General features: G+C 38.4%; 1 protein-coding gene and 1 long non-coding RNA gene across 2 annotated transcripts; one reads left to right on the forward strand and one right to left on the reverse strand.

The window, feature by feature from the left end:
- Positions 1–20,739: 20,739 nt before the first annotated feature.
- LOC104915187 (uncharacterized) lies at positions 20,740–35,416 on the reverse strand. The gene is made up of 3 exons (XR_796273.3): positions 35,195–35,416; positions 32,642–32,698; positions 20,740–21,362 (listed from the first exon to the last, which is right to left on the reverse strand). It is a non-coding gene; the product is annotated as an uncharacterized LOC104915187 (long non-coding RNA).
- Positions 35,417–35,425: 9 nt separating this feature from the next.
- FAM174A (family with sequence similarity 174 member A) lies at positions 35,426–54,558 on the forward strand. Its single transcript, XM_085213477.1, has 3 exons — positions 35,426–35,813; positions 47,243–47,377; positions 54,014–54,558. Exons 1-3 carry the CDS (start codon positions 35,551–35,553, stop codon positions 54,015–54,017), a joined length of 402 nt encoding a protein of 133 aa, XP_085069603.1. The 5' UTR covers positions 35,426–35,550; the 3' UTR covers positions 54,018–54,558.
- Positions 54,559–72,089: the final 17,531 nt, after the last annotated feature.

Below are 72,089 nucleotides of genomic sequence, written 5' to 3' on the forward strand. Positions count from 1 at the left end.
CTCATATTTCTCTTCATGCGTGACACATCTCTTCTTCTCCTTGATGAATTATACTCTATACAGAGATGCTGTACCACCAAAACATCTTTGTGAAGACTTCTTTATTGCAAGGAGTCAAATAGGACTTGCAAAATCCTCTTCACATTCTGTGTATTAACCTATACTGTCTATAAATTCCGACAACATCCCATATCCTGCAGAGCCCTGTTATTCTGCTTAATATACATATAAAAAAATCCTATCTCATTTATACAAACACCAATCCCACACGTCCAGCAAGCCATGGGACAAAAGACTTCCTAATGACAAACACTGAGATGTCACATTATGTAATGCCACACCTCTGCCACAAGATTCAAGCTTCAGAAACTCCTGGGCATTCATCAAACAGTACAGCCAGAACATCTCTCCATTTTCAGATTCCCTGCTGCTTCCATACACCTTTAGTTAGTGTGGTGCTTTATACTGATAATACACCCACATCACTTCCAAGGACACCATGTCACAGGGAACTTGTCCAGTTAAATTCTCCTTGTCCCCATTTGGCAGTTCCTCCCAGCCTTTCACACTATGTTGAGCAATACTTTGTGTTCAGCCCTTCACATCCTGCAGTACAAGGCTTTCCTGATGCAGAGCACATTGCATCCACTGATCCTTAGACAGAGCTCCTTCTGTTGACGCATTAGATTCAATAGTGTATGCAGGCAGTGAAGGAGCAGAGTAAAATAGGAAATGCAGACGAGGCAAAGGATGTGATGAAGATTGATGAGGAGCTAAGAAATGAAGGGAAATGAAAAGATAAGTTTGGATAAGGGATCATAGAAAAATGATAAGAAGATCTACTTGTTTAGAAATCATAGAATCATAGAATCACTCAGGTTGGAAAAGACTTTAAAGATCATTGAGTCCAACCACAACCTAACCATACTACCCTAACAATCCTCTGCTAAATCATCTCCCTGAGCACCATATCCAAACAGATTTTAAACCATCCAGGGATGGTGACTCAACCACCTCCCTGGGGTGTCTATTCCAGTGCTTAACAACCCTTTCTGTAAAGAAGTGTCTTCTAATATCCAAACTAGACTTACTCTGGGACAACGTGAGGCCATTTCCCCTCGTCCTATCCCCTGTCACCAGTGAGAAGAGATGAACCCCGCTCTCGCTGTAACCACCTTCCAGGTACTGGAAGAGAGCAATAAGGTGTCCCCTCAGCCACCTTTTCCCCAGACTGAACAGCCCCAGCTCCCTCAGTCACTCCTCATAGGACATATTCTCCAAGGCTCCAGCACCTCAATGTCCTTTCTGTACTGAGGTGCCCAAAACTGAACACAGTACTCAAGGTGAGGCCTCACCAATGCCAAGTAAAGGGGCAGGAATGAGAAGGGTTTAAAATGAAGCTCTTCTAGAGATGAGCCTTGGGGGAATGATGATGGAGTTGGGGAGTGAGGCATATAGACTAATGCACATAGCATGGGCAACAATAAAGAAGAGCTGGCAGCCATTGCCAGCAGGCAAAATATGACTTAGCTTCCATTACTGAAACATGATGGAATCTTTCCCACAACTGGAGTGCTGCAATGCGTGGCTTTAAGCTCTTTTGAAGGGACAGGAAAGGAATCACAGAATCACAAAATGTCAGGGATTGGAAGGGAGCTCAAAAGATCATCTAGTCCAAGGCCTCTGCTGGAGCAGGATCACCTAGGTTAGGCCACACATGTCCATATGGGTTTTGAATGTCTCTAGAGAAGGAGACCCCACAACTTCTCTGGGCAGCCTGTTCCCGTATTCTGCTATCCTTACAGTGAAGATGTTTTTTCTCGTATTGATGTGGAACTTCCTATGTTCCAGTTTGCACCCATTGCCCTTTGTCCTATCATTCCTTGTCTGAGGAAGGAGGGGTGGTGGTGTGTCTCTCTATGTTAGAGTGTTATGGTGTTGTTAAGTTCAGGACTGAGAGTGATAAAGTTGAGACTCCATGCGCAAGGATCACAGAAAGGGCTAACAGAGCTGACATCCTGGTGGGAGTCTGTTACAGACTGCCTAATCAAGATGAAGAGAAAGCAAGTTATTCTACAAGCATCTGATAGAAGCTGTGTGATCAGCAGCCCTTGTTCACATGGGGAACTTCGACTCCCCTGATACCCACTGTAAATACAATACAGCACAGACAAAGCAGCCCAGGAGGTTTCTAGAGTGTATGGAAGATAAGCTCCTCACGCAGCTGGTAAGAGAACCTACCAGAAGAGGTGCCCAGCTAATTCTGATGTTCACAAACAGAGTCACAGAAGTCAGAGAAGGACTGGTGATAGATGCAGAGCCCAGGATCTGTTGTGGGCAGAGTGACTGCAGAATGGCAGAGTTCTTAATTCTTGGTGAAGTCACAAGGAGGGGACCTTGGACTTCCGAAGGGAGGACTTTGAACTAATGAGGACAAAGGTAGGGAGAACTGCTTGGGATTCAGTCATAAAAGGTAGAGGGGTCCCAGAAGGCTGCACACTACTCAAGAAAGAAGTCTTTGAGGTGCAGAAGCATACTGGATGACTGGCAGAGCTCAGAGGGTTGTCATTAGTGTCTAGTTGGAGATCTGTAACTAAAGGTGTTCCCCAAGGATCAGTGCTGGGTTTGGTTGTGTTCAACATCTTCATCAATGATCTGGATGAAGGGACAGAGTTCACATTCAGCAAGTTTGCATGAAGGAGTGACTGACACACTGGAAGGCTGTGCTACTATTCAACAAATTCTGGATAGACTGAAGAGTTATGCATGGAGGAATCCGATTAAGTTTAGCAAATGTAGAATTTTGCACCTAGGAAGGATGCCTGCATCAGTACAGGACAGAGGGTGACCTGTTGGAGAGGAGCTCTGTGGAGAAGCACCTGGGGGTTCTGGCAGACAACAGGTTGGCCATGAGCCAGCAGTGTGCCCTTGTGTCTAAGAATGCCAATGGTATCCTGGGGTGTATTAAAAAGAGAATGGCCAGCAGGTTGAGGAAGTGACCCTCCTCTTCTACTCTGCACTCATGAGACCATATTTAGAATAGAGTGTCTAGTTCTGGGCTCCCCAGTTCAAAAAAGACAGGCAATTTCTGAAGAGAGTCCAGCAGAAGGTCACAAAGATGATAAAGAGCCTTCAGCATTTCCCATATGAGGAAAGATTGAGTAAGCTGGGTCCGTTCAGGCTGGGGAAGACTGAGAGGAGATCTGATAAATGTTTATAAATATCTGAATGGAGGTGGGAGACTAATGAATGAGGCCAGCATCTTCTCAGTGATGTGTAGTGAAAGGACAAGGAGTAATGGCCTAAGATTTGAACGTAGGAAATTCCATACTAACGTGAGGAAGAACTTCTTTACAGTAAGAGTGATAGCTCACTGGAATAGGTTGCCCAGAGAGGTTGTGAAATCTCCTTCTTGGAGATATTCAAGACCTGTCTGGATACCTACCTGTGAAACATATTGAAGGGTACCTGCTTTAGCAGAGGGTTAGACTCAATAACCTCTTGATGTTCCTTCCAACCCACGTGATTCTGTAGTTCTGCACAGTGACTTACACTCTGAAGAACTGTATCATGTTGTCAGAGGCACTTCATTATTTTTGTTCAGACATGACATAACTATCATTGCACGCTGAAAGCTGTGGCCTAAGACAGCTGGACCCATCAAAGGCCTATCTAGACCCATTTGAGAAAAATCATTATAGTGACTTGTTTCAGATGAATATTAAATATGCTGTAAGCTACCACTGCCTGCATAAAACAACCAGCAAACCATAGAAGCCCTTCTCTCCTCTCTGACCTTCCTAGATGGATGTGTTTATTTGCCTTTCCTAGCTTCTGTATTTTCTGTCCATTTTAAATTAGTACATCTCAGTAAAATGCTGTCTGATTACGCTTTTGGATCATTAATACGGGAATTAAATGAACCAAAGACTACTGCCAATGTGATGATTCTGACCAGAACACCACTAGGCACCAGGAAGCTGATGATTCGCACCAGGGCCAACTCGAGTTTGCGCAGGCCAGCCCCGTGCAGCATAAATCTCTCGACCTCTGTGCAGCTTCCACCAGTTTCCTGATGTTAACAGTGATTATGACTGCTGTGTGCTTTTACCTTTATCTATCAGAGCAGCAAGAAGTTTACATGACAGTATCAGTTCCACTGCAGCAGAAATCATGAGCATAGGTACTTTCTTGTAAGAAATCATATAATAGCTCAATTAACTGAATTTTTTATGTATCGGGCCTGCTCAGCATGGATCAGAAGCCTCTGAGTTGCCACACTGTCTGAGCTTCCAGCATCTATGGTATGGATGTCCAGCCTGTTAGCTTGTTTGGGATGCACTGAGTGAACAGGAATAGCCCATCAGTTGCTCCGAAAGCAATGCTTTCTTTTTTTATTTCCATGGTAACCACAACCCATACAGAGAGCACAATAATAAAACTTGATAGAGCAAATTCTCAGCTACAAAACATTATTTTTCAGCATAGTTACCACTGTTAGCTATGCATTTTTGCTAGCCATAATGACGAGACTGAATGCTGTGCTCCTAAAAATCTCCATCAGCAGAGGTCCACATCAGTGGGCCCACTGTTCCACAGCTGCTATAATGGCATTGTTGCTGCTGAAATGCATCAGCCATTATCTCACTGTGCTCTCATCCACTGTTTGGTCTTCATAAACATTCAACAAGTATCAGTAAGTGTCAATGGGTTCCATTGTTTCTGCATGAAGAAATTCAATAACATACATTTGCACCATATGCACTTCCATGACAGACGCCACTCTGTCAGACTGCCCCTCTGCAGCCATCTGTCACACGGTAACAAAATGTAACCGAATATTGGTAGGAATGTTCAACCTCTACTACAGTACCACCAACACCTGCCTCTGATGTAATGGGCAAATATCATAAAACAGGAGGCATTACTTTCAGAGCAGCCTTCACAAAATATATCATACAGTTTATATAGACGAGTAATAAAATTTATTTCTGAATTTTTTTATTAAAACATAGAAAAGAGGGTAACAAAACATAAAATCAGTAGGATAAGATATTTGTCATTATTCTGAAACTGATATATCAGTCTTGTTCAATGACAGTGGCTGCAATTGCTAGTGAACTCTCAAGTTGTTGATCAAAGACTTTTGGTGAAATGTTATTCAAGTATGTGCTTCATCCTTGAAAACAGTTGTTCATGAATGTGCATACTGCCAGAAAGTAACATGTATAAGTTGTAATAGTGCAGCGAGGGATATTTTTTTCTGCTAAGATAGGGCTTACAAAAGTCCAGTAGAGAGACAGGCTTAAATTTTTGAATTGAATGTCTGTCTGTAACTCTACACATTCCACAAATTTGCAGATTTTGTATTTGTGTTGGCTGGAAATGGAGTCACAAACATACAAAAAAATTGATGAATTTTTGGCCATCTTGAAACCTATTCTCAAATTCCTTTATCACAACAAGAAGCACTGTTGTATAGTTGTTCACAGGACCGTGTTCAGCCAGAGTATCACAATGCATACAATTTTTTGCCATAAATTCAGTCAGCACTGCACTGTGCCCTCCTCGTGCCTGGGTTTCAGCCTGTAAAGCGCCAATTGCACGCCAGTGTATGGTTGTTTGAGCAATGGACATGTGCGCAGGGCCAGGCCAGGCTCCTTGGTGGTGTAAAGCTACTACCATGATGGCACAGGGTAGGGGGTGGCTGCTGTGGACTAAGTTGGGCTGAATGCAGTTGAATGTGCCTCATCTAAGGGGACATATCACCATCCATATTGTCTTCTCCCTATAGTGTTAGCTCTAACAGCCTTGTGAATGATACCTTTCTTACAGATCAGGACTTCCTACTCCAAAACATTGGACTTCTGCCACGTCTTCTTATGTTGAGACATACTGCTCAGATAATCTGTTCACTTCTCTGTATTTGTATGTGTATTGAGTGTTCACATGTTCTTGTGTGTTTAACAGCTACTCCTCCAACACTTATTTTAGTGAGAATCAACTTTCATTAGATATGGTCACTCTTTTTTTTTGATAAGCAGAAGTTCACAAAGAAAGAATTTCTTTAAGAACTTCTTTCTGGTCTGTTTATTTTTTAATATCAGAATGGCACTTCACTGAATAATACTAATTCAGTGCAGCAGAGTAGCAGCAATAACCACACTACATGTAATTTCTGTTTCACGCTACTTTTCATCACACCATCTCTTTCTAATCTAAATCAGCCTAAGCCTAAAATAGAACTAAATGAGAACTCATATAAAGTCCATATTTGTTCGCGTGTTGCCTAATACCACCGAAGCTAGTGACTGTTTTAATTCTGGCTTTTGACAGAAATAAAGCTTTGGAGATCTTTACAGCCTGTAACTATGAAACAACTTGTTTCCCCCACTTCTCAGCATATATATATATATATAAAATTTTTCCAGGCAGTGATGGGTAAATAAAGGATTATAGAACAAGAACTCTTGGTGTGCCTGAGGAAGGCGGATCAGTTTCGTATGGAAGGAAAACATTCCATACAATTTATTTTTAGACAGAAGCACGGCCTTTTTTCATGTGCAGTTCTGTGAATGAGAAGAAAAATATCTACCTTGGGTGTACTAAAGTCTGTTCCAGCACATTTTCACTGCTACTCTGTGTTGTTAAAATTAATCTTTAGAATGTAGTAAGAGTGGTTTAGAAAGAGATTTTTCAGAAATTACTTTCTCTCTCTGTTGACTTGGTATAGAAGGTGTAGCACAAAATATGCAAACGAGCATTTCACAAGGGTATCTGAAAGTATAAGGAGTGATTTATGAGCTATAATGGTAATGTCTTATCTCAGTAGGACTGCTTGTCTCCCAGCGTTATATTTCTCAGATCGAGAATGGGCAACTGAATCAAGCCCTGCATTGTTATTGTAACAAAATGAAAAGGTTGTAGTTTCAAAGACTGAACAGTTGCCCTGTGAGACTTTGAAGGTCCTTGCACCATTAAGCACATTTTTTCCAAAAGCCTTTTGACAAATTTCAGAAGATACACATATAGTCCTTACTCAGATATCTGAAATTCTGCAAAATGTGAATAAAGAAAAGCTGGATTGGCTTGAAAATAGAAGGATCCTTAATACTAAAAAGAAATTTCAATCTTCATTGGAAAAAAAAAAAAAAAGTAAAATTGAACTGTTTCTGCAAATTATGGATTTCATCTTTTTCATATCGATTAGTATGATTCATGGCTAGTAAATTCTCCAAAGTAACTAGATTATAGAATAGTATAATCATAGAATTACCAAGTTTGGAAAAGACCTTGAAGATCATCCAGTCCAACCTATCATCATTATTTCCCACTAAGCCATGTCCCTCAGTACAACATCTAAACATTTCTTGAATGTCTCCAGTGTCGGTGACTTCACCACTTCCCTGCTCAGCCCGTTCCAGTGCCTGACCACTCTTTCTGAGAAGTAATCCCTAACAACCAGCCTGAACCTGCCAAAGCTCAATTTGTGACCATTTCCTTTAGTCCTGTTGCTTACAAGGGAGAAGAGGCTGAACTCCATCTCACCACGACCTCCCTTCAGGTAGAGAATGATAAGGTCTCCCCTGAACATCCTCTTCTCCAAACTGAACAATCCCAGTTCCCTCAGCCTCTCTATATAAGACTTGTGCTCCAAACCCCTCACCAATTTCATCACCCTTCTCTGGACGTACCCCAGGGCCTCAGCATCTTCCTGTAGTGAGGGGTCAAAACTGAACACAGTACTTGAGATGCAGCCTCACCAGGGCTGAGTACAGAGAGATGATCACCTTCCTGTTCCTGCTGGCAACCCTATTTTTGATACAAGCCAGGATGCCTTCTTGGCCACCTGGGCACACTGCTTGCTCCTGTTTAGCACAGTATTGACTAATATCCCCAGGCCCATTTCCTCTATACAGTCTTCCAGCCACTCTGCCCAAAGCCTCTAGCATTACCCGGTGTTACCGTGGCTAAAGTGCAGGACCTGGCCCTTGGTCTTATTTAAGTTTCATCCCACTGGCCTCAGCCCAGTTTTTTAGCCTGTTCAGATCCCTCTGAAGGGCCTTCCTATCTCCAAGCAGACCAGCACTTCTTCCCAACATGGTGTCATATGCGAACTCACTGAAGGTACACTCAATGTCCTCATCCAGGTCATCAGTAAAGATGTTGGACAGGCCTGAATACTGACCCCTGGGGAACACCACTTGTGGATTTAACTCTGTTCACCACCACACTCTGGGCCTGGCTATCCAGCCTGATCTTTGCCCAGAAAAGAGTGCATCTGTTCAACCCTCAGGCTGCCAGCTTCTCCAGGAGTATACTGTGAGAGACAACATGAAAAACTTTGCTGAAATCTAGCTTACATCAACAAGTAGATTAAATCAACAGCACTTCTCTCAATCACCAGGTGGTCACTTGATCACAGAACGAGATCAGGTTGATAAAGCAAGACCTGCCTTTCATGAACCCATGCTGGCTGGCCCTTGCCCTCTGATTGTTCTGCACGTGCTGTGTCATCTCCCTCAAGATGATTTGCTCCATAACCTTTCCTGAAGTCAGGCTGACAAGTCTATACTTCCCCAGATTCTCTTATGATCCTTCCTGTATAGGGGGGTCAAACTGGCATACCTCCAGTCCTCTGGCATGTCTCCAGTTGACCAGGAACACTATAGAGGAGGAAAGTGGCTTGGCTATCTCCTCTACCAGCATTCTCAGCACCCTCAGGTGGATAATAATGCCCTTTGAAGAAAATAGCATTAAATATCCAGGAATTGTGGGACTATTTTATTAGACTTCACTGAATGGTAAAAAAAAAAAAAAAAAAAAAAAAAAAATATTAGCCTTGTTTCTCTACGTGCTTTTTGTTCATAGGCCTCAAACTTAAATTCGGATGTAATCATAATCATGAAGGACAGAAATTAAAGTATTGCTCTCTGATCCAATATGGGCTCAGCTTGCTACATTTTCTATATTTAGCAATGTAATTAGTAATTGCTAATCCCCAGTGTTGCAAGCATTAAACCTGAATTTTAGCAAGGTTAATGAACTCCTTGAACTGCAGACAAACTGTTACTTCCCTTAGAAGAATCTAAACATTTGATGGTCACTGGAGAGCATGGGGAACATGGCAGTTTACTACCATTGTGACGTCAGTACTGAGAAGTATGTATTGGTATAATTAAAGAAATAAAAATTTCTTATCTGAGTAGTATGATTTTTATGATTGTTATGTTTTATGATTGTTAGTGACCAAATACTTTAAAGTATCTCCCTAAAAAATTTAAGATTTTTTCCCTTACTGGTTGTTATTAACATGAAAAAGATGTTTGCCAAATGTTCATCTCACCACGTTTTGGAAAGATGATGATTTTTATCTTTCAAAACTATTTTGTCTTAATTTTTCTGTACATTTAAAATATGGCATGCTATCAAATGCATTACAATCACCTAATAAAGACAGATTGATAAATTTAATTGTGTAATGAATTTTATATTTCATTAGCTGTCTGTTGTTAATATTCTACAGTCAAACTGTTTAGAATCACTCAAGCTAAAAATCACATTGAGGTACAAAACCTTTACACAATTACAATTATAATTACAATTGTAATTTACGTGGTATAAATACCATAGCTAAAATAATCCACTTCACTTATCATAATCAAATATGGGCAGCAAATTGCCTTGTTTCTGTCATTTCTGTTCTGTACCAGAATGCTCATTAAAAAAAAAAAAAAAAAAAAAAAAAAAGGAAAGAAAGAAAGAGAGGAAGAAAAGAAATAGAGCGAGAGAGCAAGAGGCGAAGTGGTTAAATAGAGATGTTTATGAAGATTTTGTCTTTTTCTTGAAACTTTGAGACAAATTAATCTGTCATTAAAACAAAGTTTCTATAAATACTATTACATCTGTTAACTCCATAGAATTTATATTAATTGATAACATTCTGTGAAATGACTTTCTGTGACAAAAAATACAATTACCGAATAGTTTTGGTTTTTGTTGTTGTTGTTTGTTTTTTGTTTTGTAGAAAGTCTTGATAATGACCGTAAATTCATTCATAGAGGTTTTTGGCTAGCAGAGTTTGCTGCAAGATGTCAATATGGATATATGGTAGACGGTTGCTTAACATCTGAATACAGGTTATTATTAGTGTTACAAGTACCTCTGTTCCCCATAGCACTAGAGGACAGTGCTGTGTTTGTGCACTGAAGGGTCAGATAGACTTTGCATTATGTACTCAAGAATTAAGTATTGCAATGGGTTCAGTATTAACTATGGCATGTTTTCAAGCCTGTGGTGATCACTTGATAGATGCATCTCTTTGCACTCTGGTGATCTGGCAGGAGAGTGAGCAGATTGCAAATCCAAGTACTAAGGAGACCAAGCTGCAAGAGTTGTCAGATTTCTCAATTTATATTCACTTCATTCAGCCTCTGCAATAGTATTAGAAGTCAAGAGCGTTTACAATTTTAGAGTGTTAAAAGTGTGTTTACAATCATAGCTTCATTCTGATTTCTGGATGTCCTGACAGAGCTCTTGGACACTTCCGTACAGTGTAGCTGGCAGTAGTCACTTTACCACTTTGAGAATCATCAAGTCTACTTGCCGTTAGATATAGAGCTGTATAGAAAATGTGTATGTATTTCTGTCTAGAAATACAGTAGTTCTCTTTTTCCACATCTTTTATAGTCTTGAGAACAATTTTAATACCTATATTCTTTCCTCTCCTTTTGTTATCTCTCACTTTTGTATCTGCTTTTTAGATAGCTCTTGTGCCATTTTAGAATCTCCTGTTTCTCCTTATCTTCCACAACAGTGGAGTCAGTTCTCCCTTTAGAGCTGTGATATATCAGAGTAAGTTTTCTCAACCTTAATGTTAGAAGTTGTCCAGCCAGCCCCCTTATTAACTTGCAGTAATCAATATCTTTTTTTGACTATGTTTCTTGTATATGCAGAGTAGTGAAATAAATACTCACTACAGGTGTTTCAGTGGGAAAAAATAAGGTAGGAGGGGGTAGGGAGAATACTGAAGCAAGCAAAAAATATAAATAGAATATAAAGAAAAATTAAGAAGAAATATTTCTCGGTACTTCAGGTTTTTTTTTTGTTTGTTTGTTTATTTGTTTGTTTGTTTGTTTTTGAATGTGTCTTTAAAAACAAGCATTTGCCCATGACAATTTTCTGCAAATAAATGTTCAGTTGTCAAATTTATCCAATTTTAGTGTTGGCAGTTAATTTCTTCAATTCTTCACCAGATTCCCCACAGACAGGAGGGTGTCTTATACCTGGTTATCAGTCATAATAAGTCATGATGAAGCATTCCATTTTTTTGTACCACTTGAACACAACAAGTTGGCAGCTGATGACTGAACCAATGATTCACTGTGTTGGGTCACAGGATAGAGAAAAGGATGAGACATTACCCTACAGTCAGAGAAAATGCCACATGCCAGAAACCATGAACTCAGATCTCATGTTCTACAGTGAATGGTGGCCTCCAAAAGTAAGAACATAAATTTAAAAAAATATATATATTCCTTTATATATATGGTTATTAAAGTTTTTTTTAAGAGCAAGCCAATTTTTATTCATTTTAACAGACACATTTAAAAGAAATTAAAAAAAATCACATCTTTTACACAGTTTTTTATTGTATTGAGGTGCTGTGCCATTGCCAAACTGTGAGAGGAAAATGCATTGATATCTGATACACTATGTAAGGACTTCAGTTCTTTTAGCTTTGAGCACAATGGTTCTATCTGTAACAGAAGTTTACTGAGAAGCATGTACTTTTTCTCTTTAGATACTTGTCATCTTTACCCTAACTATGAGCTCTAATTCAGATTTTACTGAGTCAAAATGTCCAACACCAAAAAGCAGTCAGAGGTTTCACCTTACTCTTCTAATCTCTTTCTTCCTGTCACACATGGATTCCTACAATACAATCTTTCTAGTTCCTTGCCCCTGAAAGTTTCTGTGCTTGCATGGTACACCACTGACTCATTTTATTACACATTCAACGGAAAACAATTTGGTTTTTCTGGCAAGTTGGCCTTCTGACAGATCACTGTTGAATAAGTAAGTGCTAGAGACTGCACAAAGAAGATGATAAGAATACATCACTGGGATCAAGGAGAAAGATGGGATTACTATGGGAAGGAGACTATGTTGGCTTAGGTTACGAATGGCCAATTGACTCCGTTTCTTCTCATTGAAAACTCTCTCCACCTTACATCAACCACAGAGCCTACAGAGCACTATCTAAATCAGGAGATGAAAGGGCAATTGCCCATTTGGCAGTAGAAGAACAAAAAACTGTTTTCTTTTTTAGTTTGCTGATTGTTAACAAATAGACTCAAGAGCATTCATACACAGTAATTTCTGCATACATTACTTTAGAGAATGGTACAGACCACTAACTGAAATTAATAATTCATACAAAATGGGTGAGCTCAACATATCATGCTACTTTCTCTGTTTTTGGACTGACTGCATGAACACAATGCAGTCAACTCTCCATGAATAGCAAACCTGCAAATTTTACAACCAGATTTACAATATAACATTAATTATAAGGGTATCAAGCAGCAAAGCTAAATAACCTCTTTTTATGGATATCTATACAGTTAGATCTTAACCATTTCAGCATTTCATAGCTGGTGAGCAGACTGTGAATACAGTCATATTGAGCTTAACAGGAGGAATGTTAACAGAAAATGTACCATTAGTACACCATATTATGTTACTAGTGAAAGGACTAACCTGGCTTATCAGGAAAAAGTCAAAATATTGATTATCTAATGTCAACTCCTGTATTCGTCTGAAGACTATGAAAATTTACGAAAAGATGAAGTATGTGGGATGACGATAGAAATAGATACCTGCTGATTCTTCAAAGAAATGCCTGGAAAAGATATGAGTGTTTCTGTTGCAAACATTTCTCAGGAAAAGATATAAATGAACTCAGCACAAAGAGTTTAACTCAAAATAGAGAGACTATAAAGTTACAACTTCATAAAAGAAAGTTTATTTTAGAATTATTGCAGAGAATCTATTTTCTACAGTGAATGCTATTAATAGTTTGCTAATTTTTCAAATGTAGGAAGCATCACATGAGTTCATTCCACTTCAAGTACTGCGTATCAATCTGGGTGACTCAGTACTTCAGAAAATTCATGAGTTTACATTCAAGCAGGAGTGTAAACTGCACTCTAGAACTATAATATTATCTACATGAGTGCCCTGTCTTTTGAAATACATTTAAAATTAATTTATACTTCTTAGAAGTGAGTTGTGTGTATAAAACCCAAAGAATCTTCTCAGCAGAATTTTGAAAGCGTTTTCCAAACCAGAAAGACAATTTGACTTCCCTAGTACTTTGGTGTACCATATGTTTTTGTTATTAACTAAACGTGAGGATTTTTAAAAGTCATTCACAACACATATTACTATGTCAAAATTAATCCCAATGATAAAATTCTTATTATCCTTGCTGCTTAGTTTTCCTATGGCATATTAAATTTATTCAAATAATACAATAAGATTCCATAAAATGACTGAGAAAGAATCGGTTTCTACAGTAACTATAGATCATTAAGAAGCACTTTAAAAGTGTATCTGAATATCTCTTAGTATCTGTTATCTTGAACTAAATGAGATGTTAAATAGAATCTCTTTTGTCTAGACTAGTGTTTTAAAGATTGTAAAGGCATATTTAGTACTCACAACAGAGTATGTTCTCAACTCTTAACAACATAGTAGTGCTAAATTTATTCTGCAACTTCAGAGACAGCCAAACCTGTGCAAGTACTGTGATCATATTTAGCATTCCTTTATTCTACTCACTTGTATTGTTCCTGCAAGCTTTTCTCAGTTTTAAAGGCCAGACAAACACAGAGAGACATGCTGTATCCTCTCTGTAAGATTTGTACTGGACATTGCAGGTACTCAGTTTTTTGTTCTTAATAAAGTAAAAAATCGCAGGATCCATTTGAACTATTTTATATACAGTAGCAGACTGTGTAACATCTATGACTTTGAACAATCGTGACAAGCTGGAATAGCAGTACTAATTCCATCAGGAAATTTTTCAAATTACTGTAGGGGCAAAAACACAGAAGATTCAAAATTTGAATCTAAAATGTGTTTGTCACAGCTCTTATTCATTTAGTGAGCATGAAAAACAGCACAGCAGTCAGCAAGGGATAGATACAGAATTATTAAGGTAGAACTAGACTTTAAAAGGGCAGTTGTTGTAGGTGACTGACAAGAATTAAGGGCCCAATATGTTGGCCAGTCCCTACTCACAGAAAAGTGTGCTGCCTCCAAAGGGATCAGGTCAGTGATATTACCAGGAGACTGCCTAGTCTGGTTTGCCCCTCTGATTATTATCCCTTACTGATAGTCCAGGCTGGCAGCAATTACATCACTGAGAGAAGCTTGAGGGCTACCAAAAGGGAATTCAGGGCACTGGGGCAATCAGTTGATATCCTGATGTGCAGGACAACCAGGGGATCAGGCCCAGCCAGCACGGGTTCACAAAAGGCAGCTGCTTGACAAACTTATCTCCTTCTGTGATCAAGTGACCACCTGATTGAAGGAAATGCTGTTGATGTAATCCACCTAAACTTCAGCAAAGCCTTCGATACTGTCTCCTACAGCATTCTCCTGGAGAATCTGGCAGCCAGTGAGTTGGACAGATGCACTCTTTTCTGGGTAAAGAACTGACTGGATGGTCAGGCACAGAGAGTGGTGGTGAGTGGAGTCACATGCAGCTGGTGATTGGTCACAAGTCGTGTTCCCTAGGGGTCAGTATTCAGGTCTGTCTGTTCAATATCTTTACTGATGACCTGGATGAGGGCATCGAGTGCACCCTCAGTAAGTTGGCAGATGACAGCATGCTGGGAGTAATTCTCAATCTGCCTGGGGGTTAGAAGGCCCTTCAGATGGATCTAGACAGGCTGGATTGATGAGATGAGGCCAATGGGATGAAGTTCAGCAAGACCATGTGTGATTTCTTGCACTTCATAGAACCATAGAATGGCTTGGGTTGGAAGGGACTCCAATAATCAAGTTCTAATCCCTCTGCAATAGGCAGGGCCACCAACCTCCAGATTTGCTTCTTGATCAGGTTGCCCAGGGCCCATCCTGGTCTTGGAACTCATGAGAGCACTAGGGCCACAAAGTTTTCTTTACAAGTTCTACCTTCAAGTGAAAGGATGGCAGTAGCATTTGCATATGATTCAATGGTAAAATATTGCATCTATGAAAGTATAAGCTTTTAAGAAACTATTTAAATGAGATGAGGGTAATCTACAGAATTGCAACATTAAGTGATTGGAAGTCTAGAAAGCAAAATCTAAGTGGAAGGACTGAATTAACTGTGGTAGTTGGAATCTTGAGAAAATCATATGACTCAATTAAAAAAAAAGTAAATTAAAATACTGTAAATTAAAATATAGTAATTCATTTTCAATACCTAAACTGATATGAGAAGACATAGGCTTAAAATTTTACCAAGGAACATTCATTTTGTAAGTAACTGTTATTACTATAATGAGGGATTTAGGAGCTCTTGAATTCTCAATAATGGAGATTTTTAAGAACTATCTTAGGTGTAGAGAAATGTACCTTACAAAACTACCAATGTTTTTGATAACATTTTTAAATTATGTATTTATAATAAGGGAAAGGACACCATCTTGAGCTATGATATTCTCGAATTCTTTTAGATAGTTTTGGACTGCCATCAAGATTGAATCTACACATCATGTCTTTGTCCAGAGGAGGGATGAGAAAGAAGGAAGAGAAGTCATCACTGTAAGTTCAATTTCCAGGTTATACTCACATACCATAGTGATGGGTAACATTAAAACTTAAGGAAAAAATCATTGGCTTTTATCAGCTGAATCTGAAAATGGAATCTTCCTTGTTATAACTTCCTCAGAGTCTTTAGTAAGCAAGGTTTAGAACAAATATATTCAAAGTGATGTCTGTGCATCCAGAGACTTCCAGAGATGCTGCTTTCACTGAAGTCTTACAATCACTGTGAGTTAAAATTTTCTGATGGACTAAAAAGAAGGTTCTTTGATTTTTCAAGTTTTAAAAATGAACCGAATTATACAGAAAAAAGAAAATCATCTCAGATTTAAAAGAGTGAATGTCATTGCAATTTGCACCATAATGCTTCAACATATTGTGCTTCTGTGCTTGAATACAGTCAGGCAGATTCGGTCTGCAGAAGCATTTCTTGTAAATACTGCATGTATGAGACACACCAGCATATAATACCAGATCATATTATTTCCCTAGTTTTGAACAGATTCTAGATAGCTTTTCTTAGTACAGATTTACATGAATATAAGCTAAACCACTTTACAAACAGGTATGTTAGGATGTTAAATAAAAATAGACTAGATTGCTATGCATAGTTGAAATATGCACATTAAAACATTTTCTTTGATTCTTGAGAGGAAGGAGGTGATAAAACTGCTAGACTGCATGTCCTGGGCCAAGTTTTCATGCAGTAGGTGGCACTCGTTGAGACATTTTTATTTAGCTTCACAATAACTGAAGTGGTCAACTTTCGGCAAATCCCAAATCAAATTATTATAGAAGAAGTTGCTACTTAAATTCAAAGGTATCTGGACATCCCCTGGGAGTTTTATTTTTCTAGCTCTGATTTATTTTCATTTTATTTCTTATTTTCCTGTTGGTGTCTGTCTGAACTATTTGTAATAAGAGTTCCTCCCTCTTGTACTGAATAAGTGTAGGTAGGTGGCTGGCGTGATTTTATCCTACATGGAAATACGCATCTGTAAGATGAGTATCTGATTCAAGGCTGTGCAATAGCAGCAAATCTCCTTTATGAAACTAGTCCTTCCTGCTGTGATTTCTTATCTGTACAATAATATAAGACCTTTCTCCTCTACCACTGGAAAATAAATAAATAAAATCTTCAATGCAACTTTACTTACCAGGAATGAAAGAAATGGCAGAAAGAAAAGGCTGTTTGGCACAAAACGAAATGAAAGATCTGATCTTTAAATTTTATATTGCATTTTCCAAAGATAAATAAGATATATAGTTATGGCCAAGGATGATATATTTACACCTTAATGAAAAAGACTGTAAAGATATATGGCTTGTATGACTAAGTGTATTTGGCAAAAGAAATGTCAATAAAATTTGAATTGATAAATATATCTGCATATATATTTACATATAATGTATCTTTTTGATGAGTCTTGTAGTGTAAATATTAACATTTCTGAAGTCAGAGAAACAGTGTTTGTAGTTATTTTCTGCAGGATACACACATTAACCAAACAGCCTGATTGACTTCAGTTATAAAACTGCATTACAACATTACAATTACTGAGAATAATCTCCTAACTGTTTTCTACTCTACAATAATAACCTCCTGTTTTCTTCATTTTAAAAGAAATAATCTCTGAAATCCTTGAACATTTGAAGACTGTTATATTAAAGCTTGAACACAGAGCCATGTAATAGGAAAGTCATGGGAAAAAAAAGAATCAGATGTTTTCTCAGTAACTAAATTCCTTTAAGCAAGGGGAAAGTGGTAGCTTCTAAATTTGGATACAATGACCATACCTAAATGAGCCAGAGTATGACATCAAGCACCTTATATTGTTAGCTTCTTTTTCTATGTACCTATTGTCTGAACATGGTGGATTGTGGCTGACTCAGGCCTTAACTACAAAAGAAAGTTTTAAATTTAACTGAATACATAACAGGAAAAAATATATATTAATTTAAAAATGAATGTCAATTTGACAGTTTTTACTGAATCTTTCCTGGCTGTTTCCAGTACCCTTATTGCTTCAGACATACTGGCATGAAATCAGATAAGTTCCCTTTTACAATTCATTACAGAGATAAACACTCAAAATCTGCTTTACATAAACATCCATGTTAAGCAGAAAAAAAAATGTTATGCTAATTAGTAGGAGGATAAACAGGTTTAACACCAGCACTTCAGTGGCAGGTATCTCAACCTGAATTTGCACCTGAAAATTGCCTTCTGGAATTAGGCAAAAATCAGATCAACTTTTCCTCTTAGCTCTTCAAAGTAATGAAGCAGATACGGAATGATGCCCAAGAGCCTAGTGGTTAAAACATCTGTATTGACATATTTCTCTGGTTTGAAATTAGCCTTTTCATGGGAATGTGTTTTAACTTCTGAGCATTTCAGGTAAGTCTTTCACTGTAATGGCAACAATCTTGAGCTTTCCCTTCATTTTGTGAAGAACAAGAGGTATCGAATCTTTCCAGATAAAATCTTGCAGGCCAGATGGTGGGATAAATGCATAATAAATAAAATTTTGGGGGACAAAGATATGAAGTAGTCATTGCAATATTTGAAATTTTAGAAATTAAGGCAGTTCTTTCTACTAAGAGAAATTAGGAGTTATATACAGCTGCTTTTCAGTAGACTTGGGATGCAAAGAACCAACTTGTGAAAGCCAAGATGTTGGACAAAAGTACTGAAAGTTTGTTCCCCTTTTAAACAGAGGCTCCTCAGCTATACAGACATTAAATAGAAAGGATAACATATATACAACCAATGAACAAAGCACAAATATGACGGCTGCCTCAAACACAATGCCTCCTATTTTATGATGTTGGCTCGTGATATCAGAGGAGGATGTTGGTGGTATGGCAGCAGAATTTGAATCTTCCCAACAATGTTCCATTACATTTTGTTGCAGTGCAACAGGTTGCAGCAGAAGGGTATTTTGACAGGATGGCGTCTGACATGGAAATGCAGATGAAGTTGTGTCCTTGAATTGCTCTGTGTGGAAACTGTGGCACCCATTGACATTAAGTGACGCTTACTGAAAATATTTATAGAGACAAATCAGTGGATGCGACCACAGTGAGGTGGTGGGCGGTGCATTTCAGCAGTGGCAACAGTGATAATGGATCACCTAAACTGCTGCAGACTTATCAGTGCAGCATACAGGCTCCTGTACACAGCTGGCAAAAACACAAATCTAATAGTGGAAAACTGTTGAAAACCAGTGTTTTGTAGTTGAGAATTTGCTCTATCAAATAGCATTATTTTGGTCTTTGCATCTGAAGTAGTTTCCAAGGAAATAAATAGGAGGCATTACTTTCAGGGTAACCTATAGGTTTTTTTGTTTTTTGTTTTTTGTTTTTTTTTTTTTGTAAAATGTAATTCCCAGCGTGTTTTCTGTTGTTTAATCATATGAAGCATCCAATCAAATAACAGAAAAAAAATCCAGGCGAGTTCTGTAACTTGTGTAGAAAGAAAGGCAAATGTTTGTAATGATATTGAAGGTCAAAGCTATTAACTGAATAACTATATATTTTTTTCAACAAAAGTAGATTCAAATGTTTTTCATATAATTTAACAAACCTTTAGAACAATGAAGATTTTCAAACAGAGTATGTTTTTACAAATTACTGGACGAGGTATGAGAGTACTCTCCTGTGAGAAAAGCTTGATGTCAGTTTTGAACATAAGGAATACTAATACCATAAAAAAAAAGAATAGTGGACATCATAGTTTATAACAATTACAGACAAATCCTCACCAGGTATATATACTTGAAATGCAAGAGGCATCCATGTCAGAATTTTTGTAGTCTTAGGTAGCTGCAAACCATTTACTCAATGCACCAGAGATCAAGAAGTAACATAATTTCATTGTGAGCTTCATTATGCCAACATTCACAACATTTTGTAGAGTCAGAACATATCTCCTTTCTGTAAAATTTTGTATTTCTAAAGCATAATTCCAACTGAAATATATTTCTGGATTTTTGGCTTCTATTACCTTCCTTGTTTTTCCCCAGGGACTGTGTAGTAACTAAAATCAGAAATTGCAGAATTTATGTTAGAACTGCAGGAAAGAGAGCAAACATATTTTCTGTGACGGTCACCCTTTAGTGATAGAGAGGAAACCACCTCTGTCCAGATTCTCACCAACAGCAATATCTGTATTCAAATAGGAGAAACTCATCCTGCTATTAAATGCAGAGATTGGTTTAACAGCAATATTTAAATAACCACAACTACATTGAAATAAATTCCAAGAACAATCGCAGTGACAGTAGTTTCTGAGCAGAATTCTCTCTTCAAAACAATATTTTCAAACCATTAACAACAACAACAACAACAACAACAACAAAAGAATGTCTAATCTAGTCACCTGCCTACTGAGTTCTTCAAAGATTCTGCCAGGTTTTGAATTTATATACAGTCCACCCACAGGGCAGTAACCTTGAAGTGCATTCAGTATCTTATTGTAACTAACCTGGACTGGTTAGTAGGACACTGATAGCTTGCAGCATTGATGCACGCTGTACAAGTGCACACACTTAAGCAGATCCATACATACCTCCCCCTCTTCAGTAGTTCAAGGAAGAAATGCCAACAAATGGTATATAACTTGATAGGAAATTCAGCTTTCAGTACCTTTTAGGGGAAGAGTTGATGCATTTGTCATTAATCCTAGTTTATTCTCTGCTACAATCCCACCACATTTGATAAAGCTAGTTATACAAGGAAAAGTTTCAAGAAGAGTCTTGAAGTCTAATGTCCTAATTGCAGTTGCATTGTAAACGCTCAATACTTTTTCTGTACCTTGACTTCTATTAGAACAATCAAATACCTGGCATAAAGACAAAACAAGTGAGGAAAAGCAAATTACAAGAGAAAATCAAATGAAAGACAGAAGAAAATTACATATAAACTCCTAAATTAATACATTTATTAAAAAACATCAGTACAAGGAATAATGATATAGTTTCAAAGTTACATCCCTGTTGAAAAACAGTTGGCTCTGTTTTGCATGGCTGAGAGGGCCTGGACTTTGGGACGTGTATGTTATTCCCTCTTTTGAAAGTCACAAAATAGTTTGAGGTTTGAACTAAACAAAATGCTCTGCCAGCTACTGGAATTCACAGCTCAGGAAAGTTTTTGGAGGAATAAAGATAATAGAAGCCCGAAAGGTCAAAAGTGAGTTTTCTAAGATTGCTATAGGAAAGTCAAAACGCATACTTGCATGTAAAACCTCACTCTTCCAGGCCAACTCCAGTTTGGCAGAAAATGTTTTTCTTTAGTTTTTGATTTTATTTTTTTTTTTTTCAGTACAGACCTCTCATTTTCCAAAACAGTATTTATATTAAAAAAAAACAACAACAAAACAAAACAAAACAAAAAAACTGAGCTGCCTCAGCATACTACTCCTTTATTTTGTGATGACTAAATCTACTAAATTATCCTGAGGTGAAGGTTTGACAGGGCATCCTGCCAACTCCCATCCATGGCAGAGGTATTGATGCGACATAGTCATTTTCACGTAGTCAGTCCTGCAGAAGAGAAAAACAGAAATATAAGATGCTGAAGCACTTCAGTGATGTAGTATAATTTAGATATTCTCCAGCTCATGCAGACTGCAGGATATGCTAAAACCACACTTCTCAAAGTAAGTCATCTAAATCACTCTTTAAACTGATCTTTCTCTAGCCCTAGCATCCTCCCTATTATTTTTACTTTGTTTCTTCTTCCTTGTCTTCTCACACTGACGATGAGGAAACATCCTCATCCTGATGTCTTCATTTTAGATGGGTCTTGAACGTTGTCCATTTTTATATCCCACATTAAAAATTCTTTTGTTAGTTGGCTTCTAAGTCTGGTGCTAGCTATTCCTCCAAAGTTGCATCCTTCTAAATCTTATTAATTTACTTGATTTATATTTAAACTTCTCTCTCTCTTATGTCTCTCCTATGCACATTTATGCTTACCTTTTTTTTCCCTGTTATTTCTTTTAATGCTTTCTTTCCACTGGGAATCTTCAGGAAAAATTAACTATTTGTTAATACTATCAGAAGTAGGAAAAATAAAAATTAAATTAGGTCTGTAGTGATAATACTGATAGACCTATAGAAAAGATATTTTTGAAAAACATTTCAAACAGCAGTGATACAGTTAAGTGCAGTTTGATTTTTATTTTTTTTTTTAACTGCAAACCTGGCTGACTGCAATGAGAGTGATTTTTCAATATCAGTGTATCTGTATAGTGGCAAGAGCTGCTATTTATTAAACTACTTCTCATTTTGAAAAATGAGTAAGGAAACGTAGATGGAGAAAGTGGTTGATTTATGCTCCATCAGATGTCCTGTGTTTTGCTGTGTTTCAAAGCATTTCTTAGAGAGGAACCTGTGCTTTTTCTCTATTAAGTTTTTATAGATGGTAAAATTCCAAGGTACATGTAAATGTCTATGCAAAATAAGAGACTATTAATTAGCCATATCTTCATTGATTTCTAGAAGGAAAATTGCAGCAGAACAATTTTGTGTAGGTTCACTCTTATCAGAACAAAGATTGATAAAGATTCCTAAAACCAAGGAAGTATATTGTCATGAAGCTAGCACAGTATCCAATGGAATGTTTAAAACTTCCTTCAGGTTTGTAATTTGTCTTGGAATAATGGTTAGTTTTACTCATCCAAGAATAATGCTTAAAATAAACAAATCTGTGTTTTAGGGTTGTTTTTATACAGCTGAAAAGATTTTCATGATGGGAGTAAATTCCCTATTTGTATGGAAACTCAAATGTTACATTTGGCAACCCTCAAAGATATGCTCTGCCAAGAATCAAATTGCTGGGCCTATGAGCACTTAGAAGAGTGCTTCTAGAGCTTTAGAAACCCAACTCTATCACATTTTAGAGAGGCATAACTCACTGGCAAAAGTCTTTGTTTACAATGACGTTTTCATGGTCATTGTATTCATGGTACAATGTGTGGTATTCTCCTGCCTTCTGTTTGCCCCCAGCATGCAGACTAGCAGTACTGGTACAGTGTAAGCCAGTTCCTGGGTGTCTTCAGCACTCTGCTGACTGACAATGTTATTACAACAGTAATGTGTGGTTCACCTCTGAATACTGAGTTATGCTGGATGATATTTAGTCATTAGGATCTTTTGCAGCTATTGCACAGAGTTCTGCACAAAATCTGATGTATTTGTTAAAGGAAGCAATACATGGAGAGACTGAAAAATACATACAAAAAAAATAAAGCTTTCATGTGGGCTCCATACAAATGCTATTACATAGCACAGAACAAAGAATTAATTACCAGTTAATATTTCCTTCCTAAATCTAGAGACAGCCTGAAACAAGAGGTCTGAGGAGGATTTATGCCCCTATCCTCTCAATGCAATGTTAAGGGGAAAATAAAAATCACAATGCAAAACCTACCTCAACAGTATAGTTGCTGAGTATTCTAGTGGAACGATCCAACTAAGATATTTATATCACAGCTCAAAAGCTCTCTAACATCTTCTCTGTTATGGCTCAGCTCTCACTTATACAGTCATTAAAGACTGCAGATCTGTGGTCTTTAAATGTGCAGTTGTGTATGGCCAGTAAAACCTCCAGCATATAAAAAAACTGATGTGTGGTGATGGTTTAAGATAAAATGAGTTTAATCTCTAAATAAATAAAAAAGAAGAGCCTACCAGATTAAATAAACAGGAAAATGAAAAATGCAATCAATTTCTCCTTTATTGTATATTAAATTGTCCCTGTTTCTCCAGTCTGTCACAGCATGCAGTAGAATTTAAGTCAAATGCTCTACAGAACAGACTTGAGTATGACTTGTATAAGAAAATACTGAAGCTTTGTCTTAATAATGATGATTATCAAAAGCTAACACCAGAAGAGACAAGAAAACTTCAGGCACAGCAAATATAATGAGCCAATTAAGGTCTTCTAGATTAAATACTCTTTTATAGCTTTAATTCTGACAGCTCATTGCTCCTTCCTGAAGTTAGGTATCAGTCTGTCCCTTTAATGCACAGAGATAAAATTTAATTGGTATATTGAGCCTCGCTCCCGGTACAGATTCTCATTCATAACCACTTATTAGCCTTATTATTAAAATTAATCTATTAAAATTCCTATTTCTGTTAATTTGATACCAAAAAAAACCCAAAAACCTATAGTTGATCAAAACCTCAGTGAATCTCTGGTGGTACTTTCAGTGCCCCCCAGATCCCTTTCCCCAGATTAAGAATTCTCTTTGACGGGTTTCATTAGAAACCTTCCTATTGTCAGCTTTTTCTTCTAATGGAAACCTTATACTCATCATCTCTTTTCAAAGAGTGACCTTTTCCAACAAAGAATGGAAACATTTGTATTGTTAACAGTGTCAGCTAATGTTTAATACATCTTTCTCTCTTTTAGGTAACTTTAGTTTCTGCTATCCTTTTTCTTGTGCCAATTTTCTATTTTTCTTACTATATCTGTCTGTAGAAGGTACTGACTGTAACTGCTAGAGTTTGTAACTTCCACTAACATAAATTTACATAAATGTATTTTATCTTTAAATGACTGCAAGGCTCCAGTGATCATTGCCAGTAGATACTGATGCTGAACTGGGGCTGTATGCTGTAATTAATCCTACCATAACCATACTTTCATTAGTATTTTTATTTTTTCTTAATAAAAAATTATGTATACCTAGTACATGCCTAAATTTTCCAAATTATTTTAATCTCTCTGGGTGTAATTTTTAACCCTTCCTCATCCTTCTTTTTCTGTCTAGTAATATGGCTAAATGAGCTTTGTGAAAGTGACCCACATGAAGTGAAAATGTAGTAGATATGTATTAAAAAGTATGCTTAGATTCTGTATGGATAAAAATTAATTTGCCAGAAATGGACAATAAAAAGAATGACATGGCAAACTGCTGCAAGCAAGGACTGGCATAGTAGGAGGTAAAAATAAAAATGAGATAAATAGACAGTATGGAGTTTGCAGAGGTATGCAGAATTTCAAAGGCAGTCAAATGATTGAGCGTGTTGCAGGGATGAAGGTGTCTCTAGTCAGGGAGTTCAAAGAACATGTAACAGAGTTGGTTGAAAGGTCAATTGAAAGCAGCTGTGTCTCAGCTACACTTAACTACCTGGTTAGGATGAAGTCTTAAATGCATCTTCACACCAGAATGAGATTTAAACTATGTCTAGCCAGTGACGATAATGTGCTTCCTGACTGTGACTATTCATTCACAAATTGTACTATGCACAGGTGAGTGAGAAAATGGGAGAGATGGAAAAAGAATAATGAGTGTTAAAATTCTATAAAGAAGAATCCCTGGATCCTTTGAGATAGTAAAAAGAGAAAAGCCTTCATTAGGCACTTCTGGCAGTGAAGAGAGAGAGCTGAATGGAACAGCTTAGCTGTATTGCATAGCATGGCATCCAAAATAGCTGTTCTTAACAGGAAAGACACTTGCTCTTTAGCCATTGACCAAGCTTCTCTAATGTAGCCTCTGGTATTTTTGCATTTCCTTGCCAGCTTTCAATCAGATTCAAGATTTCTGCCCAGAAACAGACCATATCCTGATTCTAACAGTAGCCAAATGCTAATTCTTCAGAAAGCTGTGTAAGACAGAAGTACACAGTGGTCCTTTCCTATACATGTCTTCTTAGTCCTCAATGGGTATCAAGACTTTGTTTATAAATTTAAAAAAAAAAAAGAAAAAAAAAAAAGACTATGGACTGACTTGAGCCTCTAAGCATCACCAGTTGTGTCTGTTTCTTAGTGATTTGTAGAAGGATCATATGTAAGGGTAACCTGTTTTAATAAGCTATGAGAGTATGAGAATATGAGTAATTAGGGAGTCTTTAAATTTGGTCACATACATACCCAGTGTAAGAGAACATGGAGAATCATCGAAGTACTGGAGAGCAGCCAGTATTACTACATCAAGCTATTAGTTCAGGTAATGGAAATTCTGGGTGTAAATTTTAAAGAAATGTTGTGAAACATTATCATCATAATTCAAACTGCTACCAAATATCACTTTATTTAAAATTGCAGATGACAAGTGTTAGTTTTGAAAGGTACAGCACTACATATTTGTGTATAGTTCCTAGCTATCATCTCTTGTCAATAGAACTGAGCTTCAGTTCTTTTTTCTATGGAGTGATTTTAATTCTTTTTTAAAGAAGGGGATCATGTCTATAAAACTCATGTACTAGACAAAACTACATTATTTGAAGTCCCAGCTAATGATCTTTTTATGATCTGCATAACCATGAAAATCCATATGTATGCAGAAGACAGCACTTTTTAATGACACTTAGAAACATGGAAGGTGACAATTATGAACTGTTACTAATTTGTTATATTGCATGCCACAATATTTTCAATGATATATTTTAATATGATGGTCTTACATGGAAATAAAGATGCTTTAGGGGACTAAATTAAACGAAAAATGCCTTATAATTCAGGCTTTATATATATTTTATTTAATATGGGAAACATATAAAGATATTTTTTGTATTAAAACCTGCACCAATGCGGCTGAACTTGCTATACAAATCTTTTTTCTAAACTTTGTCTTAATAGAGTGGTAATCAAGTGATCTGTGAAACCCTGGCATGCAGTTCACTGGCAAGTGCTATTATAACAGGCAATTGATATTATGCTATCTATATAGCACAAATTTCCTACTAAAACAACTATTGGCAGAATTACAGCCAGAGCTACTGCTGTCATTGTCTGATTAACTTCTACATGTTTAATGAAAGACTAAAAAGTGTAGGACTTTTTTGGTGGCTTTCTAATACACTTTATGGTTAGTTTTGTTTTGTTTCGTTTTTTTTTCTATTTGAGAGTATTTTTTTAGAAGGCAGCTATTTAAAAAAACACATTTGACAGACATCTAGAGAGTTCCCCTTAATTGGTGCTATATTTCTTTAAGGAAATGTAGCAAGAAGCTCACTCTGTAAAGAAAGTTATGATTTTGAAAAAAAGGAAGAAATCTCATTAGCTATAATATTGCTAACATTTAACACTAGATTCATTTTCAGAAGTGTTATAATTAGATGCAGAAAAGAATCTTTACTTGACTATGAAGTATCTTCCAAACTTGGACTTATACTTCTTCCAGCTTTCTTGTGCACTGGAGATAGCAATTTTACCGAAGTAACAGCCAAAAGATTGGCAGTAATGAGATAAAAACGATGAAATGACTGCAGCGCATTCTTTCTTTCTCAGCCTATATCCTCCTAACAAAGGCTCCTCTCCTCTCCTCTCCTCTCCTCTCCTCTCCTCTCCTCTCCTCTCCTCTCCTCTCCTCTCCTCTCCTCTCCTCTCCTCTCCTCTCCTCTCCTCTCCTCTCCTCTCCTCTCCTCTCCTCTCCTCTCCTCTCCTCTCCTCTCCTCTCCTCTCTTCTCCTCTCCTTTCCTTTCCTTCCCTCCCCTCCTCTCCCTTCCCTTCCCCTGCTCTCCTCTACTCTGTCCTGTCCTGTCCTGTCCTGTAGAGGTCATGCTGTACTTTCCTTCCATCATGACCTCTAATGTCTATTGCATGCAATTCAAGCTATTAAACTCTCTCTAAAAGCCTGTTTGTATTCTGTTTGTATTCTCCCCTTATGCAAGTAGGGAGAGATGGCTAATTCTAGATTCCTTATGGAATTTGGGCTGGCTTGTTTGGGCTGGTGAATACAAGCAATATAAATGTAAACAAATCCATACCTAGCTATCTTGGTTACTGTCAGAGTTCCCTGAGAACAGTTGGTTTCTCTTTGTATATTGAGGGAATGTTTCAGGAAGTGTTTTGACATTTTCCAGAGCAGAAGAGAACTGTAGCCCAGCCCTAAAATTTAGATTGTTTTAATGCTACAAGTTTTCTCAGTCAAAAATCAATGGGGTAAAAATGTGTACTCCAATACAGATGTAAAAGTTGCTTTATTCCATCTGGAGAAGTCAGAGAAGTCACAGAATCACACAAAATCACAGAATTGTTGGGGCTGGAAAGGACCTCTAGAGATCAAGTCCAATCCCCTTGTCAAAGCAGGCTCCCTAGACCAGCTTGCACAGGTAGGCATCCAGGTGGGTCTTGAATGTATCAAGAGGAGGAGACTTTACAGCCTCTCTGGGCAGCCTGTTCCAGTGCTCTGTCACCCTCACTGTGGAGAAGTCGTTAAGCGCATTTGTGTGTAATTTCCTGTGCTTCAGTTTGTGGCTGCTTCCCCTTGTCCTACACCACGCACTGCTGAAAAGAGTCTGGCCTCATCCCTTTGCCTCTCACACCTTATTTATTTATTAATCAGATCCCCTCTCAGTCTTTTCTTAACAGACCCAGATCTCTCAGCCTTTTGTCACAAGAGAGGTGCTCTAGCCCTCATCTTTGTGGCCCTCCACTGGACTCTCTCCAGGAGATCCCTGCCTTTTTTGTACTGGAAGCCCAGATCTGGACACAGTAGTCCATGTGAGGCCTCAAAGGGCAGAATAGAGTGGGAGGATCAACTCCTTTGACCTGCTGACAATACTCTTTTTAATGCATCCCAGGATGCCTCTGACACCAGGGCACCCTGCTGGCTCCTGGCCAACCTACTGTCCAGTAGGACACCCAGATTCCTCTCTGCAGGGCTCCTCTACAGCAGGTCATCCCCTAACCTGTACAGGTTCATGTGGTTATTCCTCCCTAGATAAACTCTACACTTGCTACATCCAGTTCCTGTCTGCCCAACTCTCCAGTCCGTCTAGGTCTCGCTGAATTGCAGCACAGCCTTCTGGTGTGTCAGCCAATCCTCCCAGCTTTATATCATCAGCAAACTTGCTGAGGATGGCCACTATCCCCTCATCAAGGTCCCTGATGAAGATGTTGAACAAGTCTGGACCAAGCACCAACCTCTGGGGAACATCGCTAATAAAGGTCTCCAATTGGACTCTGCACCACCTATCACAACCCTCTGAGTTCTGCCAGTCAGCCAGTTCTCAACACACCTCACTGTCCACTCATCTATCCCACACTTCCTCAGCTTTGTTATAAGGATGATGTGGGAGACAGTACCAAACGCCTTGCTGAAATCAAAGTAGACTACATCCACTGCTCTCCCCCAAACCACCCAGCCAGTGATGACATCACAGAAGGCTACCAGATTGGTTGAGCATGACCTGTCCCTGGTGAAACCATAATGACTATTCCTGATAACCTTCTTCTCTTCCAATTTCCTGGAGATGGCATCCAGAACAAGCTGTTCCATCACCTTCCCAGGAATAGAGATGAGGCTGAGTGGCCTGTAGTTTCCCAGATCCTCCTTCTTATCCTTTTTGAAGACTGGAGTGATATTGGCTATCCTCCAGTCTTCAGGCACTTTTCTCATTCTCCAAGACCTCTCAAAGATAATAGAGAATGGTTCAGCAATCACCTCTGCCAACTCCCTCAGTACATGTGGATGTATCCCATCAGGACCCAAGAATTTATGTACGCTGATGCTCTTGAACTATCTTCTCCCTGACCAAAGGGAAGACTTCAATTCCCCAAACTCTCTCATTTACTCCATGGTCCAGGATTCCCAAAGGGAAGTCTTTGCAGTGAAGACAGAAGCAAAGAAGGCATTCAGTATTTCTGCCTTCTTGACATTTCCTGAGTCGAGTATATTCTTCTTCCAGTCTTCTTTAACAGATATATCCACTATTTATAACGTCTGTGCAAGCAATCATCAAGAACTTAGATTTAAAACTACAACCTGTAAAACTGAGCAAAGTTCTGAAGATCAAATAACCCTTCAATGAAAAAGACTGAACTTGATTTCATGCTTAATAGACTTCTACTCTTAGAAAAAGGGAGACTCCCCCATCTCATCTTACCAGCCTGTGAAAGAAATACAAAACCACAGAATATCCTGAGTTAGAAGGAACGCACAAGGGTCATACAATTGTGGAATCATAAAAAGGCTTAGAATGGAAGAGACTTTAAAGATCATCTGTTTTCAACCCCCTGCTATGACAAAGGTTGCTAATAATGAAATCAGGATATCCTCTTGTAAGTGGACAAACTAAATGAAGAAAGTGGATTTCTCATATTCCAATTTCTAGATGTTGTTGCAAATGAGGATGTCATTGCTACATTTTACACTGGCATTGCTTTCTCTTTCTGGACTTGACTGTATGTAAAAGGGCTTGTGATAGTTGTGACTGGGTTGTGTCCACTCTGCTCTTCAAAACCTCGACTTACAGATGCCACATACTGTTGGTGTTTAATGTGCTTCATCATGATCTTTCTTTGTCTCCAGCCTGAACCTTACAACTCCAGCTGATGCCAACTCTCTCTCCCCTTTTTCTGCCGCATGCTAAACCAGACCTAGCCATACAGGCTTTTCTCACAGAACAAGTGCTCCAGTGTTTCAGTAGTATCCAACAACTCTCTCTGGCTTGCTGGTGTCAGTCCTGTCTAGCCCAAGAAAGGAGGCAGAACCTGGATTAGGCCTGGTGGATTGGCTGGTAGGGCTGAGCAGAGAAGATCAACACTGCTGCCACTGACGAAGGGAGGAAAACAGCAGAAAATCCCTGACAGCAAGCCACAGGCTGTCTTTGACCTGGTGTAAAAGAAACCAACGCATGCAGAGGGCAGGGCAGCAGTGCTGGTGTGTGGGGAGAGTTAGTAGGCCCGTGTCCTGCTGCCCTAAAGGCAGACATGGATTTTGTTGAAGGCACCCCTATGCTATATTGATCTGGAGATGTATCAAGGTTGGGGTGACCTGACAGGGCCCTGAAAAGATTTGGTCAAAGCTTTGGTCACTGCTGCAAAAATGCCAACACCAACTGTACACAGTGTGGGGAGTGGACTGGACAGAGGCACTGTGGAAAATCTAATGCATCTTCTGGAGTCAGAACGACAGACACTCATTGCGATGTTCCCAATAATACTATCCCTTCATGAGGGATAGTGACATACGCAGCAGTGGATTGTGACCTCTTGGCCCTCACTGCCTGTAACCGAGCACAGAGTCTCTCACTCTGCCTTGTGCCCGCACTCCAGCCGAGCATGTCCGTGAGGTTTGGAGTGAGCAGCGAGGATAGCCTTGGAGCTGGTCTCGTGCTCTGGGAGCTGCCGATAGCCGCTCTCAGTGCTCGTCCCCAGAGCCACTCAAGCTTCTTCCCCGCCCTGCCTGGCTCAGGCAGCTGGGGCATCCAGGAGGCCGCAGCAGCAAAGGGAACCGGTAAGGGACACCTCAGCCTGGACAGCCCAGCTGGGAGGATGGGTTTCCTTCCTGAGGGACCCGGGCACTTGTTCCTCTCCTGATGGGATCAGTGAGTAACCGTGGCCTCTCCTCCTTTCCTAGCGTGATCCCTGCTGCTGCAGCAGCAGGGTGAGGAGCAGCCCCTCATCCCCTCCGCTCTCCTTCCCTCCTTGTCTTTTCGACAGGTCATGAGGCTGCAGCAGTGAGGATTTGTCTCTCATTCTAACCCAAAAAGACTGTTGAAGTCTGTACACTAACAAGCTTTGATGGTCAGTCACATCGGCTTCTAGTAGACTCTTGCTTTCTGCAGCAAAAACTAAATTCTTTCCAGCATACAATTCTTCCCCTATTTCCTTAATCAAAGTATTCATTGTGAAAGACAAGCTTTTAATTACATTTTTAAATTAGATACGTTATGAAACATCTATTTTGAATAATGATACAGACATTATATATATAGTCACAAGTTTATCACAGGGCCAGCATTCATCTAGCAAAATAAGGATGTAAAATGTAACAATGTATAGTTTGAAAAACAATTCTACTACAGGCATCACTAACAGTGGATATGTTTTTTTGCATTGCTTCCAGTTGTGGAGAAAACTCACATCTCTCTCCCTTTACTTCTAAATCTCCTCTTACATGTAGTATGATGTCTTAAAGGGAAATAGACTTTACAGTGTTCAGTTAAATGTGGCAGATAATTGTTAGAAAGTTGCAAGTTGCATTTTCCATAATAAAGTATTGGATTAAAATATATGAACTACTATTTTCCAGTGACATTAAAAGATTACAAAGACGTTACAATTTTAAAGGTATTTTCCAGCTTTCTCTGAGGCACTTTTTAGAATAAGATTGCATATAAGAGACTATATTTTGAATTTTCTCTTTTTTTTTCCTTCTTTGCAAGTACTCTGCAAATCTACTTTAGGTGGAAAAGATGGGTGTTATGACTCTAAAAACCTAATTTGGTAATGTCATCTGTCATCAGACTCACTTTAAATTTGTCTGCAAGGAACCTGTATATAAAAGAGGGTAAGAAAAAATCCCCAAAAGCCACTCTTGAATCTTTCATACTGGAAAAGCTGTTAATGATAAAAAGGACTGACATATAAAAGAAAGCTCATTTTAACAAATTACTTTCTATAACAAATTAGAATAGTATTACAGCACTTAATCACATAATTTAAGACTGAATTTTACTTAGGTATTAGTTATGGCAATTATAGCTTTTTTTCTGTTCTAATACCATCAAGTGAAAGAACACAACACAAATGTGAAAGATATTTTCACTGGTTTATCTCAATAAAAACCCTGTTTTAAAGTACATCTGAATCTTGGTGTAATGTCTAGACAGGCCTTATTATGAAAATGTCTGCCCTCTTTAGGGCTTTAATTTCTGTCTGTATCTTGCTTGGGCATGACATACTTCATACTTTCCTTTGCAAAACTTGTATTAATAAAAAATAATTACTGGTTAAATATTCAATTTCTGCCAATAATATTTTTATAAGTAACAGTTCCAAATATTTAACAGTAACAAATGACAGCTGTTATAAACAAAGAGTGTTTTTCATTTTATTTAAATAGTATTCAATTACTAACCCAATATGTCCGGCTCTTCACTTCTCTCTTCCATTCAGTGTGTCTTTGAAGACAAAGCTAAAGGAAAGATAAAGACATTTCTTAAAGTACAATTACAAAGCTATGCTTTTTGGCGCTCTGATTCATGGATGTAGGCTGAATTCGAAAACATTTCTAACTCATTTTTATGTTGAAAACCAGTTAGGTTTTAAACAGACTATTCTTTTAATGTCACCATCTGCTTCAGGATTACAGTAAAATCTGATAATGGACTCTGCTCTGCACATCTTCAAAGTTGCATCTAATCTTATGAGTTTAAATGCAAATTACATGTGCATAACACTGAGAATGCAGGCTTCTGTGATTTAATTCACACTTTGTTAACAGCCCAGGCAGTCCTAAGCAGAAAACTGTGCTACAATTCCACAATTTTACAGAGGGAAACATGGGTTCCTATAACTGTTTTATCTATCATACTTTTGTTGTTTCTAAAACAAGCCTTTTTCAGAGATGTTTACAACAGAATCGACATTTTGGTTTTGTTCTGAGTTGGTTGTGAGTTTTTTGGACAGTTCATGAAAATCATCTTTCAGGAATGCACTGAAAACCTATATGGTATACTTCTCCACAGAAACAACATACTGGAATTATTAACACTTTTGCAAGGAAGAATGCCAGCATGCAAAAACACCTCATATTTCATAGTTACTTTATTTCCATATTATCAGGAGGAGGAGTCCTTAAAAGGGCATACTCTCTTTTTGTTGTTATTATAGCTTGTTCAAAAAGCTTACTGATCTACACAAGGGCAAGCAGAAATATTTTCAGGCAATAACACCCTTAGGTAGAGTAAATGGCATTTGGAGACATACAGAATACAATAGTGTTATTCAGGGGGACAGAAGACAGTTTGCATCTCAGTTGCATCCTATCAGAGCAGAGAAGCACGGAGTGTGGAGTGTCATTTTTGGATTCTTAATTTCTCAGCGTCACCTGAAAGTTGTTCCTAAAGGACTTCATCAAGGATGAAATCTACAGACTGAAAGAGCATAAGGAAAAGGAAATAGATTAATTCTGTACTGTGCCCTTTGTCTCCCAAAGTACTGGGACACGCACGGAGCAGTTTTAGCAGAACTGCAAAGAAAAAGAAAAAAAACATATACAGAACTCCTAAGTGCCTTTCTACGAGTTATCATTTCATTCTGTGATGAAAAGGCTCCTTCACAGACATGCATGACACTCACATACTCTTGCAAAGTAATTTCTCTGCTCTTTCAATTCGTGTGCAAGGCCTATTTCAAAGAATTCAAAAAATTACCCACTTTTGCTTTACTCAGAGGTGGAAGTCAAGTAAGCTCCATTAATTTTAATGGACGATTTAGCAGACTCAGAGTCTTTCAGTGGTACTCAAGTTCTGTCACCTTTTGGATATAAGATATGAAAATTTTTCCTTTCTCTTATAGGTAAGAAGAGTTTTAGCACTTACACAAGAATAACATTTCTTTCAAAAGCTGTTGTAAGGATGATCACGGAGTGTCACCATTTGTGCTTAATTTTTTCTTTCTTTGGTTGCAAAAATAAATTAAGCAGTGATTACACTTAGAAAACTTAAAGAACTCTGTCAAAACAATTTTCCTATGCAGGTTGAAAGTTGTGACACATTTAATACATGATATATTAAAACAAAGAATGATCTTACATTCTTCTGAAAGCAAATGATTTATAAACTTGGAGTCTTTATACCACAAATGAATCCTGAACAAACCTATGGATTTCAATGATTTAAAATAAAATAAATTTAAAATAAAATAAATAATGATAATAATAATAAAATAATAATTTTAAAAGTGCAAATATTTCATCTTATACTTCTAATTTAATAACACCGACAAAAAATTCCATGGCCATACAACACCGGGCTCCCCTACTTTCAAAGAATAGCTTTGAAAACACACATACTGAAAAAAGATGAGTATTAAAGAGATATTGAACAAGATAATCCCCAGTTTCTTCTCATAAATAGAGTATGACATGCAGTTTGCCATGAAGTATACCACCATATTCCGTGGGACAAGTATCCCAGCACTGCACAGCATACAGCACCCACACAGCACTGATGTCCTTAAAACTGTTGACTGAATCAATGACTAATGTTCCCAGTGGGCTGGAATGCGTTACTAGAAAAAACGCATCTCAAGGGGACCCACATGAGGAATTATGACAGATATTGGGTTTGGAGAGACTTCCTAAAGGCTTCAATCAGGAAAGTTCTATTCAAATAACAAACAATGGAAAAAGTTATCAAGAAAGTTCAAACACGTGCTCCTTTCAGCACCTTCAGTAAAAACTGTTCCTCCAAAGCAGTGCAGTAACTAGTAACACTTACATAAAAAAGGGAAGGCATAAAAGTAATAGTAAAAGGCACACATGCTATTTTAAGTAGCTATACTTTTCAATGCCAAATTCTCACTGTATGTGTGTCAAAACATGAACTTATTTTCCCACTTAACTATCACTAGTAGCAAGTTTTCTTGGATATTAAAACAAGTCTGCCTTTATTTAAAATCTGTTTACCTCCTTGTTAGCGATACTTCAACTGTAGAAATGTAACTGATAAGGCTATTTTTCTACGTCCATACTTTATCCATTTCCTTCTCCACTACATCAAACATCTAGTAACGGCAGCAAGGACTGAAGAATTAACGTAACAAATAGAACTGACTGAACCAATTGCGTCTCTCCTGTTGTGAGTCACGTGACCGCACCAGGAACGGCGCCGCGCACCGCCGGCAATCTTATAGCGGCAGTGGCGGCGGCCACCTGGCAACGGGCACTTCCGGTTCCGGGGCCGGGCGGCGGGGCCCGGCCGCGCTCAGGCCGCGGCCGGCGGCGGGTGAGAACGGCGTACGCTGGAGGGGCGAACGGGCAGTATGTGGCCGCCGCCTCCTTGGCTGCTGGCGGGGCTGGTGCTGGCGGCGCGCTGTGGAGAGGCCGCGGTGGCTCTCGTCGGCGGCCCCTTCGTCTCTCCGCAGCCCACGGAGACGGCGGGCAGCGCGACGCGGAGCAGCGGCGGGCGGCTGGCGGAGGTGTCGGTGCCGCCCGAGCAGGGCCAGCCCATGACTCAGCGCGCCCTGTCCGTACTGGTGCTGGCCAGCGCCGCGCTCATCGTCTACTTCGTGATCCGGACTGTGCGGTGAGCGCGGTGGAGGGCGGGAGGCGGTGGGCGGGAGGAACAGCCGGGACCCGAGTGGGCTCAGTGCTGTGACGGCTGCGTGCCAATTAGTGGCTTTTGCCTGATCCTCGTGGTGCTATCCCGGCGGGAACAGCGGCATCGACACCTGCTGGTCCTGTGGGGATCTCATGGGGAGTCTTCGTCCCGTGTGCGAATGGGCACCGTTCAGCTGAGTTCTGTGCATCTCGTTTTCAGTAAACGCTTTTTACGTGTTTCTAAGAGAAAGATCCTTACAATCGTTCATTGCCACCAAACTGTCTCTGTTTTTCATTGAAACTGCTTGTGTAACTTTTTCTCAGAACAGTTAGCACAGTTTACATGTCCTTTATGATTGATTCCAGAAAGGTAGAAAGGCTCTGTTCTGTACTGGGTCCTTACAAAAACACACCATCTAAGCAGAGCAAGACATCTTGCTTTTTCTTAGCTTCTGTAGGATGCATTCCAGCAGCCATCAGACTTACTGTCTTCATCATGCATATCTTGATAGTTGCATATCCTAAATGAAACTATATAGTTTCTTAACCAAGTGTAAACAGACTGGTGCTGGATTTCTGAGTAGTACTGTGGAAAGAATAAATGAAATAAATAAAAGCCTGTCATTACAGGAGCTGCAGAAAGGACATCTTGTATGCTCCCATTATTTTCTGTGTAGTTGGGAGTTGTGCTTGGAATAGTATTGTTAGCACAGGAACCTGAAATATCCTTGGATCTGTGCAGTACTGCAGCAATGAAAATACTGGTGTATTATCAACACTGATTTTTCTCCTGCCAAAACAAAACATCACACTAGGCATTGTGAAGAAAATCAACTCTGTTCCAGCTGAAACCAGAACAGTTAGGAAGGTTACTGTTCTGTGTTTGAAACTGAAGTGTTGTCTTCTAGGTGCTAATATAGAGGAAAGTTAAGCCTTATGTTGTTTGTTCTGGAATTCTGCAGCAATTTCTGTAAGATCCTGAACCATTAATGCTGAGGCTTTCATTCCCTCTGGCATTCCATAGAGAAGATCAGCTTTGTCTTGGTTATGTAAATGTTTATGAGATAGAAGAAGAGGCACTGTGCTTAGTTATTTCACTGATTCTGCAAAACAGATGGGTATTTGTGAATATTTCCTCTTTAGAAGGAAAATAGATGTAAATCCAAGGTTATGTGTTGTTATGTATATGCATAATAAATAATAATTAAAAACAAACAAAAAGCTGATGCTTAACCAAGAGTAGCATTCTTGGTCTGTGAAGTACAGAGTAAAGTTTTCCTTTTTGAGAGCAAAGGAAAAATAATTACTTCAGACTGATTTTTAATAAACAAAATATGTCATGCCAAAACATACCCTGTATGTGAAAAATTTCGCTTTTATGACAAAAGTAAGCAGATTTAAATTCAAACCTTGTCCAATACAAGTATTCAGCTCTGTTGAAATTTAGAGTGATGTGGCTCTGGAAGTACTACAAATTCACGGCTTTTACTTCAGATTTAGTTGTGTTGGTGACAGTCACCTTCTGAGGTCAGATGTGCTTTGAGTCAGCCAGCAAAATCTTGTGGTTTTATTTTTTCCTGTTTCTGATATCCTTCCATGGGAAAAGTGGAAGTGAAAGTGGAGACAGTCATGTCTGGCTGTAAGTAGCCAGGTTTTGGTATCTGGGAAGGGCATAGAAGTGGCCTTTATGAGCAGAGCCCAGCACTGCCTCATGTCAGAACAAAGCAGCTTCAGCTGCTCCAGAAGGGGCCCACTAGTGGCCAGAGCTGAGCCAAGAGTGATGCTGGCTGTACAACAGCAGGTAGGAGATAGGAGTGAGATATGGGAGAGAAGCAGCCCTGCAAGCATCAAGGTCAGTGCAGGAGGGCAGAGATGCTCCTGATGTGGAGCAGAAGTTCCCTGCAGCCCAGGAGAGGCTTGTGGTGGAACAAGTTGTCCCCCTGCAGCCCCTGGGCACCATGGGGAGCAGATCTCCCTGTGCAGCTATGGAAGAGCCATGGTGCAGCAGGTAGATGAAACCTGAAAGAGGCTGAAGCCCCTGGAGAGCCTGTATAGGAACAGACCTTGGGAGCCTGTGGTGGGGCAGGATGTCTTGGGCAGGTATCTGCTGTGGAACTCCATGCTGGAGCAGTCTGCTCCTGAAAGATGAGCCCTGTGGTATGTAGCTGTTCAAGCAGTGCTTAGAGAGCTGCAGCCTGTGAAGTGGATCCCATGCTAGAACAAGTATGAGGAGGAATCACAGCATCATTTGAAGTAAGAAAGACCTTTACAGGCCATCTAGTCCAACTCCGCAGCAATGAACAGCTAGATCTACAGCTAGATCAGGTTTCTCAGAGCCCTGTCTAGTCTGACCCTGAATGTCTCAAGGGACAGGGAATCCACCACCTCTCTGGGCAACCAGTGCCAGTACTTCACTAACTTTATCATGAGAATCTTTTTCTTTATATCCAATCTAAATCTCCCCTGCTTTAGCTTGAAATCATCTCCCTTTGTCCTATAAACCTGCTAAAGAGTCTGTCCCTTTCTTTGTTGTAGCACCCCTTTATGTACTGAAAGGCTGCTGTCAGGTCTCCCTGGAGCTTTCTCTCATCCAGGCTGAAGAGCGCCTGCCCTCTCAGCCTGTCCTCACAGAGGAAATATTCCATCCTTTCAATCATTTTTGTGGCCCTAATGTAGACATGCTCTAACAGATCATGTCTCTCCTGTACCGAGGACTCCCCCATTTGGACACAGTGCTCCAGGTGAGGTCTCAGCAGAGCAGAGAAGAGGGGCAGGATACCTTTTTCCCCCAGCTGACTGTGGTTCTTTTGATGCAGCCCAGGATATGGTTGGCTTTCTGGGCTGTGAGGGTACATTGCTTGCTCATGTCCAGTTTGCCATCCATTAGTACCCCCAGGTCCTTTTGGAAGGGCTGCTCTCAATTCTTTTAGTTCCCAGCTTGTACTGATAGTGGTGGTTGCCATGACCCACGTACTAAGCCTTGCTCTTGGATTGGTTGAACTTCATGAGGTATTCCTGGACCCAACTGCTTCAACCTCTCTAGATCTGTCTTGGTAGCATTCTGTCCCTCAGACATGTCAGCCACTTGGTGTTATCTACAAACGCTGAGGGCACACTTGATCCTACTGTTGATGTCTCTGAAGGAGGTACTAAAGAGCATTTTTGCTAGTACCAACCTCTGAGGAGCACCACTCATCACTGATCTCCATCTAAACATTGAGCCATTGACCACCACACTGGGTGTGATGTCTATTAGCTGGCTCAGGAAGTTATCCTCTATACATTCCAGGAGCCTACTGGATTACTTGTAGTTCACTGTACTACTTTTCCAGGAGATGTAGGAGGCAACACCTCCTCCTCACTTTCTTCACTTGTCCCTTTTGAGCAGCTTGTAGTTGTTGATAGTCAAGCTCCAGTCATGGGAATCATCCCGCCAAGTTTCAGTGATGGCTACTACCCCATGGTTTTCTAACAAGAAACAATGCAGATAAAGCACTATGAACTGACTGATCACAGTGAGTGTTTCCCATCCTGCTTTGAAGCTCCAGATCGGGGAGAAGAAGGAAGAGTGGGTGTGATATTGAGCATGGTATTGAAGGGGAAGGCTGAGGAAGATGTTCCTACTTGCAGTTCTTACTGCCCTGTACTGTTATGGATTGGTAATATACCAGTCTTCCCTAAGTTGAGTCTAGTAATGGTAGCTGATGAGCTTCTCTGTTCTTATCTCAACCTATGAACTATTGCATCTAATTTCTTCCTCCTGTACTGCTGAGGAACAGGAATATGATGGTAGAAACCCAAGGCTAGCTGAGGTCAACCTGGCATCCAGGGCTTGAGTGCCCTTTGGTGAAGAGCCTTTTCTTGACCCCCAGCCTGACCCTTCCCTGATGCAGCTCCATGCCTTTTCATCAGATCCTGTCACTGTTGCCAGAGAGAAGAGATCAATACCTTAAGCTCCAGACATTTTACAGGATTAGACTTTAAAAGCCCGTGTTTTCAATATGCTCTTGTGTTTAGTTTAAGTGTATGTGTAAGTGATTAGTTAATTGGTGCACAAAAACATTTACCACCTAGGACCAGTAAATTTGTTGGGTTTTTTTTTACACATTTTTGAGAGCTGTGCTTTTGAAATGTACATTGGTGAAAACATTTGTCTGAAGAATTCAGTGTATACTTGTAGCAAAAAAAGTTCAAATTAACTTGGACATCGTGACTTGCAGCTGCAACCTTAAATCCACGTGAGAGAAATGCTTCTTTGCTAATGATAGTCTGAGAGAAAATGCTTACAAGTTATTTCGTACTCTCAACATTTTTTTTTTTTTTTAATAGCTGTTTATCTTTCTGCTGCTGGAGTAGTTTTGTTACACTCATAAACCATTAATTGCCAGAAATTTAAGTATTGTTTAAGATAACTTGCATATAGATACTGAATAATGATGAAAGTTCTTTCCAAAATAATTAAATCTTTAGTTATTATACTTTGTTACTGTATCAGAAACTTGAAACCTGTCTGTATGGATGTTGTCTCAGCAAATGGGCACTGTGCTTTGAGCAAACTGCCTGGTATTTGTCCTATTATATCCTTGTTCATGTGCATCAGCACAGACAAAGCATGTGTTTTGCAGATTGGATTTGTGGCTGAAATTTGTGACAGTACTCGTTAGAAACTGAAGGTGTAGATGCAAACCTTCCAGTTTCTTTTGAGCATTTTTTTTCCTTAGGATGAAACCATGCATATTATTAAGAGACATAAAGGTTTCAGGAGCTTATACAAAATTTGAGCATATTTGCACCCTTCATTTATTCATAGAAACAATCTATAATATAAAAATTAGAAGTAGCACTTTTCCAGCTCTGATAAAGACAACCTGGAAAAGCTAGATACTGTTTGTTGAGATGCAGTTAGTCAAAGCCTTGCTTGGTTAAATGATGTAGCAATCTCTTTCTTTATCAATTCTGTATATTCTGATAAAGAAATGAGTTTTTGGTTTTCAGAGCCATTTGGCTTTCACAGAATTGTAGGGGTTGGAAGGGACCTCCAGAGATCATCGAGTCCAGCCCCCCTGCCAAAGCAGGTTCCCTACGCCAGGTCATACAAGTAGGCATCCAGATGGGTCTTGAATATCTCCAGACAAGGAGACTCCACAGCCTCCCTGGGCAGCCTGTTCCAGTGTTCCGTCACCCTCACCGTCAAGAAGTTCTTGGGCACATTTGTGCAGAACTTCCTATGCTCCAGTTTCTGTCTGTTTCCCCTTGTCCTGTCTCCACACACTGCTGAAGAGTCTGGCCTCGCCACTCTGCCCCCCACACCTCAGATATTTATAAACCTGGATCAGGTCCCCTCTCAGTCGTCTTTTCTCAAGGCTAAACAGACCCAGTTCACTTAGCCTTTCTTCATAGGGGAGATGCTCCAGGCCCTTCACCATCTTTGTGGCCCTCCGCTGGACTCTTTCCAAGAGATCCCTGTCTTTTTTGTACTGGGGAGCCCAGAACTGGACACAGTACTCCAGATGAGGCCTTACCAGGGCAGAGTAGAGAGGGAGGATCACCTCCCTCGACCTGCTGGACACGCTCTTCTTAATGCACCCCAGAATGCCATTGGCCTTTTTGGCCACAAGGGCACACTGCTGGTTCATGGCCAACCTTTCATCCACCAGGACACCCGGGTCCCTCTCTGTAGGGCTCCTCTCCAGGAGGTCATCCCCCAGTCTGTATCAGTGCATGCAATTATTCCTCCCTAGGTCTAAGACCCTACACTTGCTTTTGTTAAACCTCATCTGGTTTCTTACTGCCCAGCTCTCCAGCCTGTCCAGGTCTTGCTGAACGGTAGCACAGCCTTCAGGCGTGTCAGTCAATCCTCCCAACTTCATATCATCGGCAAACTTACTGAGAGTGGCCACTATCCCCTCATCAAGAATGAGCTCGTTGCGGAAGATGTTGAAAAAGACCGGACCCAGCACTGACCCCTGCGGAACACCGCTGGTTACAGGTCTCCAGCCAGACTCTGCACCACCAGTGATGACCCTCTGTGCTCTGCCGGTCATCCAGTTCTCAACACACCTCACTGTCCATTCATCTATCCAACACTTCCTCAGCTTTGTTATAAGGATGATGTGGGAGACAGTACCAAACGCCTTGCTGAAATCAAAGTAGACTACATCCATTACATCCAGCCAGTGATGACATCACAGAAGGCTACCAGATTGGTTGAGCATGACCTGTCCCTGCTGAACCCATGCTGACTACTCCAGATAACCTCCTTCCAGTTGTCTGGAGATGGCATCCAGCACAAGCTGTTCTTGCCCTTTTTGAAGACCGAAGTGACACTTGCTAACCTCCAGTCTTCATGCACCTCTCCCATTCTCCAAGATCTCTCAAAGATGACAGAGTGCAGTTCAGCGATCACCTCCGCCAGCTCCCTCAGCATCCATGGATGCATTCCATTGGGTTCCATGGATTTATGAATATTGGTGTTGCCTAGGCACTCTCAGAGAGCCTCTTCCCTGACTAGAAGGAAGTCTTGCATTCCCCACGCCCTCACACTAACCTCCAGGGTCTGGGATTCCTGAGGGAGAGCTTTTTCACTGAAGACAGAAGCAAAGAAGGCATTCAGTATCTCTACCTTCTCAGCATCCCCCGTTACCAGGACACCCTCCTCACTCAGTAGGGGAGCCACATTCTCCCTGGTCTTCCTTTTACTGTTAATATACTTAAAAAAGCCTTTTTTATTATCCTTTATCACCTTTGCCAGATTCAATTCCAGGCGGGCTTTAGCTTTCCTCGTCACATCCCTGCAGGCTCCAACAACATTTCTATATTCTTCCCAAGTGGTCAGACCTTTTTTTCACGTTTCATGGACCTTCTTCTTCCCTTTGAGGTTTGTGCACGAGCTCCTTGCCCATCCACTCCTGCTTTGTTTGAAGGTGATACCCTGAAAATCCATTTTGAAGAAAATCATATGCGATCTGATACAACTTTGCTGCTGTGGCTATAACACAGTTATATGTGGAGAAAAAATAAAAAATAAATGTGAACTATAGCAAGGTCTCATACTTTCTTACTGATAAAGCTGATGATGCAATTTCTCTGTCAGAAAAAAAAAATACACAAAGCTAGAAATGAAATCAGATATGTATGGGACTTCTTCTTTCAACTGCACTTCTATAAAAGTTGCCTCTTTGTGCTGTGAAGATGAGTTTGGGAGGTATTTTCAGCGGTTGTGACAACTGAGTGTGCAGTAGCAGGCTGTCTGAGGCACCTCTGGAGATTGTGTGTTCTGGCATCCTGCAACCTCCAGAAGGCTGCTCAGCTCTTGATGGATTGCTTTGAGTATGTGCTATGAAGAAGATTTGTGATCAACATGTTCCTGTGCTTAACCCTCACAGGAAGAAAGTCTGTGGGTTTTTTCTCTCTTTTTTCTTTTTGTTTGTTATTGTTTTGTTGTTGTTGTTTTCCTCCAATTGTGTTATTGAGGAAAGCTTTTGTTACAATGCAGCAGATCTTTCCCAGGCTTTATTTGCTGTGATCGCTAGCTGTGTATTTTACAATAAAACTTCATGTCTCTTGTGCATTTTCATACATTTTGATATCCAACTCCTTCTTTAACAGAAGATTTGCCAAAGAACAATGTACGTAGTAACAAGACTGTACAACATATCCATCAGAACTAGAAATAAGGAAATTTAGACATTGTGATGCCTTATTCATTTTGACAATTTTATTTTTGCCTTCCATGCTTAGATTTGATACTTGACACAAAATGCCTGACAATGCACAGAAACACTAATATTACAGTTCATATATCCTCTTTTTTTTTTTTTTTTCTTTTTTCTACCCTTCCTGTTTCTGGATAGTTCTGCTTATTTACAGGAAGCCTATTGCAGTCAGTGGTGATCCCCCATATTTATGTAGGAAGAAGAGCAGGCAGGCTCTTAGTTCTTCAGTCTTCATGATTTGGTGAGAAAACATATCTAGCAGATGAGTTGAAATGGCTTTTTTCTTTTAGACAGCTGTTACAATATGTCACATAATTTGTCACACTACATCAGACTTCTGAAAAACAGTTCAGTATGAATTATGTATCAGATAATAATTTTAAATAAGTTTCTACGGAGTTATTTTTAAGCCTTTTGGATTAGGATTATTGAATTTCTTTTATGGATATAAAATCTGTAGTTCATGTGTGCCCTTCACAGAAGATATTAGCTTCAACTAATAAATTTATGAGGATGCTTTTTGTAACTGACATAGTTCATGGATCAAGAAAAATCAATTTGGTTTGAAATATTCATTAATGGAGAATGTGAATAGATTGCATCATATTGTGTAGTACATGGTATGAGAAGATATTTCCACTTATAAAATGTACGCTGGCTCATATGTAGAACTTGTCTGTAGGCTTGATGTGATTGGAAAACAACAGTTCCCTTGTCCTCTACTACTCAGAATCTTCTGAAGTACTGTGAAGAGGAAGAACAGGGAACAAGGGACGTTTGTAGAGCTTAATAGCAGTAAAAAGTTTCTAGTAGAATGGCACTTTACGTAAAAAGAGAGATCAATTAGCAATTACTACTGTATTGAACTGATTTTGTTTCAGGTGTGTGTGGCTTTTAGAAAGCATGTTCCCTTGTACCTGTGCTAATTAGGATAACTTGGAAAAAAACAAATTCTTAGTCATCATCCTCCCAGCATTTGCAGTTTTGTGTTTCTTTAATCTTTTTTCTTTGTGCTTTAGACTTGGCCTGTTTTGTTCAGCTCTCATTTTATTAATGTATTTTCTGTTTGTTTGTTGTTGTTTTTTTTAAAATACCAACATTTCTTATTTAGCTCTGCTCTTACAGTCTATCATCTATACTACTTCTGGTATTGATATTTGTTTTTATCCTATTGCAAATTCCTCCACTGTTGTCAGCTGTTTTTGTGAAATTACTGAGACTGAACATGTAGAAATAAAACATGGATTTTTGAGTAACTTTAATCGCATTTTTCATAGTTTCATCTTATTAGACCACAAGGACTCAGGAATAACTACAGTGATAAAAGTAATGCTTTTTAAGTTATTGAGAATGCTACTTGCTTTATGCAATCAGAATTTTGTGGTAGATTTTTTTTCGATTACTGGTTAGAAAAACCAGTAAACTTTTGTAAACACTCATGACAGTGCTCTAGCATCCCAGGTGTGTCTGTACATGTATATCCTGCAAGCATCTCCAGTATCCTTGTAGCGTTAGTTTGTTAACTAATTTGTATATAAACTAAGTTTTTGTATCACAGTAATTTGGTTTTCTGTTTCTTGGTAGCATACATGTGAACCTTTTAAATTTGTGCAAGCCTTGTGATACCATTTGCATGGTCTAGCCTGTTAGAATGTCTGAGAGTGCTTACACCAAGATCAGTTGTGTACCTTTTACTTTAGTGAAAACAAAAGACACATTAAAGCTACCATATTTTTCATCTCACCTTCATCATAAGGTTTCAGAATGTTCCTCAGCTTGGTACATTATAAGTATTTCACTTCTTTCTGTGTTGAGAACTGATTAAAAAGTTTTTGTCTTGAGCTGAAAGGTGAAAATTTTGTGTTTTTGTGATTAGCCTTACCTTTAAACAATAAATTACCCTAAATCACGTGTATGGCACAACAGCTGCTGCTGTTTCAAATCAGGTAGAGGAAATTATAATGCTGACTTTCTTTTTATGCCTAGATTGTTCCAAAAGTAATGCCTCCTATTTATTTTCATGGAATTACAACAGATACAAAGAGCACAATAAAACTATTTGCTAGAGCACATTCGCAGTTACAAAACACTCTTTTTCAATGTAGCCACCACTATTAACTATGCATTATCCCCAGCAACAAACAAAAGCCTGCATGCTGCTGTCATAAAAATCTTCATGGCATCCGGAATGTGGCTTGTCTTTCATGTCCTTGTTGCTGCTGCTGAAATGCACCATATGCTGCCTCACTGTGCTCACAGTGAGCATAATCCACTGTTTGGTCTCCAGAAACATTCAGCAAGCTTAATGAATGTCAATGGGTGCCTTTTTTTTTTTTCATAGAGAAATTCAGTGACACACCAATGCTTCATATGCATTTCTATGTCAAACTCCATTCTCTCAGAATGCCCTTCTGTTGCCATCTGTCACATGGCAACAAAATGTAATGGTATATTGATGGGACGGTTCGGTCTCTACTGCCATGCCACCAACATTTGCCCCTGACATTGTGGGTCAGCATAAGAAAATATGAGGCAATTCTTTTGGAGCAGTCCTTGTACTATCATTTTCTTTTTATAATGCCATACCCTGAAGAAAAGTGTTTTTTGTACCAAAGGAGATATAAGTCACTGGGATGGTCATTAGCATAAAAATTGTACATAGTAAAAGTTTCTGAAAGCTGTGAACACCTTTCCGAGGTACCTAGCTTAGGTTTGTAAATTCTGCTTCTGAAGTTGCTGAAAGGAAGTGTTGTGTCCCTAAATTTAGTAGTAAGAGTCTAGAATACAGACTTTTTTTTTCTCCGATCAGCTTTCACATTGCGTGTCTTTGTGAGACTAAACTAACTGAAAGCAGCTCTGTAAGTATTTTGTAACAGGCATCTTTACATTTGCTTTGCTGAGAGCCTTGTAATCAGAGTTCCCCCACCTCAAAGAGTTGTGCAAGATACATACAGAGCTGCAAAGGCAAAAACAGGGCTTACATGGGAGCCAGACCTACGTAGTGAAGCTACAGAACAGATTGATTTGTATAAAAGCAATGCTCTTTATTTAAGATGTCTATTACTCATTTCTGTTAGAGATGTTTGGGTTTCTCAGACCTCGTGTTGCATATTTTACTGCACTTTATTTGACTTAATACTAAACAGTATAGCTTTTTTTTTTTTTAATTCATGAAGTCTTCCATAGGCTGAGCTAAAAATGATGGCACATATGGATTATCCTGTATGTCTGTTACAGTTTTCCTCTGTTTCTCTCTGATCTCTTGTTCTGCAAAATGTGCAGCAAATACACAGTAAGAGAATTTTTTTTTTTTCTCACTGTAGGGTCTGCTAGTAGTGTATTTTGTACATTGGCACGTATTTTTATCTGTCTCTCGCATTTAGCTACTGAATAGCTTTCTGCATTCACTTTCTTGTTAGCTATTAAGTGCCTCTTTGTATTCTCTTCAGTAATTTTATACAAAACTAAAGGTGACAAATGCTTATTGGCCTCAGTCATTTCCTGTAAATTCTTCATGCTTGGAACTGTCTGACAACTGAACTTCACTGAGCTAAGGGTATACACTGTAATTACAATAACTTTTTAAAATTCATGATCTGTCTCAGTGTAGTAGTGTTTTATGGGGATAATTCTCTTACACTGTTGAAATTGAAAGTAGGATGAAATTAATAGGACTTATATATCTCAAAATACATTTCAGGCTCAGAAGACATAACAGGAAAACAAGAAGATATGGAGTTTTGGATACAAACATAGAAAACATGGAGCTGACACCACTCGAGCAAGATGATGATGATGATGATACAACACTATTCGATGCCAATCATCCTCGAAGGTTTGTATGTGGAAGCTGAATGTATGTCTACAAATAGAAATGAAGGTATACAGATGATAAGAAGCTTGACTAAGGATGCTCAGTATTTTGTTTAATATGTGGATAGTTGGAGATGTAATGTCAAAATAAGTTGAATTTTAAATGGGCAAGAATTTAGTAGACAAGAAGATAAGGTTAGTACTTAAGTTCTTGATCTACTCCAGAACACAAACGTCTTTGTCTTTGACTTTGTGTTTGACATATGAGTTCCAGAGAAAGTCAACAACTAATTTATCAGCTTTACACGCTTCAATTACTCCATTCTTGGATATTTCACTCTTCTCACTTACTGAATGTATAAGGAGATAAAAACAAGAATAATAAGAACAGAAGTATCGTTTAGGTTAAGGTATTTTACAGCTATAAAACAGCAGACTTCTATTGGCAATTGCTTTTAAGTGTTACCTAAGGAAAAAAAATCACGTTATGATGTAGTATTGTAGTCCTAATAGCTGTCCTAATTTCCAAATGCTCAGCTTCTTTTAAAATTGAAGTTCTGTGGCAAATTATCATGTACTTTACCTAAACCAACAAATTTGGAAGTATTTGAAAGTATCTCCCAGATCCCCTCCTCCAGACCATTTTTAGTATAATCGTTAGGATGACATATGATCTAGACAATTTGAATACATTACAAGTGTTTCATTTATCTGATGACATAGCTATTTGTCAGATAAGTATTTGTCAGTATTAGCGTATGTAATTCCTCACATACTATGGTACCTTCTTGATGAGAGAACTTCTACTATTTAAATACTGTTTATTTTTATAGTGTCAGCTTCAGATGAAAACTAAAAATACCCAATGTTTTCACCCAAGTCCAAGCACTCAGAAAAAGTGGGAAAAGAAGTGGGATGTTTCAGTAGTGTTAGAACATGCCATAGCCCTGTGTAAATGTGTAGTGATGTAACTTGTAGCATAAACATATGTTTATTTCTTTTCTGTGGGCCTGCAAAACGGCCTAAAATTTGATAGTGTTAGCTTACAGAAGAGGTGATGTCAAGACTGAGTGACACTGCAAGAAGAACAATTGTATTCGAACTAAGTGTCCTGACTGAATTTCTGCGTATGTTTCTGTTTACTTCCTGAGGGAATTTACTGAATAGAAGTACTACTCTCACAAGTGAATTAATAGAAAATCATAGAATCATTAAGATTGGAAAAGGCCATTAAGACCATCAAGTCCAACTATCAACCCATCATCACCATACCCACAAAGCATGGCCCTATGCCACATCTACAAATTCCCTCAGTACATCCACGGGTGGTGACTCCACCACTTGCTTGGGCAGCCTGTTCCAATGCCTAACCATTCTTTCAGAGGAAAAATTTTTCCTTATATCCAAACTGAACTTCCCCTGGTGCAACTTCAGTCATTACGTCTCGTCCTGTTGTTGTTATCCAGGAGAGGAGACTGATCCCACCTTGCATAACCCCCTTTTAGGTAGTTCTGGAGAATGATAAGGACTCCCTTGAACCTCCTCTTCTACAGTTTGAACAATCCCAATTCCCTCAGCTACTCCTCATAAGACTTGAGGTTCAGACCCTTTACTAACTTCTTTGTTCTTTGGACACCCCAGCACTTCAGTGTCTTTTTTGTAGTTAGCGGCCCAAAATTGAACACAAATCTGAAGGTGTAGCATTGCTAAAGCTGAGTACAGTGTGATGGTCACCTGCTCGTTCTGGCTAAACCAATCCTAATATAAGTCAGGATATTGCTGGCCTTTTTGGCCTCCTGGGCACACTGCTGGCTTATTTTCAGCTGTGCAGCTTTCCAGACACACTGCCCTAAGTTTCTAGCATTGTATGGAGACATGACTGAAGTGCAGCACCTGGCACTTGGTTGTTGAACAACTGGCATCAGCCTATGAAAACGTTATTGTTTTTTCAGGATTGTTCAAAAAGTAAGTGCTGAAGTGATGAAAGACATCATTTCTGAAATGGGAGATTGAAATTTTAAGTTATATGTGGTCAGTAAAGTGAATATACTCCACACGTGTGTTGAAAGCTTGCAGTGTTCTTTTCTGTATAGAGAGAAGCTGTCAAAATTTCACAAGTTACGTTTATCTTGAAATTTGTGCATAGGAAAATATGAAGAATTGTGCTGGACAATCTGAATATGTTCAACAAAACTCTCAGTAGTTCTTGATAGAATACTGCTGATACTTTGCAAAGGGACAGCATTTCCAGGAAGAAAGCTTAAAAACTAATGTGGAGTACTTTTTAAATATATATATAATATATATGTATATATATACTTTTGTCATTTTCATTCATCTTGTTGTATCTGTATGACAAACCCATTGGAAGTTCCACACTGGGCAGCTAAGCTCCACACTGTTTACACGCCCTCCTCCTTATAGAACCGGGAGAAAATATGATGAAAAGATGCTCATGTGTTAAGATAAGGACAGGGAGATCACTCTCATATACAGGCACAGGCCAGACATACTTAATTTAATCACAGAATCATCGAATCACAATGTTGGAAAGGACATACAAGATCATCTAGTCCAACCATCCTCACACTACCATTGCTACCATAAGCCTCTAAATCATATCTTGTAGCTCCTCATCCAGACACCTCTTGAACACTGCCTCCTTGGGCAGGCCATTCCAATGTCTGACCACTCTCTGAGAAAAAAAGTTCTCCCTTATATCTAACCTCCTCTGGTACAACTTGTGGCCATTTCCTCAGGTCCTGTTTGTTGCCTGGGAGAAGAAGCCAAACCCCTCCTCATCACCTCCCTTCAGGAAGTTGTAGAGTGCAATAAAAGGTCTTCTCTGAGCCTCCTCTTCTCCAGACTAAACTATCCCAGCTCCCTTAGCCACTCCTCATAGGATTTGTGCTCCAGACCCCTCACAGTTTTGATGCCTTCTCTGGACACGTTCCAGGGCCTCAATGTCTTTCTTGTAGTGAGAGGCCCAAAATTGAACGCAGTACTCAAGGTGGGGCCTCACCAGTGCTGAGTACAGGGGGATGTGGCCCTGCTCCTGCTGGCCACACTATTTCTAATGCAGGCCAGGATGGTATTGGTCCACTTGGTCACCTGGGCACACTGTCAGCTCATGTTCAGCCAAGTATCAACCAACACTCTCAGGTCCCTTTCCTCTTCACAGTCATCCAGCCACTCAGCCCCAAGCCTATAGCGCTGCATGGGATTATTGTGGCCAAAGTCAGCCTTGTTGAACCTCATCCCATTCACCTCAGCCCAGTGATCCAGCTTATCTAGATCCCTCTGAAAGGCCTCCCTATCCTCAGGCAGATCAACACTACCTCCCAACTTGGTGTCATCTGCAAACGTACTGAGGGTACACTCAATCCCCTCATCTAGGTCATCAATAAAGATATTAAACAAGCTGGGCCCCAGTACCGACCCCTGGGGGACACCACTTGAAATGGGTTGCCAGCTGGACTTAGCTCCATTAATCTCTACCTGCTGGGCACGGCCCTCTAGCCAGTTCCTTACCCAAAGAAGGTATACCTGTCCAGGTCACGGGCAGCCAGGTTCCCCAGAAGAATACTGTGAAAGACCGTGTCAAAGGCTTTGCTGAACTCTAGATAGGCTACATCAGCAGCCTTTCCCTTGTCTACCAGGCTGGTCACCCAGTCATAGGAGGAGATGAGGTTGGTCAAGCATGACCTGCCTTTCATGAACCCATGCTGGCTGGGACTTATCCCCTGGACACCATGCACATGCCTTGTGATCTCACCCAAGATGATTAGCTCCGTAACTTTCCCTGGTACCAAGATCAGGCTGACAGGCCTGTAGTTCCCCGGATCTTCCTTACAGCCCTTCTTGTAGATGGGAGTCACACCGGCAAGCCTCCAATCCTCTGGGACATCTCCAGATACCCAGGAGCGCTAGTAGATGGCAGGGAGCAGCTCGGCAATCACCGCTGCCAGCTCCATCAGCACCCTAGGATGGAGCCCATCTCGTCCTATGGACTTGTGACAGTCCAGATGGAGGAGGAGCTCTCTAACCATCTCTACCTAAATTACCAGGGGTGTGTTCTGCATAGCATCCTAGACTTTCAGATCAGGTTGTAAAGTGCCCTGAGGATAACTGATCTGCCTATTAAAGGCAAATGTAAAGAAGGCGTTGGGGATCTCAATCTTCTCCTTATCTTCAGTGGTCTCATTCCCCGCTGCATCAAGTAAAGGATGGAAAATCTCCTTGGTTCTTCTCTTACCGTTGATATATTTATAAATGGATTTCTTATTTTCTTTTACTGCAGTGGGCAATCTGAGTTCAAGCTGGGCTTTTGCCTTCCTAACTTCCTCCCTGCATACCTTACCAACTTCCTTGTAATCTCCCCAAGTAACCTGTCCCTTCTTCCACAGGACATAGACTCTCTTTTTCTTCTGGAGTCTCAACAGTAGTTCTTGGCTCATCCACACTGGTCTTCTTTTCCTACAGCTCGCCTTACGGCATTCAGGGGCAGCCTGTTTTTGCACTTTTAAGATTTCCATCTTGAGGAGCGTCCAGGTTTCCTGGACCCCTTTACCCTTAAGGAGCGACACCCAAGGGACCTGTGCTACAGGCGTCCTGAACAGGTCAAAGTCCTCCCTGTTGAAGTTCAAGATAGCAGTTTTGCTCGTCACCCTTTTGACATCTTGAAGAATAGAGAATTCTATTTTTAAGAATTTATCTTATTTTTTATTTTTTTAATTAAGGGAGATGAATGCAATTTATTGCCTATTAATAACACTCTAGAGCAAAAAGCAAGCTAAAGCCACCTTCCTGCAATCCATAATATTCTTCTAATTCTTCTGCCCTGCTTGATGCCTATTAGCTGCAGGGGGACAGCCTGCTCCACCATGGGCATCTCCTGGGCTGCAGAGAAATTCTGCTCTGTACTTAGAGCACTTCCTACATAAACCTGGGGCTCCACAGGGCCGCTTCTCTCCCATTTTGCACTCCTCTCTCCTGGCTGCTGTTATGCAGTGGTTTTCCCTTTCTTAAGTCCTCTCTTCTAGAGCACCCCCAGCATCACCTATGACTCAGCTTGGGAAGTGGCAGGTCCCTGTTGGACATGGGGCACTGCTTGGCTAGGTGAGCAGAAATAAACCCTGTGGCCTCTCCTTCTACCAGAACCCTGCCACATAGGCTCAATACACACCTTAATAATCATTGTTCCCTAATTAAGGAGTACAAAATGTGTAAGGAATCAAAACAACTGAAACAACTTGATGATAAAATTGAAACAATTTAATGATAGCAATACCTCAGATATTTTCAAATGATATTTTCACTTTGTACTTTCCAGTGCTTTGGAGTTTCTTTCTATTTTTTTATTTTAGAATAATGCAAATGTGCAGTCAGGCATGGAGCAACTATGGAACTAACAAGAGAGATCTTGGATGGGTTTTGATTTTAATCCCTGTTTGTCATGGACAAATCAGTGTTGCAGTTTTGTGTAACTACTAAGTCACTCAGCTTACTCAGTTCGTAATTTTCTTAGTGCCATAGATCAGAATGGAATGCACTCAAAAACTAAACACAGTCTCTGGAAAGTAGGTGTATAGTTAACACATTCTGGTGAGTTCATATGCTTTTCTTATCGACAACAAATTATGGAAGCAGTTACCTGTACAAAAGAGTTGTATGTTTCTGAATGACTTGCTGTAGACTGCAGTAGTATTCATTCTGCCTTGCTTTCTTTTCTAATTGAATCAACCAAGTTTTTTTTTTTTTTAAGTTGTTAGTGCACGTTGTTAGAAAGTTTTAGGCCTGTTTTGTGTAAGCTGCTTTTGGACTCTTTATAAGGCTGAGCAGAGAAACTGGTTTCTCTCCTAAAATAAGCGTGGCTGTGTTAGTTGTTGTGCTGATGTGGTAACTACCTTGTGTTGTTGCTGTTTCCTTTCTTTGGTATATATGAAAAAAACAGCATAGGTGCAACTTAAGTGTCCTCCTCTTGTCACCGGTTTAGTGCTCTGTATACCATGTTGTCTCTGTGCCTTACCTTTACCTGAATCTTACCTGAATGTGAAGTTTTAACTCTTCTGTCCAGTAACTTACTGTTGCATGTCAAAATTTGAAATTCTGACCTTTGTTTCTCATCATGCATTGTGGCCTAGATGTCAGCTGAGGGGCAGTATCTTGCAAGGACTTCCTTGGTTTTTGAAGCTGTGTCATACAAGTTTGTAGTCCTCATTAAATCACTTCATGCATGCAGTACTTGCTAGTTACAGTATGTTACTGAGAGCTAGCAAAATTTCACTGTCTTACATGGTGTTTAATCGTACAGTCTGTGTGTCTTACCTGTATGTTTATATATATGTAATACATACTTTTTTTAGTTTTGTTATATGTGTATTACTTTTATATATATATATTTATTTTTATATATGTATATAATATATAAAACAAAACTGAAAAACATGGAGGTCTAATAACTATTTTGGAGGTTTAAATGAACAGTATTTTGTGGCATTTCACTTCACAGTAATGTGGTAACTACCTATTTTTATGTACAAATTTAATAATAAAGAGTTGCACTCTTTTTGTCTTAATGTTTGGTCTTTAAAAATGTAGACTAACATTACCCTTGAAACAGCATTTCACATTAATGCATCTGTTTCTTCTGTTGTAGATAAGTACGTGCCTTGCAATGAAAGAGCTTAATTCTTGAACCAAACGAGACTGCTTCACAGGAAGAATAAGAAGCAAGAAGGTGTGCAAGCTGGGGAGAGGCTAATTTAAACTTAGCATACTGTAGCATCCTTAGTTTGTTCCATAAATACTGTATCAATTTGTTGTACCTTCCTGTATATAGAGAGTTGTAAAGCCTGAAGAGAGAGGGTGCACTAAAATGAAAACCTATTTGGAAGGCACATTACTTTTGAGACAGGGTATTCTTTGTTTGTTCTAAATCTTGTATGCCGTAAGTGTGGTATACAATTTTTCTACAACAATCTGGAATGTTAACAGGTTTTTGGCTGATATTAAATTATAAGTAAACTTAACCACTGTAGATTACTCAGAATTGTTACAATTCAGTTTTAACTGAGGAGATGCTTTACCCTTTGCAAATAAAAAGCCAAACTACTGCCTTTCATGTTGAGATTTTTTTTTAAACTAATAAACTTGTTATGTGTAAGCTTAAGTGAAAAAATAAACCTGTTTACAATGTTTCTAGCATTTAGTGTGTTTTTCAACACTATATAGATATTAAGGATATTACTAATTGAGTCTTTACTATACGTAATATACCGCACCTTTCACTGTTAAGTCAGTTTCTTTGTAAGGGCCATATTTGATGTGAAACAACTCTTGCTCCGCTGACTTAGTGGTGTCAGCATTCAGACCTGTGATGAAGCAGACATCAGGACTTTAGGTAAAGTTCTTTACTTTTCTACTCTGTATTCTTTTCTACTTCAAATCTGGGGAAAATACTAAACTTGAACCATAACTCTAAAGTGAAAAGGTGACATCACAAGCAGCAGTTACTCTGAAATATGCAGTAGCATTCACATGAATGTAATTTGTTTGATTTCTTTAGCCAGTGTCCTAAAATTTAATGGAATAACTTTTAAAATAGAGAAGACCTGATTTTTTAAAAATGTTTCACATCCTACAGTTCTCTTAAATATTATGGGTGAAATGTAGAAATTCCAGGTTGTTAAAATTACACTGGTGTAATTGTACCACTAATTTTGTATATATCTAATCTCAAGGTATAAGCTTGCAAACAGACTCCTGATTATTCTGTCCCTTTTTGGAGGAGTATAGGAGTATCTTTGAGACTACTTTTATAACAATGGGGAGTTGTCTGCCATATATATATATATATATATATATATATATATATATATATATATATATAAAATTCTCTGCTAGCCAATTTGTATTGAACCCTATTTATTTTGTCTAGTAAAACTTTAGACTGAGTTTGAAGTAATCAGTCTTACAAGCTAATGTTCATCTACAGTTTGCTCATGTGCCACAGTCTGCTGGGAAATACATTGTATTTACAATAAATTGAAGTCATTTTATTTCCTCTCTTCTTGTACACATTTTTTTCCATCCATAGTTAAAGATAAAATTGAAATGAGAACACAGGCCTAATTTTTTTTAAGAGACTTAGCTGGGGAATCTAGAAAGAAATATTGCAAAGAATAGCTGTGTCACTGGCTGAAAGTGAGAGAGCAAGAAGTTACATGGTAGAGGGTAAAGCATATTATTCCCATATGAGATGGGGACCATCATCATTAAAAAGTCAGTATAACTGCAGATTTTCTAGCAGTGTTGCATGATAAGCTTAGCAGTAGAGACCATCTTCCTGACTTCCTAGACTTGTTTTAATTCTGCAGAATCTTTTTAAGCTTTGAGCTGAATGTATCCTAAAGAGCTGTTATGTTTGCCAAGCATACATACTTGAAGTGTTTATGTGTGGCAGGGACACTGGAAGTATTTAGTTTGTAAGCTCTTATATGTTCCAAGTAAATCTGGAGATTTTCCTGGAGGGAAAGAAAAAAAAAAAAAAAAAGAAAAAAAAAGTTATTTGCATTCCTAAGCAAATTTCCTAGGTTCAAAACAAAAAAAAAGGTGAGGGATTCATGCCATCAAAATTATTAGCCTCTATTTCCTAGCATGAGTGGTTATGGAAAAGTTATAAAACTGGTAGTAAACTCAGACAGTTGTGTTTTCTCGTATTCCAGATGCTATGTGTTTTGTGGTGCATAACCCCTCAATGCTGTCCTGACCGTATCTAATTTTAGGAGTTGAATTTGGCTGTCACTGACAGAAAATTATTCTAAAAGGCTTGTGTTGCACCTATCTTGAACTTAACCAAGCAGCTGGAAATCTGCTCTATATTTTATTTTGTTTATTTTATTGATTTTTGTTTTTGTTTTTTTGTTTTTTGTTTTTAATGTATTTATTTATTTATTTTGAGAGAGGGAAATATTAAAGGGGAATTGGATGTCTGCATAATATTATGTCTGCATGGTGGTTGGTAACGCAGTATAAAAGGCATTCAATCTATCCCAATGGCATTGCAGTGAAAGTCTTTTATTGAAGTGATACCTAATCTCAGAACTTTTCCATGTGTGGTATACTGAGCATATTGCAGTGCTGGAACTCAAAGAGTGAAAGGAGCTTATCTGCTTCAGCTCTACTTGATCCACCTATTTAGCTTGAGTAAGATGTTTGAGAAGTAGTTTGATGTCATGTAGATCTGGTTTTCAGAAAACAGTATTTAGAGATGGATCCTTTTCCTACAGAAGCAACACTTTGATCTAATGTTACCTAAATACAGCATGTGTGTTTGCTGATTTCTCTGCTAAAATTTTCATCTGGCAAATAATGAAAAGGCTGATATATCCACTTAAACAGATTTTTTCCCTAAATGAAATGGAAGTGGGTTGTCAGAGAATCTTAATTGTTTGCTCAGTGATGGAGGGCTTATGCATAACTTTGCATTCAATTATTTTCCTGAATTTTAAAATTTTAAAATAAAAACAACTTTTTTCCCCATCATCCTGAATAAACAATGTTATTTACCATATTTTCAGCTTGAGTGCTCTCTCTAAATAATGTGGAATTGAAGCCTTAGGATTTTGTAGCAAGATTAGCACCACACGATGTTAGAAACTAAATATGTAGAAAACATCATTTTAAATAAATATGAATAACCACATGTAGTACACTGAGACATGACAGGATTAGGAGTTTTTAGCTCATTTTCGCAGAGAGGCTATGATACTGAGACTTATTTGCCTGAGCAGCTGTGGTGTTTCTGGTTCCAGTGTTGCACAGAAATATCAGAGCTCCTGTGTGCAATACAGATGTAACTAAAGTGTTTATAGTCCTCTGGATATTAATACAGAGAACGATTAAGATTTTAGTTGATGACCTTGCCTACTCTGCCTGCCCTTCAGAAAACCTCTTAAATTCATCTGGTTTGCTACAAGTTTCAAGAAAAGGAATGGTAAGGTACTAAACATGGCAAAGTTTTTTATAAAATGTATTGCTCTTTATTTTGAATTTTAATGTGAAAAATCACATTGCTCTTAATAGAGATGTATCTGTTATGACTATGTAAAAACTGAAATATTTCAATTTGTCACAGCACAGTTATTACATAATCATAGAATCACCAACGTTGGAAAAGACCTCCAAGATCATACAGTCCAACTGTCCATCTTTCCAGGGCCTCTGCATCTTCCTGTAGTGAGGGGCCCAAAACTGAATACTTGAGATGCAGCCATTTGACAAATTCCAAAAATAGTCTTTACTCAGATATCTGAAACTCTGCAAAATATGAATAAAGAAATGCTGGATTGGCTTGAAAATAGAAGGATCCTTAATACTACAAAAGAAATCTCAATCCTCATTGAAAAAAAAAAAAAAAAAAAAAAAGTAAAATTGAACTGTTTCTGCAAATTATGGATTTCCTCTTTTTCATATTGGTTAGTGTGATTCATGGCTAGTAAATTCTCCAAAGTAACTAGATTATAGAATAGTATAATCACTGAATTACCAAGTTTGGAAAAGACCTTGAAGATCATCCAGTCCGACCATCTGCAAAGGCAGTGACCTACAGTAAAGTAACTCTGCTCAGCACTCTCTATGCCAATGTATGAGACCTGCCTCAAATGTTTAATGCTTTTTCTTTTCTCACAGCAAACGTAAGTTCAGTTTTGGGTAATGTGCATTCCATTCTCTGTTGAGCAAAAGGAGGAGAAGATTACCACTGTTCTGGAAACATATTTATTCACCTTTTATTGAAAATTTATATATTCTTTTGGCACTTGACAAAATAAGAAGTACTTACACATTGCAACATATGTTTCCTGTCTTGAAAATGATTCATCTTCCCAAGGAAGAGATGTGTCCGGTTCACTTTGAACATGAAATGCGTTGGAGTGTTCTAAGTTTGAGGAGCCATGAAAGGAAGAGGAAGAGGAACCCCTTGCATAGATATAGTTGGACATGGGGCATATTGGGTAAATGAAGCATGTCAGACCTTGAACAATTCCAAGTCCTCCCTCATTCCCTTCCTCCCTCTTTTCAACAAATCCATTTATGTCCTTTGTGCACTGAGTGCTTGCAAAAAGACATACCCATCCTAGATGATACCCTTCTGGGGAGCATCACAGACCAGAAGCAATGTATATTCTTTGTCTTTGTTCTTTGACATCTTTTCCTTATTACAGATAGGTTATGCTAAGTGGTATCATCAGGTACAATAGGGTGACTTCCAACCAAAAGAAAGGGATTTCTCTCTGGGAAACTCCTGCATGTTCTGGTAAGAAGAATCAGACTACCAATTATAAAAGAAGGGAGACATAATTCCTGTCTAACGATGAGAACTGGAGAAACTAACGGAATGTGGGCCCAGTTTGGACTGGATCAAGTGACACACAGACACACACACACACACACACACACACACACACACACAAAAAAAAAAAAAAAAAAAGTGTAAAATCATACTACTGAAAGAGGAAGGAGGAGGAACACAGTCATGAGTTTTCTGGAATAAGCATACACATTACACAAACAAGCCTACACCTATGCACCAGAGGCATGTTCATCAAGGGAGCAGGGTTAAAGGTTGTTGTTGGTTCAATGATAGTCAACCATTTCAGTGTTTGCAATCTTGCTGCAAGCTGTCAGGTTGAAGGGGTTTGCTGTTCTTTATATAAGCATGTCATAATCCTGCCAGTATGAAAGGCAAGATAGAAGGGATCGACCTGTATACCTGTAATTATTGAGAAGTGATGGATGTACACTCAAAACCTACTCCGACAGCAACTCCTGTATTCTTTCTTCTGACCAGGATGCAACTTCGGTAGATTACTGTGATATGTTTGACTGTATACGTCAATGAGTTCTACAAGCTCTATCTCCTCTACCTCCACTTCATAGATCGTACAGTGTACCATATTAAGGGAAGTGGCAGATAGAGCTTAAAAAAGATAGTGTGGTTAGATGAGAATGGAGCTGATGGTAAGAAGTGGCCTAATGCAGCAGAATAGCCTGATGACTCAGACATACATGCAGGATGCTTGTGTAAGCTGTCACTTACTCTAGTTTGCTAGGGTGAAAGCGTTGGGGGAGCCAAGCTCGTTTTTGTAGATGTAAGCTGAAACAGGCAGAAGATAGCAGTTTCATTTGAAGTCTAGATTTTATATGAATGACCAATCCAAACCTGATGGTTTATATCTCATTACAATGTATTCAATTCCCTCTAGCAGTTGAGACAGATCCTTCTGCATTCAACGCAACCTACTAGGAGTAGAAAGTTTGCATGCAAATGATTTATACCTTTTAACTCTTGAATAACTGTGCTATCACAGTTCTGTCTTCCAATAAGTATACTGTCATGTTAATACTGAAGCTTATTAAATATTTTTTTCAAAGCTCTTAGTTATATGCTTAATTCCCACAGATGTCAACAGGATGTCAAGTGGAAGTCAGCATATGTCTAATGCCTCAGTCCAGCTAAGATCTTGAAACACTGTATTACTGTAGTGACTGGATTCCTTTTTGTTTTTCTGCAAGGCTAAGGTAACAGCAGTTCGCTACGAGGAAGCCTTTCCCTGTGGAAATATGCAGGAGAACACCATACCAAATTCATTTCAATAATTTCTATTCCAACAAAATTTGGCAAATCACAGATTTTGCAGGCTCACTCTGAAGTAGATATGTCTAAATGACAGCTGGTGACATACAAAACTTGCATATCGTTTTCATCATATCTTTTTAATAATGTATGTTCAGGAGTTTAGATGTTTCAGTGTACCAAAAGCAGGCCCATTCATTTGGGTTAAAAATTCTAATTACATATGTAATGTTGATATCCAATATTGAAAATTAAGCTACACACAGTATTAAAAAATATAATCATCTTTCAGTATACAATCCAGTTACTGAATATATTCAAAAATAAATCAGTTTTCTTGAAGATTCTTTTCTGATATGAATGTGTTTAATACACGTATACATCTTTGCATGCACTGGCTAACATCTCTTTGAAGCAGACTTAAATATGAAGGGGTATTTGGCTTTTGTGATAATTTATTATTATTTTTTTATTATTTTATTTTTACCATTTTCTATTTGTAAACAGTAACAATGCTCTGTTTTGTCACACTTTTTTTTTTTTTATTTTGAAACCTTTTAAATAACATGATTGATCTCTTAGTTAACAGCTGATTGTCAATGCTTATATGGGCAGCATCTCAAAGGCAAGTTCTCTGACACTTGTTGGTTTCTCTCAGTACTTTTGTATGCATGTGTTCATATTCAAGGTTAAAATCAGTTGAAATTGCAATTAAGAATCAACTACTTACATTTTGGATCGTATCATAAGATTTTCTGTAATCTTCATTTAATTTCTTTGTATATACACCATCATTGTCATTGAATGTATAAGAATTTCTCCACAGAACTTTGCTTGCTTACGGAGTGGGAAGAAACAGAATTAACAAAAGCACTTTAAATGTACTGGTTTTGCCTTATACATTTGCATGATTTAGGCCTTATTCCTAAATTCAGGTGCTTTTCCATATAAAAAATGACTGCCTTACTTTTATCTCTTTTCTAAGACACCTCTTACAATAGTGGCTTAGGGCTTCAAATGAATTACAATAAATCGAGTTTTATAGAAGCATCAAATTCTTATTCTCATTTTATAGATATGGTACTGAGTACATTTGCTACCTTTGTAAGCTGGCTTCAGATCAAACACCTACAAACTAACTTGATGAGGTGTTGAAGCATTCCATGTTCTGTGTTGTATTGTTTCTTGTTGTATTGTAAAAGGTTTTACAGGTCAGAATTAGAATCCTAATCTAATCAGTTGGAAAATGAGGAATACAGAACAAATGATAATCTGGACAAGTTTCATGTAAAAAATGTGTTTAGTACTCACCTGGAAATTCGGCAGGGGCTGATATGGAATCTGAATCTGTGTTGTTCAATTTACTTTCCCTTTCTTTTTCCTTTTAACCTTGTTATAAAGTTCATATTTCCTCACTCACCATGCAGCCCCAATTCATTCATCAAGTGTACTCCATCTGGCATGCTGAATGAGGCATGGTCCTTTGGGAAAAACAGTTTCTGATTATGTTAATAAGGACTGTATTACAGCACATGAGCACAAGGGGGCAACTTTCTCCTGCTACAATTAAATGAAAGTTATTCATCTTTGGAGAACAGGGGTAGTAATCAGAAGTAGGGATGAACTTGAGATGTATTAGGTTAAATTTATGATTGTTTTGGAAGGTAATGTCTAATTAAGATATGTATGTATGTATGTATGTATGTATTTAATTATTCTAAGGCAGGAGGATTTCTTTGAAGGTAGAGAACCCAGTTTTTGCAGTGTGCTTTCCCTAGGTTTCAATTTACTCCTCTCTCTAGGAGGAACTAATTTGGATCTGATTGGCTTTGAATAACCTGTTACAGATGTACTTCCATGTACGGCAGGAATTATCAAGAATTCAGAAGTCATTGCTCGAGGGTGGGAATTTAGTTATTGGCTGACCAGTAGAACGAAGGAGCCATTTATCTGTCAGGAGTAAATCTAAATTCTGATTCAGGAATTAGACCAGCTTGTAACAAATGCATGTCACTCATCTGGCTTGCTGTAATTCAGCTATTCTGTTTGTTTGCATCCCTACCACTTTCTGTGTATGTGTATTTTTATTCTGTACCTATGTGTTGTTTCTAACAGAGGAAAGATGGCACAAGAGAATCAAGGATTTTCTGTGTCTGATTTAATATAAATGCAGTCACAGATCAACTGGGCAGGAGAAACAGGCAAGTTCTAACAGGCAAGAATCTGCACTGTCTTCGTTTTACAGCAATATAATGTATTGTCAGCCACAAACTCTGCCTCGAACTATGCATCATATTGGCATAAGCTCTTTGCTGTTCTAATCACTTCTATGCTTTCACTCAAAAAATGAAAATAAAATGGAGAGAGCAGAAACATTCCTCTAAGTAATAATAAATGTTTTTAAGATCTTGAAGGATCGCTTTTAAGTAAGGCATTGTTTCTAGAAGTGCCTTACTAAGGAAAGATACATCCCAGTAGCATTTGATCTCCCTGTGCCAAAGGTCCCAAAAGATGTTTGGATCCTTCACAAGGGACAAACAGGCTCCATGAATTCCAGTGCTTTTCCAGTGCTGCTTGTTCTCTCGTAGGCCACAGCTGCACTCGGAAATAGCAGATAGTCACTGTCACTGGTGACCCAAACTTGTCAAAAGGAAGTCAAATATTGTGCATGGGCTCCAATTTGCAGATCAACTGAAGTTTATAGGAACATTGAAATGTGGATTTGCTGTTAGGACTTTTCTTACTTATTTGGAGTCACTTTAATGTTCCTTGATTTACGTTTTGTTGTTTGGTATCCGAAGTTTCCTTGCCTGAGTCCCTTCCTTCCTTTCCTTTAATTAAGCACTGTGCAATTGTCTGCAGGAATAAACACTTCCTGGCTCCCTCCCTTTCTTCCTCTTCCCACCTCTCCCCAAAGGAAAATTAAAAGTGCTTGATTTTCTGTCATTATATTGTATAATAGCTTAGAAGTTTGGGGGTTGTTCTTAGTTAGTTTCTTGGCCATGAAGTGGCAGATCTAAACCCCAAATCAAGACATCTTGCATACATCAATAGTGCTCACAAGGCCTGGGAAACAGGAATGAAGAGCTCAGCACCCTCTGATGCTCTGCTAAGCCTCAAACCCAACTGCGGGACTCTTATTGTTTCCTTTTTGTTTGGAGTTTCAGTCCTTAAGCAGACCGTCACTCTTGATTGTGTAAACTTTTGCTGTAAGTGGAGGAGAATAAGTGTTGAAATGAAAGAAAAGCCCTTATTCAAAGTTGCCAGTGGTGAAATCAAGTAGATGCAGCAGCTAATAAACTGAGAGAATGTGTTTTCCAAATTCATTCTGGAATTTGCCACAGAACAGCAACAAATCTTTGAAATATGTCTCAGGAATGAAGGCTTAGGAGAAAAATATTTTTCAATACATTTAGATCCAACCTATTTTATTTAGCTTATCACCTAATTGAACAGCTGACATTATCTTTGTCTAAGTATTGCTATTCTTACTGAATAAAGTCTTAAAAATTTAATTTAAACTAAAATAATGTATTTTAAATATAGTGATCTTAGAACTGTAATTGAAAGTGTAACAATACAAGGCAAAATATACTGTCAAACTTCAAATGCATGATATATCTGAACGTCAGGGAATTTTGGCATTCATAAGTTGTCCCCTAGGCCAATAAAGTATGTCTGGACATTTTTTTGCCTCTGAAAAAAATGATACTTTCATAACATAAGGAAAGTATTTCTTCTAAAATACAGCCAGTAGTGTTTTATAAAATGACTAATGTGCCCTCAATTAATGGAAAATATTTTATGTGTCTTTGTTTGCTCTTTCTTGAACAGGTTTTTATTTTCATTTAGGTTTGTGTTTGGACAACTATAGGATGACAAGCCCCCCTCACTGAAAACCTGTATACTACAAAACACAGTATGTTTTGCTTGCAGTTCTTTTGTTCTATTAAAATCCTAACAATAATTATGCCCTTAGATTTTTTTAATGCATAGCTGTTAGAAATCCTTATGAAAACCAGTGAGAACTTCTTCTACTCATGTAATTTAAAGTTCCCCCTTAATATCCTGTAAATGTTCGCTTGAATCCAATTTTATGTAGTGTGCCTGCTGGTAGCATGATTTATATCTGACCTATAAAGAAAAGGCTAACACATCCAAATAGAAGTGCAAAAAGCTACAACTCTACTATGATGTGCAGAATGTGCAGAACCGTATTATATATATTACTGTATCTCAGATGCCTTCATTTAAGGAGACTCAGTCAAATTTCCCCAGCTATGAATTATAAAAGATGTAATTATCCTAGGAAATAAAGCTGTTCCCACAGAATATCAATGCCTTTTCTTCATTAACATTGTCAGTGGCAGTTTTACAACTTACAGAGCAAGTATGCTTTCATGTAAACTATCATCCTCACTTTTATAGCAAAATAAACCGTGGTGGCATTCTTGTTCTCCTGAATTCGTGCTCTCTGGTAGATAGAAGAAGCAGTTTTATTCTTCATTAATCTATGAATAAGTCAGTTTTTAATTTAACACCAATTGCATATCTGAGTTAGTGCTGTTTCTTTAAATCAAGCAACCAATTCCACAGTAATTGTTGCACCAGAAAGAAACAGTTAAGCAGACTATGAGAGATACATACAGTCAGAAAGAGGCAGAAAATTCTCAATAATTGACTCAATTGCAAAGCTTTTGTTTGCACTGAAATCTAACGTTTTGCAATATCCTTTCTTCACCTGATGAGTAGATGTGACTGAATCTTCCTGTAGCAAGAGCTCTGACTGTAATTACTGCAGGGGTCTGGATTCTCTATGAGTTAATCTGGACTGCATCTGAAAAATTGTACATCCACCGGGGTGTTTACTGTGCTTTTGAAACAACTAAGCAGAACCAATTAAAATTCGACAACGCTGATTTCAGAAACATAGTCTTTAAATATTTTTCATTGTCTTCTCACAGGCAGCTGACTTATAAAATCCTTTATTCACTTGTGTTGTAATTCTTTGTTGTGTGATAACGCTCCTAATTTTAAATATCATCCATATTTTTAAAGACTGAAATATTTCATACTGATTCATTTTGATTTCCATTGTTACAACAAACTGAGCTAGTGGAAATAATGTTCCAGGAGCTTTGTCAGTGAAAGTAGAGAAAAATGTGTTTATACTCAAAATGGATGCAGAGAGTGAAAATGAAACGAATCATTCTGATATCTTAGAAGATCAAACAAGGAAGGTAAACATGAAGCTATACATTGAGATCGTGATGAGATTAGTTCTGCTGTAGCTCTATTATTATACACGTAGAAAAAAAATACATATAGTATTTTTTCATGTCCTGCTTATCTTTAAAATAAAAAGCTGTTTTAATCATAAGATTGGAACATGTATTTTCACAGACCTTTTCAACTGTTTTGATGATCATACATAAATTTGAATGATCATATTTACATAATAAAAGTTCATTCCTATTTAAAAACTAATGATACACCCTTATCTTTTAGATGAAAGACTATTGTGTTTAGTTTCCTCTTTCTTTCTGATCTAAGAGCATTGTTATTTTAGAAAACTTTCTTCATTTTGGGTTTAGTGTCATAACCTTAATGTTCGAGAACTGCCCATTTCCTCAGTGAAGTCTTTCTTTATAACTTGTAGACCCCAAGAAACCACTATTGTTCTTCTGTTAAGATTAATTCATTCTTTTTCTTCTGCAATTGCTGATGTTTTCTCTGTGGTCTTAATTTCCTCTTAATCCTCTTCTTGAGTGAGCTTCTTTCATAAAGGCAGCAGCATTATTTTATAAAAGCATAGTGAGTGGATATACTTGTAGCTAAATTCAAGATGATGATAGGAATTCAGTAAGCATGGTAAGAATTCATAAATGACATTATAACTTGAATACAGCAAAAGGCATATGCAACTACATTGTAATAACATTCATGAAGGGTGAATTATAGTAAATATGTGCTATTGGTGTAATGTCACCAGTCTGCTATTATTTTTATGTGCTTGGTTATATTTCAGATCAGAGTACAACTGCTAAACACAGTTATGATGTGCAGGTGATAACTACCTATGTGTTACTCTTTAGTCTTAAAATAACAAAATTTTGGTTAGTTTGCATCTTGAAAAGCTAGAAAGAGAAATACAACAAAGTCATGAGAAAAAAAAAAAGAAATAAGAATTGACATCTGTTGAAGAGACAAAACAGAAAAAAAATAAGATGATCATAGCAACATCTCAATTTGCAGGACTGTTTCTTTAATAAACAGGAGACACAAGTATGGTTGATGGTTGAATAAGAGTTTTTTTGTTGTTTGTTTGTTTGTTTGTTTGTTTGGCCTAGCACATGAGGTGTGAGTGGAACTAGTACTGTAACTTCTTCATTTTGGCTACAGAATAAAAGCAGGATAAAATAATGAGAGCAAGAGGCAGGAGGTATTGGCATGGGTAGAGAAAAATGAATTTTTCAGACTCTAGCACCTCTGAAAGTGGAATCAGGAGAGGAAGAAGACAGGAGAAGAGCAAGAAAGAAAAAAGATTTAATGAAAAAGGCAGAAGAGAAGTGGAAATAGGAAATATACATAAATATCAAAGGGAAAACTAAAGGAAGGATCGGCTAATTAATTTTTGTTTTGTGAAGTCTAATGTGTTTGGTGTCCAAGAGAAAAACAAAGCAGGTAAGAATTCCTATATATTCCATTGTAGAACAATGTGCAAGATCCCATCTTTGGTGGGATTTTTGGGTAGATATATTTTTTCCAGTTGTGTTATTGCTGTTTATTGCCGTGATCTTTTTGTCCCCTTTTTTAGACTATAATTTATTTTGTGGGCTGCGTAGCTTACATTTGCTGTCATTTCCTAGCACTTATTGTAGATCTTCCTCTTTTTCCCTGTGTTGTAGGGCATAGTCTTTTTCTGTGTTAGCATAACTTCACCTTTCTTGGGTAGAGCCAACTGCATTATTGAAAACATTAGGCTCTGCGACTGTGCCTATGTATTGCTTACTGAAGAGCATGCCGAAGGGCTCTGCTGCCACATTATATCTGGTTGAAAAACAATAAACCTTTTCAGCAATTGGGTGGAAAACTTCTTGAGGAAATGCTGAGAAAAGCTGTGTTAAGGCAGGCTCAAGGCAACAGGCAAAATAGGATGCATTTTCCAGCAGGATGGAAGAAAAGGGAATTCATGCATTTCTGCCCCCAGAGAAGCCAGCCATATTAATGAGTTCCAGCATTCCAAAAGGCTTTCTAGATTCCAGTTCCCTCCTATTCACACCAATATTTTCCTCTGAAGACCTGCCAGTATTTTTCTTGCCCTTTGGACATCACTAGAAATTGACTGTTGCTACAAAAGGTTCTTTAGTATTTGAAAATTCAACTTGAGGGAAAGATTGAATTGATATAGGTTTAATCAGGTCTACAAGACACCAATTATACATTAGACGTAGCAGATTAGGTTTACTGGTTCATTACACTTGTTCTTCAGACTGTCAGTGTTTTGATAAACTTACCAGTTTCTTTTTCCCATCATGTCAAGAGAGTGAATTGTTCCATAATATCTGATGAAGAGTGACAGTGAGTCTTTTTTACCTTCTTTCAATTGTTAGTCAGGCAGCAGAAATGGAGGTGCCAGGAGACAATCTACTGGTAAATAGAGCAGAATAAGTGTCAGGCATCAGTAGAGACTGCAGACATATAGGACTGACCTATGGATTATTCTGGGTGGTAGTCTCATAATAGCTTGTTTCCTCAGGTTGAGCACAGCATATCTCTAATGGGAAGTTTAAAAAAAAAAAAAAAAAAAGGAGAAAGGAGAAAGAAAAGGAAGAAAAAAAAATCCTCCCTAGCAGGCTTGATGTTGTGAAGAGTGGAATATGAAGCTAAGAAATACTTACAATTTCATCATTTAAAAATCATTAGAGCTTTATTGAAAAGCAGTAAACTATTCACCAATATGAAAGGGTGGCTGATTATCCGAACTGTAAGTATAAGCTTTCCTCCAGCCTTCAGAGGCTTGAGTGGAACCCTTTGCTAACAAGCTATTTTGGATCCCAGCTTCTAAATTGAGAGGAATAATGCTGCATTGTAAAATCATTTTGGAACTAGCCAGATACCTGAAGATCTGTTCAGACCTTTAGCTGTGTTTATAAAAAGAATGAACAGACCTTCAACTCGCAAAGAGATGTGATAATGCCTCTGCTCACCTGTTTCTTATTTCCATCTTCAAGTGGTGCTGACCCACATTTTCTTACACAGATTAGGTAGTCCTTTCGTTTAAATTAACAGTATAAATTCTGCAGTTAAGTTTGAACTACCCCATGCAGGACAACTGAGTGCAGACTTTGGAAGATTAAATTGACCTCTCTTCAGGAAGAGATGAGGTACAGTAACAACCAAGTGGGGCCTCAAACCAACAGAGGTGCAGCCAAAAGAGGCTGATGTCAAAAGAGGAGATGTCAGGCAAGAATTTCATTTTCATTTGCATGATAAAATAAGTGATTTGTGATAAAATACATGTGAGGCAATACAGTTTCACTAGTTCTTTTTTAACTATCATTTTCTAGGCAGATTTTTTGTATGGGTGGAACACCGGTAAAATAGAATATGAATCTACATCACAGTTTGGCTAGACCTGAAATCTGTAAAATGCAATTAGTGCTTGGAGGTCAAAGATAAAATGCTCGTATTATTCATGACACACTTTTACTTCACAAGAGTTTCAGTAATTGTCAGTGTTCATTCCAAATCTGAAACATCTGATTGGAACAAAAAGTTGCGATAAGAATATTTGCCCTTCAGACATTTTTCTTGAGCTTTTATTTTCTCTCTGATTCGTGTGCCCAAACAACCTGTACAAACCTCACCTTCCAAAGCCTTTTTATTTTCTGAAATGAACATTGCTGACTGCGTGGGTGAGATGCAGATTGCCAGCTACTTATGCAGTGCATTTCATTTACACTCTGGTCATCAGGTCTCTTTTTCCACAGGCAGATTTCTGTGATGTCAAAAGCAATGACAAGGACTCATTGGCAATGCCTACAGCAAGCTCACAGTGCAAGACAACTGGACAGGTTTTTGTCAGTTGCTGCAACCAGTTTGACAAGGACAGATAATATATTTTTCTGCAGTACCTTGCTTACTAATGAATTTTGGAAGCTAGACCTTTCACTAAGCGATATCTCTTTTACAGAATTTTTAATGAGAAGAGAAATCACACGTCCTTAATTTTGTATTAATTTCCAGTTATTCTCTTTCATTGTTGATTTTATAAAGCAGCTGCCGAGATGATAATGTATCTGTACATACTGTTGTTTTTCTTGCTTTGCCAGGATTTAAGCACTTTTTACAGCCACTCCTCCTTGCCCCTTGCTTAGCCTGCCTTAAACTGATCTCTAGGGAATTAAGTGCTGCATAAGCAATCTTTTTCAGTATTCCATGGCTTATCATATATCCCCTTTATGACTTTATTTTGTGCTTCTCTCTAGCAGGAAGCAGTAATAGATGCTGTAAATCTCCTTTTATAATGTCTTCTATTTATTACACATATCTAATGGAGCTGCGTGTCATACTTTGGTTACTGTGGCCATTGCTTCACCGTGTGTGTTTAATAACCTGCTATATATTAGAGAACTAACATTGGCCCAAGAGCCTTTGCACTTCACCACTGTGGTTGGTTAAATCAGGAAGGATGAAGATGGTTGTGTATATGCAAACATGTTCAAAATTGTGTTTGAATGATAAGTTCTACTGTATTGCAAAAATCCTAAGCGCCTCTGCAGTTTTTCTGTCTGCAGCTCTATTTAACAATGGAACAAGATTTTTCTTTGATTTTGTGGCAAAGAAGGGCAATTTTGTGAGCAGTGTGAGAAAAGCAGATCTATAATGTTAATCAAAATTCCACATTCACAAAAGCTGCAATTTAATGAGAAAACTAACCTCATATAAGCAAGTAAATGTAGAAATGCAGCCTTCCATATAGTTAATTAATCCAAATACAACTATCTCATCTCTTTCTTCACAATTACATTTCATACATACTCACACAAACATGCACAGGATTGCATTAATTCAGTATGTTTCTATGTAAAAATATAACAGTAGTTAATCCTACATGAGCAACGTGCATATTTCAATGATCTGTGGTTTCCATTACATTTGTAATGTTTTCTGTTTCTCATAAAGCAAATGAACTGACACTACATTTCCTGTACAATAGGCCACAAACAGCTGTCTCATATACTGCCCACTGAACCTCTGGCTCTATTTCTCTAGTATTGTTGAGGAGGTTTGTGTTTCCTGTGCTCCATACCCAATGAAAGGAAAAATTCAAAGAATTTCTATAATCTGCCAAACTCTACTTTCTTTTCCTGCCAGAACTTTCCACATGGGGAACTATCTGGACAGAATAAGAACATTCAAGGAAAAAAAAAAGCAAGGTCTTCCATAACGTTTAACCTTGCAGATAATGGACATCCTTTTCAGAATGTTTGTTTTGTTTAATTATTATACATTTCATCAAACTGTTGAAATTAGATTTTGATTTCTGACCGTGAACTTCTTTTGTGTTCAAAATAACATATTCAACAAAAATCCAAAGTTCTGTTCATGATGGAGAGTATTACCTCTTTGGATGTACAGGGCCAGAAAAAAATGACAACATATTTTGTAAATAATACAGTATGTATACCTTCCCCACCCATTTTTTTTCACAGTGACAGATGGACATTGCAAATACTTAGTGCTACTGAAAGGACTTTAAAGGTTGTTTTTTACTCTTGATAACATGGTGTTCTTAAGTGACCTTAATTGTGTGTAAATTGCAGCTTTTTCAGTTATCCTTTCATTTTAATAACCGTCACTGTGAAGCTGAATGATGTCTGTAGTACAGTTTGTTGACGAAAAGACCATTCCCAGTAGAATGATACATTATAAATTGTACAAAACCCAGCATCTTTGGGGGTTTTTTGTTGTTTGTTTTGTTTTGTTTTGTTTTTTGTTTTCTTTTGATTTGCTTCTGAATTTGATTATAGTGTATTGCAAAGGAAATATTGAAAGTATGTCCCCACTTTTAGCCTGGGTCTAAGGAAGAATGCTTCAAGACCAAATTATCAGCATGAGCACTCAAGTCTTTCTGCCATCCCTTCTTGATAACAAAAGATGCTGGCCCGTTTCAGCTTGATATGACAGAGAGAAATTACTCTCAAAGACATTATCTTCCTATGTTTTGAAAAAGAAAAGAGAAAAAGGTAGTTCGGTTGAGAAAGAGACCACAGAGAAGAAAGAAAACTGCAAACATCCCATTAAACTGAGAAGAATGCATGCAGAATTGGCACATTGTAAACTACACTTGATATATGTTCACTGAATACAGAATTACTTTTTTCCTCTGGCAGTGAAAATAGCAGTACATATTCCTATAAAACTGCCCAAGCTGGTATTATGTATGAAGCTTCTTATGCAGAAATTGGGAAATATTGTGCTTATCCATGTTGACTTTTGTGGGTACAGTAGGTATGCAGACATCTGAAGAATGTTTTATTTCTGTGAAACTGCTAGACTAGCTGGTCCCAGCATTTTTTTGTGCATGCTTCCAGTCCAAAACTGTCAAATCATAAATTTGTGTAAATGTGCTTTCTTATTTTTTTTTTTCATATTTATTCTTCCAGTATAATTAATATTCTATAGTGAAGTATTATAAGAAACAGAAGCAAATTTTAGATAGGTTAGTAATTCATTGTTCTCTGCTATTTATGATCTAAAAAACAAATTTGGCTTTTTGAAAAGGCCAATGCCTAGCATGTCATCTAAGATAAAGATTGCTGTTTAAATTTATAAATTTGGTAGAAGTTTGTTCTAAATAGACAATCTCATATGGCAGAAGGATCATTTATTTCTGAACGGTTAGTAAGAAAAATTATCCAAGAAAATAGCATATATTAGATATAGAGTAATATGTAGTATTAGTAGCACTGCATGAGACTTTAAAAGGTTTGAGTGAACTACAGCAGAACTGAAATATCCCCAGTACATCAACAATAGCACCTCGTTAGGACACACACACATGCTGGATTCTGTAGCGCTTGCCTGTTAT

This window comes from Meleagris gallopavo, chromosome Z, assembly GCF_905368555.1.
Source record: "Meleagris gallopavo chromosome Z, MGAL_WU_HG_1.1, whole genome shotgun sequence".
Taxonomy (NCBI): domain Eukaryota; kingdom Metazoa; phylum Chordata; class Aves; order Galliformes; family Phasianidae; genus Meleagris; species Meleagris gallopavo.

Coding starts and splice junctions, on each gene's coding strand:
- FAM174A (XM_085213477.1), top strand. CDS start 35,551: ATGTGGCCGCCGCCTCCTTGGCTGCTGGCGGGGCTGGTGCTGGCGGCG. Junction 35,814..47,242: donor TTCGTGATCCGGACTGTGCG/GTGAGCGCGGTG, acceptor AATACATTTCAG/GCTCAGAAGACATAACAGGA.